Genomic DNA, 72,089 nt, shown 5'->3' on the forward strand with positions numbered 1-72,089 from the left:
AATAATAACAATTTAGATTTTTAGGAGCAAAACAGTAACAATGCAGTGACATGACCAGAATCTTCATCACTAATCATATGCTAAATAGTTGCAATTTAAATTTATGTATGAGATAGTCAAGATGATTGTCTATAAAATGATGGTAGTCTCATGTTCAAAACAGTAGTGGATGGTGAGATATGGAGCCTGAAAGTCAAAAGTTCAAAACGTTTAATTTAATTCTTTTCATATCTTTGCTGATTTGAAAAAAGGGTGATTTTTGATGCTGACAAAAAGGAGAAAAGGTCCCATGCTACTGTTGTTGAAGGACTGCATAGGAAAGCAAGAAGCATCTGTCCCTTTACAAGGACCAACCCTGGGATACTTGAGATGCCTCTCCCACTCCTCACACACATTCCAAAATTTTCAATAATTTCCTTACTAATCTCCACAAGAGACTGAAAACATGCCCCACCTACACGGTGAACTCAGTGTAGAGTAGTTAGTTAAATATAACAGTGGGGATGATCAGTCATATTAGTAAATACAGCCCCGATTGTTTCCATCAGAAGGGGCTGATAATGCCCCATGGTAGAAGTCGCTCCATTACCACACAAGCCCTATCAAGTGAATGATGTCTGTTTCCATAAACCGCTATGTTTAGTCATTCAGATCTAAATAGGATAGGTATACCTCATTACAATGACTGAGCGGGCACAGGTGCCAGCTACTTAAGGCAGAAATGCATGAAAAGTGAGCTATCATGAACTGTTAACACCTGTTAGGGTATGTGCACACGTTAAGTATTTGGACTATTTCTGCATCTCTTGGCAAGAATAACACTGTAAATAGGTGCATTTTTTAGGCTGAGTGCACACGATGCGGTTTTAATGCGTTTCCGCGCTGGTTTTTCAGCCGCGGAAATGCATTAAAACCGCTTGGTAATAGGTCTGCCATGTATAGCAATGATAATCCGCGTGTGCTGTGCACATGATGCGGAAATTTCCGCTCCGGATTATCATTGCGGCAAAAACCGCAGCATAACCAATTCATGCGCGATTCCGTGGCGAATGCATTTCAATGAAAATCAATAGGCTCAAAATTGTACCGGAATCGCACTACAGCTGGTACCCGGGTTGGGAGAGGTGGCTGCTACTCCTCTCATCTGACTACTGCTCTGGCTGATAACAGCGAGAGCATCATGGATGGGAGGAGCAGCAGTCTGCTCTTCCCAGCCCGCGGTAGTAAAAAAAAGAATAAAAAAGTAAAAATAAAAGAAAAAACGTTTATACTCACCTGTCTGGCGGCCCCCCGGTGTCCTCCTGGTCTCCGGCGGCGATCCTCTCTCGTCGACGGCCAGCATTACACTGTAGAGCGTGGGCTCGCGCCCCGCAGCGTTCTGCCAGGACCTGCAGTGACGTCAGCGATCACCTGATGGTCACGCGACCATCAGGTGATCGGTGACATCAGCGGTCAGCTGATGGTCGCATGACCATCAGCTGATCAGTGCCGGCAGCAATCAGCGGATGGTCACCGTTGGAACATTCACAAGAATGTTACCACGGTGTCTACCTCACCGGGGCTCATCAGCTGATCTTCAGCTGATGAACCCCAGTGAACTTCTGCAGCCTATATACTGACAGGGGTTGATTTTACACCCCTTTCAGTATACAGTGCTGTATTCTACAGCTGTGACATCAGTGATTTCTGATGTCACAGCTGTAGAATTGACCCGGATCGTTGTGGGACACTTGGTGGTATGTGGACTGTGTCGTTGACGGCGGACAGGTGAGGAATTGTTTATTTTACGTTTTTTTCAAGAGATCGAGGGCTTTGCGGAGGCGTGTAATAATTAAAAAAAAAAAAAACATGTGTTTTTTATTTCATTAAAATACTTTATTGTGGCCGTGGTTTTATTGAAAAAGCGCCGACCATTTTACTACGCGGTTAGTAATGGGGGCGTCTTGTAGATGCCCTCCATTACTAGCTTGGGATTCACATCAGCTGCCAATACAAGGCTGACGTGAACCCCAACCCCATTACCTCACTGCCACCGCTACAAGGCAGTGGGAAGAGCGAGGCTAAGTGCCAGATTATGGATGCACCATTTCTGGGACTGCTGTGGGGTGATATTAATAGCCGCGGAGGGGGCTAGTATCCATGGCCCCTGCCCTGGCTATTAATATCAGCCCACAGCTGTCTAGTTTAGCCTTTGCTGGTTAGATTTTATAGGGGGAACCCACGTCAATTTTTTTCTGGGGTCCCCCTGTAATTTAGCCAGTAAAGGCTAAACAAACAGTAGTGGGCTGATATTAATAGCCAGGGAACATTGTTGGCTATTGGCCCCTTCCGCGGCTATTAATATCAGCCCCCAACGGTCGGCTTTTCCTCTGCTTTTTATAAAAATGACGCGGGAGCCCAAGCCATTTATTTTTTCATTTTAGGCTCTGTGCCCATAATTCAGACGTAGCACCGCTTTGGACGCAAATTTTAGCTGCGTCCAAATTGTTGCATTCTATTGAATGCAGGTAAATCCACATGTGTTCACTGAACCATGCATATTTACCGCATTCAATACATTCTAGTGGTCAAATTTCTGTTGCGGAGACTAGCGACTCCACCAGAGAAATTGACATGCTGCGGTGCTGAAAGACGTGCAGCATGTCAGTGTCCACAGGTGTTTCGCAGCCTCTGAGGCACACATAGTGGACATGGGATTTCTAGAGATCCCATCCACTATGCTGTAACATCTGGATGCTGCGGATTTGACGCTGTATAAACACGCAGCGTCAAACCTGCCGCGGCTCCTTATTGTGGCCACTTACCCAAACTCACCCGCAGCGTATCAATTTCTGTAGTGGACAAATACGTTGTGTCCAAAGCGCTGCTGAGTGCTGTACGTGGGGATGTAGCAGCTAACGAACCAGCTGTAAGTTGTTATTTAATGGCCAGGGACCATGTTTGCCTAATGGCACCTTCCCAGGCTAAAAAAAATAGCTCACAGCAGTCGCATAAATTACATGAATAGAAATGCTAATGAAGATTGGGTGAATGGGACTAGCTGACACCCAGCTCTTTTGTTTGGTGATGTCAAGGTGTCAATTAGATCTTTTCATGACCAAACTAAGTAAAGAAATATACAGACACAGTGTAAACACTTTATTTGAAATACAACAGATCCATTCTTTAATCATTTAAATGAACCAATATACTCACCCCAGTTCTTATAGTAATTCAAGGGCTTAAGCAATGTCCCACCAAATAATTTTATTTAGCTCCAAAAAGCATGCATTGATGCTCAAAAACGCTTCAAAAAACACGTGTAAAAAGGCGTCAAAAACAAAAACGCATGTAAATCCCCATTCGTTTTTTTCTGCCAGAGAGAGGCAAAGACGCTTAGGAAATTTCTGCTTCAAATCCTGAACGTGTGCACATACCCTTACATGCGTTTTTGGTGCAGATTTCCCTCCACTCGTTACTATGAATGAAATCTGCAGCAAAAATGCTGAAAGAATTACCACGTTGTAGGTTTAAAATCTGTACCAAATCTGCAAGTCACAAATAAGCAATGTGTGCATGAGACTTCAGGATTCTCATTCACTTTAATGGCATCAGGAAACCCTTCAGGTTTTCTGACAAATCTGCACAGAAAAAAATTGAGAAATCTGCAATGTGTGCACAGGCCCTTACAAAGGAAATCAACAATTAACTGCAAAGTATCTGTCCCACAAAATGCAAATTCAGCTACTTAATAATTTACATAGGGCACTATAGGTCCATATAAAAATTATACCAGTAATAACCATTTTAGTGTAGTTAAAAATAAATTCACTTTTAATCCATATGGCAAACAGCTATGGGCTGATATTAAAAGCCAGGGGACATTGTTAGCTAATGGTCCCTTTCCCAGCTACTAATATCAGCCCCCAGTGGTCGGCTTTCCCTCTGATGGTTATAAAAATGACACCGGAGCCCACTCTATTTTTTTTTTAAATTTAATCTGTGTGCTCACGATTCAGACTTAGCAGCGCTTTGGACGCATATTTTTGCTGCGTCCAATACGCTGTATTCTATTGAACACAGGTAAATCCACATGTGTTCACTTAACCATGCGGATTCATCACATTGAATACATTCTAGTGGTCAAATTTCTGTTGCGGAGACTAGCGACTTTGCGAGAATTTGACATGCTGCGGTCCCGAAAGATGCGCCGCATATCAGTGTCCACGGGTGATCCACAGACTCTGATGCACGCATAGTGGACATGGGATTTCTAGAGATCCCATCCACTATGCTGTAACATCTGGACGCTGAGGGTTTGACGCTGTATAAACATGCAGCGTCAAACCTACAGCAGCTCCTGTCTGTGGCGACGTACCCAAACTCACCCGCAGCATGTCAGTTTCTGTAGTGGACACGCTAGTCTCCGCTGCCGATTTTGACCTATTGAAGTGTCATGATATGCGGTGGATTCACATGTACTGACAACAAAAGTGCGGCATTAGAACACCGCGTTTTGGACGCGGAAAAAATACGCTGCATCCAAAGTGCTGCTAAGTGCTGATCGGGGGGATGCTAACGAAACAGCTGTGAGCTGTTAATAATGGCCAGGGACCATGTTTGCAAATGGTACCTTCCTAGGCTAAAAATAGCAGCTCACAGCTGCAGCATAAATTACATGAATAGAAATGCTAATGAAGATTGGGTGTATGGGGTCAGTCAGACCTTTTCATGACCAAACCTAATTAAAGTAAAGTAAATCATTAAATAAACACACAGACACAGACACAGAGCAAACACTTTATTGGAAATGCAACAGAAACATTCTTTAATCATTTAAATTAACCAATATACTCACCCCAGTTTTTGTGCGTAAATCAGGTTTATTGATATTGTGCATTACAGGATATGCGAACCTTGAAAGTTATACAGAATAAGGCACAGCAGCATATCGCAGTTTAATGACTTATTTAAAGAATGCTGTTTATAACTAGATTATGTTTAAAGATGCAAATTATATTACATTATAATCATTGGTAACAGTTATATTCAGTAATGGAATATTATAATGTAAGAACAATAACATTATGTAACATACCTGGCGGCGTCCTTGCATGGTGGTCCATCTCCCACTGTGCAAGAGGGCGCACTTGATCTCCTGTCCAGAATGTCTCTCTGGCTTCCCTCCATGCTGTCTGTTTGTGTCTGTTTCTGCTGCTTAAGGGCGGCGCCCGATCACTTCCTGCCTTTTGTGCCTGCTGTGGGTCACGCCCCTTGTGCGTCCTCAGCCTATTGCTGTCTGTCACTTGGTATATAGCTCAGCAGCTCCCTTCTATCCCTGCCTGTGCATAGTGTTTCCTTCAGTGTGTGCTTGCACTCTGAAGGTGCCAGGTCCCGTCTCTTGTCTCCTGCTTTTTGTATCAGTTCCCGTGTCTGAACTGAGTCCTGTATGTCTCCTGCTTTGCGGTATCAGCTCCCGTGTCTGAACTGAGTCCTGTATGTCTCCTGCTTTGCGGTATCAGCTCCCGTGTCTGAACTGAGTCCTGTATGTCTCCTGCTTTGCGGTTTCAGCTCCCGTGTCTGAACTGGCTCCTTTCTGTGTTCTCTTGTCTGTCCTGTCTGAACACGCTCCTAGCCTGTTCCTCTCGCCTTCTAGTGGCCGATTTCCTAGACCCGCTCCTGTGTCTGGTCTGTCCTGTCTGAACACGCTCCTAGCCTGTTCCTCTCGCCTTCTAGTGGCCGATTTGCTAGACCCGCTCCTGTGTCTGGTCTGTCCTGTCTGAACACGCTCCTTTCCTGTTCATTCCGCCTTCTAGTGGCCGATTTCCTAGACCCGCTCCTGCGTCTGGTCTGTCCTGTCTGAACACGCTCCTTGCCTGTTCGTTCCGCCTCTCTGGGGGCCGTATTCCCAGACCCGCTCCTGTATCCCTCTGCAGTGTCGGTCTCCTCCGTACACTCAGTTCCAGTCTGAACTCTCTCCTGTCCTTTACCTGTTTTGCCTCTATGTCCGTTCCCTTCCTTTTTCTGCAGAGTCTGAACTCGTACCTAACTCCTGCTTGTTGTCTCTGCAAGTACTGTGTGAGTATCTGGCTCTGTCTTTCCCTTCCTGTCTGTTCCGTGTGAACAGAGCCCTGTCCTCCCTGCTCAGCCTTGTCTGCACTCTAGCTGTGCTTGCCTGTAACCCTCTGCCTGTATTGTTCCTGAGTCCCGGTGTGTACTGGGTCCTATCCCGCCTGTGTTCCTACCTGCTAGTGCCTCCCTGTCTGCACTCTAGCTGTGCTTGCCTTTACCCCCCTGCCTGCATACCCGCCTGCCTGCATACCAGTCGTGCCTGCCTATACCCTCCAGTCTGTGTGCCAGCCTACCAGCCTGTTCCTGTATTCCCCTGTGTGGGTCAACAGCCGTGTCCGGGGTCTGTCCTGGAGTAGCACCTGGTCCCTCTGCTCGGTTCCTCCTTGGTGCACTGGCGTCGTATGCCGTCGTGCGACCCTGGTCGGATCGGGTGAATACTTAGTCACGCCCCTCCAGGCATTCACTCTCCGGCACGGTCCAGTGGAATCACTACCAATCACACGCACACGCCGCTTAGCCCGGGCGTGTGCATAACAGCATGCTCAGGCCATGGTTCCCGTTGAGCCCCACGGCCTTCGCTCTTTGAGAAGTTTTTCCAGCGAATACATGCATTAAAATAAAATAAATAATTTTTTTTCCCCCTTTAGCTGAGTTCCAGGCGGGTTACGCACCCGTCCAGATGGATCTATCAGCCCTCGTTCCTGCGGATCCGCCACGTTACTATGGGGATCCAAGACAGTGTCGTGCATTTGTGGAGCAATGCATGCTACACTTTAAGGCCTACCCTCTCTATTTTCCTTCCGATTGGGCTAAAGTGGCCTTTATGATTGACTACCTAGCGGGTGATGCCTTGAAATGGGTCACCCCCCTATGGGAAGCATGGGATCCTGTCATCCTTGACCTGCAGGCCTTCCTGGTGGCCTTTCGTATGGTCTTCGAGGACCCTAACTCTGAAGCCCCTGCTGAAGCTTCACTTCCCAATATCCCGGAGCAGCCCCGACGGGTAATGTGTGTGGGTAGCGCAATAGTCCTCCAGCCCAATGAGACTACTGCCCACCCAGAATCCTCACAGGGTGACTACGCTTTCTGGAATACTTCTCTCAACCTCAAGAGGCAGCCCAGACGTGCTAGACTTAGAGGCAAGCTGTCACGCCAGGGTCTGTCCTCCCTGAGACCTCCTGACCCCAACCTTGAAGTCCCTACTGAAGCTTCATCTCCCTGTATCCCGGAGAAACCCCAATGGGTAATGTGCGTGGGTAGTGCACCAGTTCTCCTGGCCGAAGAGACTTCTGCCCATCCAGACTCCACACAGGAGAACTTCCTGCACCCGGCATCAGATGCTTCTTTCTCTTTAACCGGTGTGCATGTCCAAGGATGCTCCAAAGCTGTGGTTACCTCAGAGTCTGTGCACCCCTCCGACCAGGCGGAGGATCTCCAGTTGTCTCCTGAACCCTTCGGGGTGCTACCTGGTAGCGAAAGGACAGAGACTCTCCTATACTCTGTACCTGATACCTCGCTCGCTTCGTCCAGTGAGTCCAACCTAGTGTACTCCGAAGCAGAGGTTACTCCTGAGTCTCTACACCCCTCCGACCAGGCGGAGGACCTCCAGTTGTGTTCAGAACCCTTCGGGGTGCCACCTGGTGGTGAATGGACAGAGACTTTCCTATACTCGGTACCTGATACCTCGCTCGCTTCGTCCAGTAAGTCCAACCTAGAGTACTCCGAAGCAGAGGTTACTCCTGAGTCTCTACACCCCTCCGACCAGGCGGAGGACCTCCAGTTGTGTTCAGAACCCTTCGGGGTGCCACCTGGTGGTGAATGGACAGAGACTTTCCTATACTCGGTACCCGATACCTCGCCTGCTTCCTCCAGTGAGTCCGACCTAGTGTACTCTGAAGCAGAGGTTACCCGTGAGTCTCTACACCCCTCTGACCAGGCGGAGGACCGCCAGCTGTCTCCAGAACCCTTCGGGGTGCCACCTGGTGGTGAATGGACAGAGATTTTCCTATACTCGGTACCCGATACCTCGCCTGCTTCCTCCAGTGAGTCCGACCTAGTGTACTCTGAAGCAGTTGTTTTCTCTGAGCCTCTGCACTCTTCTGACCCGGCGGAGGACCTCCAGTTGTTTCCTGAATCCTCCGGGATATCACCAGATAACAAAGAGACAGTGACTTTTCCTCATTATGTACGTGATAACCCGTCTATTTCTTCCTGTGAGCTTGACAAGATGTACCTCGAAGCAGAGATTACCCTTAAGTCTCTGTCCCCCTCCAACCCTGTGAACGACTGGCCCTCGAATTCCCTGCGGAAGATTCTGGCAGGCCTGAAGAAGAGGGGGCGTAAGGGGGGAGGTACTGTAACATACCTGGCGGCGTCCTTGCATGGTGGTCCATCTCCCACTGTGCAAGAGGGCGCACTTGATCTCCTGTCCAGAATGTCTCTCTGGCTTCCCTCCATGCTGTCTGTTTGTGTCTGTTTCTGCTGCTTAAGGGCGGCGCCCGATCACTTCCTGCCTTTTGTGCCTGCTGTGGGTCACGCCCCTTGTGCGTCCTCAGCCTATTGCTGTCTGTCACTTGGTATATAGCTCAGCAGCTCCCTTCTATCCCTGCCTGTGCATAGTGTTTCCTTCAGTGTGTGCTTGCACTCTGAAGGTGCCAGGTCCCGTCTCTTGTCTCCTGCTTTTTGTATCAGTTCCCGTGTCTGAACTGAGTCCTGTATGTCTCCTGCTTTGCGGTATCAGCTCCCGTGTCTGAACTGAGTCCTGTATGTCTCCTGCTTTGCGGTATCAGCTCCCGTGTCTGAACTGAGTCCTGTATGTCTCCTGCTTTGCGGTTTCAGCTCCCGTGTCTGAACTGGCTCCTTTCTGTGTTCTCTTGTCTGTCCTGTCTGAACACGCTCCTAGCCTGTTCCTCTCGCCTTCTAGTGGCCGATTTCCTAGACCCGCTCCTGTGTCTGGTCTGTCCTGTCTGAACACGCTCCTAGCCTGTTCCTCTCGCCTTCTAGTGGCCGATTTCCTAGACCCGCTCCTGTGTCTGGTCTGTCCTGTCTGAACACGCTCCTTTCCTGTTCGTTCCGCCTTCTAGTGGCCGATTTCCTAGACCCGCTCCTGCGTCTGGTCTGTCCTGTCTGAACACGCTCCTTGCCTGTTCGTTCCGCCTCTCTGGGGGCCGTATTCCCAGACCCGCTCCTGTATCCCTCTGCAGTGTCGGTCTCCTCCGTACACTCAGTTCCAGTCTGAACTCTCTCCTGTCCTTTACCTGTTTTGCCTCTATGTCCGTTCCCTTCCTTTTTCTGCAGAGTCTGAACTCGTACCTAACTCCTGCTTGTTGTCTCTGCAAGTACTGTGTGAGTATCTGGCTCTGTCTTTCCCTTCCTGTCTGTTCCGTGTGAACAGAGCCCTGTCCTCCCTGCTCAGCCTTGTCTGCACTCTAGCTGTGCTTGCCTGTAACCCTCTGCCTGTATTGTTCCTGAGTCCCGGTGTGTACTGGGTCCTATCCCGCCTGTGTTCCTACCTGCTAGTGCCTCCCTGTCTGCACTCTAGCTGTGCTTGCCTTTACCCCCCTGCCTGCATACCCGCCTGCCTGCATACCAGTCGTGCCTGCCTATACCCTCCAGTCTGTGTGCCAGCCTACCAGCCTGTTCCTGTATTCCCCTGTGTGGGTCAACAGCCGTGTCCGGGGTCTGTCCTGGAGTAGCACCTGGTCCCTCTGCTCGGTTCCTCCTTGGTGCACTGGCGTCGTATGCCGTCGTGCGACCCTGGTCGGATCGGGTGAATACTTAGTCACGCCCCTCCAGGCATTCACTCTCCGGCACGGTCCAGTGGAATCACTACCAATCACACGCACACGCCGCTTAGCCCGGGCGTGTGCATAACACATTAACTACAATAACACATAGAGGAAAAGATGTACCGAATTTTTCGGACTATAAGACGCACTGGACTATAAGACGCACCTAGGTTTTAAAGGAGGAAAATAGGAAAAAAAAATGAGGAAAAAAATGTGGTCATGATGCCCTGTTATGGGGGAGGGGGTCTGCTGCCGACACTGGTATTGGGGTAATGTCCCCCAATTCTGTTAATATCCTCCATCCTGGTATATATGGCCCCTCCTTCCTGGTATAAGTGGCCCCCATCCCATCCTGGTATGCATGGCACCCCTTTATCCCCCATCCTGGTATGCATGACACCCCTTTATCACCCATCCTGGTATGCATGACACCCCTTTATCACCCATCCTGGTATGCATGGCACCCTCTGAGCCCCCATCCTGGTATGCATGGCACCCCTTGAGCCCCCATCCTAGTATGCATGGCACCCCTTGAGCCCCCATCCTGGTATGCATGGCACCCTCTGAGCCCCCATCCTGGTATGCATGGCACCCTCTGAGCCCCCATCCTGGTATGCATAGCACCCTCTGAGCCCCCATCCTGTTATGTATGGCACCTTCTGAGCCCCCATCCTGGTATGCATGGCACTCTCTGAGCCCCCATCCTGGTATGCATAGCACCCTCTGAGCCCCCATCCTGTTATGTATGGCACCCTTTGAGCCCCCATCCTGGTATGTATGGCACCTTCTGAGCCCCCATCCTGGTATGCATGGCACCTTCTGAGCCCCCATCCTGGTATGCATGGCACCCCTCTGAGCCCCCATCCTGGCATGTATGGCACCCTCTGAGCCCCCATCACGCTGCCTACAAAAAAAAATAAACACTCATACTCACCTGCTCTCTCCTCCAGCGCTGTCCTGTTCTGCTGCCGACACTCTCACTGTGTGAGCCGCGCATGGCAGGGCGTGCATGGCGTCCCAGCCATGCGCCCTCACACAGTATGAGACACTGTGCTGGAATAGTCACTGCTCCCCACGCCGGGACTCTGTGCGTGGGGAGCAGTGACCATTCAGTCTGTTCAATAGCCGGCACACTGGAGCCGCATCACGGCTCCTGCTGCCGCTCTGTGGTCAGTGTGCCCGCTATTAAAGACCATGGATGTTTACTACAATCCATGGGAGTGGGTTGTAGTGAATATTCATGAGCTTTAATAGCAGGCACACAGACCGCAGAGCGGCAGCAGGAGCAGCGCTGCAGCTCCAGTGTGCTGGCTATTAAGAGAAATGAATATTCATTGCTCTCCATGCCCATGGGCGTGGGGAGCAGGGAATATTCATTTTCTTTAGTAGCGGGCACAGCCTAGGCTGCAGCAGGCGGCTGCTGCCTCGTGTTCCCCACTGATCCCCAGCTTCCGCTCCCCCACACCCACCACCATGTGGCCATACAATAATATAGTATTCGGACTATAAGACGCACCCCCCACTTTCCTCCAAAATTTTGGAGGAAAAAAGTGAGTCTTATAGTCCAAAAAATACGGTAAGTAAAAAGAGATGAGTTTAAGTGAGAGAAAGGGAAAGCAAGGAAAAGAGGGGAGAAGGGGGAAAGAGGGTTAAGTTTTAGATCTTAGATCTCTCCTCCGAACAAGCCTGGACCCCCAACCAAGCAGGAAGACATGGTCAGTTGGTCCAAGACGTGGTTAACTTATGATTAGTGTTGAGCATTCCGATACTGTAATATCGGGTATCGGCCGATATTCGCGGTATCGGAATTCCGATACTTAATTCCGATACTTTTACAATATCGAATACCGGAATCGGAAGTTCCCATAATGCCTGCGCTCTGCAGTGTCTGTGAAGGATGACAAGTTGGATGGCAGCGCTCCGCTGAGATCCAGCCTGTCATCAGAATGCCATCGTTTAAAAGCCGGCGCGCGGTAAAAAGCCGCCGGCTTTTAAACAATCACACAGCCCCATACTGCTTCCCCGCAGCCTCCCACCCCGATCCTCCGCTCTCCCCATCCTGATCGTAAGTTAGGACCGGGCGGGGAGCGCAGCACCAAGGAGCGGGGAGCGAAGGACCCGGGCGGGGAAGCCGGCAGTGAAAAGACTTCACCGCCGGCTTTCCCGTTCTGTGCTGCGCTTTCCCGCCGGTTATTTCAAATGAACAGCTGAGGTATCAGGTGATGCCGATCAGCTGTTCATTTGAAGTCGCCGCGGTGCCCTCTGAGGGTTCATGTGAGTTCATGCTTCACTGCATGAACTCACATGAACTTTCCCACGGCCGCACAGGTCAGCCTCACCTCCCAGACCATCAGACCGGTCATGATTAGTGTGTGTGCGGGTGTGTGTGCGATGTGTGCGGGTGTGTGTGCGGGTGTGTGTGCGGGGTGTGTGTGCGGAGTGTGTGTGCGGGGTGTGTGTGCGGGGTGTGTGTGCGGGGTGTGTGTGCGGGGTGTGTGTGCGGGGTTTGTGTGCGATGTTTGTGTGCGGGGTGTGTGTACGGGGTGTGTGTACGGGGTGTGTGTACGGGGTGTCTGTGCGATGTTTGTGCGGGGTGTGTGTGCGATGTGTGTGCGGGGTGTGTGTGCGGGGTGTGTGTGCGGGGTGTGTGTGGGGGGTGTGTGTGCAGGTGTGTGTGTGCGGGTGTGTGTGTGCGGGTGTGTGTGTGCGGGGTGCGGGTGTGTGTGCGCGGGGTGTGTGTGCGATGTTTGTGCGGGGTGTGTGTGCGTGTGCGGGGTGTGTGTGCGGGGTGTGTGTGCGTGTGCGGGGTGTGTGTGCGGAGTGTGTGTGCGGGGTGTGTGTGCGATGTCTGGGGGGTGTGTGCGTGCAGGCAGACATAGGCCGATGTGACACTACTACTCCCATCGGCCTATGGCTGTCCCCCGTCCACTCCTGCCAGCAGGATCAGCTCGATGGGAGCAGTAGTTCCCATCAGCCTGATCCTGCTATTTAAATTGCCCTACTGTGTCCCCAATAAATGTTAAATACATGTCATTGGTGGCCAGTGGTTGCCTACAATAAATTAGTTCATACATTACCTGTCCCCGCCGATCGCCACCTAAAATAAAGTAAAAAATAAAAAACTACACCTATACTCACCTAGACACCTAATTCCCCGAAGCCATCGATCTCCTGTAATAAAATATAAAATAATAAACCACAACCTTATCCTTACCCCTCCGGAGTAGTCCACGAGTGTCCCACGAAGATCTCCAGTTCAGAGCAGCCACATAGAATGTGACCGCTCTGAACCGCTGCCGCCGCTAGAATGACGGAGCCGTAAAGCAGCCCCGTCACTGCATAAGCGGGTTCACCGGAGTTCAGGCAGCGCTGCTCCGGTTAGCTGCTTTACGGCCCTGCTGTATCGTGAGAAATTCCCACGGTACAGCAGTGCGGTAAAGGAGGTCTCCGGAGCTGCGCTGCCTGAATGCACTCCGGTGACCTCAGTCAGTGGCTCACGCTGCCGGGAGCGGACGTGTTCCCGGCAGCGTGAGCTTACAGCAGCCATGCACAGCTGTCACCATCTCCAGATGTAACAGCTGTGCATGGGAGATCAGCGCAGGAACGTGGACAGGTAACTATTATTTTTAGTAAACTAAGAATTAAATAAAATGGTGTGTTTTATTTCAAATAAATTATTTTTTTCTTGGTGTAGTGTGTTTTTTCTTTTTAACACTTTGTAGGTTAGTAATGGGGGTGTCTTATAGACGCCCATCATTACTAACCTGGGCTTCATGGCAGCTGGCGCTGACATGAACCCCACCACTATTACCCCCTGCCACCGCACCAGGGCAGCGTGGAAGAGCGAGGCTAAGTGCCAGAATTGGCGCATCCTATGGATGCGCCATTTCTGGGGCGGCTGACGGCTGGTGTTTCTAGCCTGGGAGGGGGCCAATATTCATGGCACCCTTCCTGGGCTATTAATATCAGCCCCCAGCTGTCTGCCTAGCCTTTGCTAGCTATTAAAATAGGGGGGACCCCACGTCATTTTTTTGGGGGGGGTCCCCCATTTTAATAGCTAGTAAAGGCTAGGTATTCAGCTGGGGGCTGATATTAGTAGCCTGGGAAGCTCCGTGGGTTTTACCCCCTTCCCAGGCTTCAAACATCTGCCCCAGCCGTCTGCTTAACCTCCGCTAGAGACTAAAATTATGGGGGATCCCACGCCATTTTTTTTAAAATAAATCCTTTATTTTAACACTAAATGACATTTGAGGAGTTAATAAAGATGCAGTCCCTAAATTATTATTTATTTTTTAATTAATTTTTCCCAAAACTTTTGACGTGGGCTTCGCCATATTTTTATATGCCAGCCAGGTACAGCATCCAGCTTCTATGAACGCGCCATTTTCCGGGGCGGCTGCGGACTGCAATTTTCAGCGGGGGGGGGGGGGGGGGGGGGCAGAAAGCTTGGGCCTCCCTGCGCTGCAGATTCCAGCCCCCAGCTGCCTAGTTGTACCTGGCTGGACACAAAAATAGGGCGAAGCTCCACGTATTTTTTTTTTAAATTCATGAAATTCATGGAATAGTTAAGAAAAAAAAGGCTTCCCTATATTGTTGTGTCCGGCTAGGTACAAATAGGCAGCTGGTGGTTGGGGGCAGCCCGTTCCTGCCTGCTGTACCTGACTGGACACAAATATAGGGCGAAGCCCCACATCAATTTTTTTTAATTATTTTATGAATTTCCTGAAATGATTTTAAAAAAATTGACGTGGGGCTTCGCACTATATTTGTGTCCAGCCAGGTACAGCAGGCAGGAACGGGCTGCCCCCAACCACCAGCTGCCTATTTGTACCTGGTTGGACACAACAATATAGGGAAGCCCTTTTTTTCTTAATTATTTCATGAATTTCATGAAATAATTAAAAAAAAAAAATACGTGAAGCTTCTCCCTATTTTTGTGTCCAGCCAGGTACAACTAGGCAGCTGGGGGCTGGAATCCGCAGCGCAGGGAGGCCCAAGCTTTCTGCCCCCCCCCCGCTGAAAATTGCAGTCCACAGCCACCCCGGAAAATGACGCGTTCATAGAAGCTGGATGCTGTACCTGGCTGGCATACAAAAATATGGCGAAGCCCACGTCAAAAGTTTTGGGAAAAATTAATTAAAAAATAAATAATAATTTAGGGACTGCATCTTTATTAACTCCTCAAATGTCATTTAGTGTTAAAATAAAGGATTTATTTTAAAAAAAATTGATGTGGGGCTTCGCCCTATATTTGTGTCCAGCCAGGTACAGCAGGCAGGAACAGGCTGCCCCCAACCACCAGCTGCCTATTTGTACCTGGCCGGACACAACAATATAGGGAAGCCCTTTTTTTCTTAATTATTCCATGAATTTCATGAAATAATTAAAAAAAAAAATGCGTGGGGCTTCGCCCTATTTTTGTGCCCAGCCAGGTACAACTAGGCAGCTGGGGGCTGGAATCCGCAGCGCAGGGAGACCCAAGCTTTCTGGGCCACCCCCGCTGCAAATTGCAGTCCGTAGCCGCCCCAGAAAATGGCGCGTTCATAGAAGCGCCATCTTCTGGCGCTGTACCCAACTCATCCAGGGCCCTGGTGCGGTGGCTCACTGGGTAATAAAGGGGTTAAGGCCAGCTTGGCATTATCAGCTGGCCCTAAGCCCGAAATTCATGGGGTCACGCCAATATTAGACATGACCACCATGAATTTCTAGTAAAGTATTTAAAAAAACACAAACACCCAGAATAAAGTCCTTTAATTGAAATAAAGACACAATTCTTTATTGTTCTAAATTAAACCATACTTACCATCACGCCCATTCCAGCTGAAGCCAACGATCTCCTGCAATAAAAGTAAAATAATAAAGCAACCTCATCCTTACCTTTCCATGGCTCCCACGACAGCTTCAGCTCTGCTACATCGAGATGACAGGCTGGACCGCAGCAGAACGCTGCCATCCAGCCTGTCATCCCGCAGACACTGAGAAGCGCAGGCATACTTCCACTCCTCAGTGTCTGGCTGTGAGGGCATAAAGATGAGCCGAGGTCATGTCCAATGAACTCAGCTCACCTCATGCACGTCACTGACAGCGTGGGAAAATTCTCCTGCACTCAGCACTTCAGCGTGAGAATTTTCCCACGCTGTCAGTGACGTGCATGAGGTGAGCTGAGTTCATTGGACATGAACTCGGCTCATCTGGATGACGTCACAGAGAGACACTGAGGAGCGCAAGCAAGCCTGCGCTTCTCAGTGTCTGCGGGATGACAGGCTGGATGGCAGCGTTCTGCTGCAGTCCAGCCTGTCATCTCGATGTAGCAGAGCTGGAGCCGTCGTGGGAGCCATGGAAAGGTAAGGATGATGTTGCTTTATTATTTTACTTTTATTACAGGAGATCGTTGGCTTCAGCTGGAATGGGCGTGATGGTAAGTATGGTTTAATTTAGAACAATAAAGAATTGTGTGTTTATTTCAATTAAAGGACTTTATTCTGGGTGTTTGTGTTTTTCTTTAACTTTGACTATGGGGTTAGTAATGGGGGTGTCTTATAGACGCCTCTCCATTACTAACCTGGGCTTGATGTCAGCTGGCATTATAAGCTGACATCAACCCCAGCCCTATTACCCCACTGCCACCGCTACAGGGCAGTGGGAAGAGCGAGGCTAAGTGCCAGAATTGGCGCATCCTATGGATGCGCCATTTCTGGGGCGGCTGACGGCTGGTGTTTCTAGCCTGGGAGGGGGCCAATATTCATGGCACCCTTCCTGGGCTATTAAAATCAGCCCCCAGCTGTCTGCCTAGCCTTTGCTAGCTATTAAATTAGGGGGGACCCCACGTTATTTTTTTTGGGGGGTTCCCCCATTTTAATAGCTAGTAAAGGCTAGGTATTCAGCTGGGGGCTGATATTAGTTGCCTGGGAAGCTCCGTGGGTATTACCCCCTTCCCAGGCTTCAAACATCTGCCCCAGCCGTCTGCTTAACCTCCGATAGAGCCTAAAATTAAGGGGAACCCCACGCCAATTTTGTTTTAAATAAATCCTTTATTTTAACACTAAATGACAAGTACAGTAATCAACACTGTCACTGTACTTCATATATATGTGACTGACATGTTTCTATCTATCTAATCTATGTGTGATTCTCTATTCTTTCTATTCTAAATTGTCGGGTACAGATGCTGAATTGCCGGCCGGCTTTCTTAAAGAGACGGTGCACGAAAACACTAATATTTTTTTAAATAAATCCTTTACACTAAATGACAAGTACAGTAAGCAACACTGTCACTGTACTTCATATATATGTGACTGACATGTTTCTATCTATCTAATCTACGTGTGAAGCTCTATTCTGTCTGTTATAAATTGTCGGGTACCGGTGAATGCCGCTGATGAATTGCCGGCCGGCTTTTTTAAAGAGACGGTGCATGAAAACACTAATATTTTTTAAAATAAATCCTTTACACTAAATGACAAGTACAGTAAGCAACACTGTCCCTGTACTTCATATATATGTGACTGACATGGTTCTATCTACCTAATCTATGTGTGAAGCTCTATTCTTTCTGTTGTAAATTGTCGGGTACCGGTGAATGCCGCTGATGAATTGCCGGCTTTTCATGTCATTCTACATTATTCTTAGTTGTTTTACTTCATGTAGAATTAACCTACAAGGAAAGAAAGGGTTTATTTTCATTCTGATATTTGTGTCCCATTGACTTGCATTGGTTTCCGGTATCGGAATCGGCGATATCCGATACTTTTTGGGTATCGGCCCGATCCAATCCGATACGATATTTCCTGATATCGGAAGGTATCGCTCAACACTACTTATGATATTCAGTATTTCCAGGATATGATATTGAGCGTTCTAGTTTGAGGTGTTAATTAGAGCCCAGTTATCCAAGTATCTAGGTCTAGCGTTTCCCTGAATGTGATCCAGGGAGCCCAGGTATTATAAATCTTATCAGGATCCCCAGTCACTTGACCAATCAATTGCTCCATTCTGTAAATTTTATTGAGTTCAGATACAAATTCAGAACGTGGTGGCGATTTTTCTTGTTTCCAATACCAGATTCCTTATAGCTGTGAGAAAATGTCTGAGGAGACTCTTCTTGAACTTAGATATCGAAATGTCGCTTAAAGATAATAAGGCTAAATTCATGAGGGTTGGATCTTATGAATAGAGAGTTTATTGTAAAATTAAAATATAGCCACCCACAACTTCTTTATAGGTGGACATGCCCACCATATATGTGTGTACGAACCTTTTTCTTTCAGGCACCTCCAGCAAGTGTCTGGAGTTGTTGGGATCATGGAGTGTATAGCAGAGGGGCATCTATACCACCTTGATAAGACCTTATAGATCCTCTCCTGTGACACCAAGCACAGCAAAGACCTAAATGTAAATAAAAGGATCTTTGTTCGATCCCCGGGTGATAGGGGTCTTCCCAATTCACTCTCCCATTTTGAGAAGAACAAAGGAAAATCGCGTGAGGTTGTTTGCCCCTCTTGATAAAACTTATATAAAAGAGAGACGGTATGATCTGGAAGGTTCTTTGATACACAGAGTGTTTCGAAGGAGGTGAGTGGTCTAAAAATGTTAGTTTGTTTGGCTATTGCGATAATGTAGCTTTTCAATTGTTCATAAAAGAACCAGGAACCTACAGGGGGTTCTTCACCCAGGAATATTTCTTGCACAGATCTCATTCCAGTTTGATTTATATAATCATATAAAATAGGTTGTGAATTTCTATGTTTGTTTAAGAAGTTTGTTTTATTAATGCCTGCTGGGAATGCTGGGTTATCGTAAACTGGAGTTAATGGCCTGGGGGATGTTGATATATGGAGAGCCCTATTTCCTTGTCTAATAAATAGCGTAAGGTTCTTAGTAAGGAAGGGGAGAGGATCACCTCTTCCTTCCACCGCTTTTGTGGTCCACAGAAACGCCTGTGGTTCACGACAGGTGAGGTCCTTTTCCAGGTTAACCCATTTTTTGTTGTTTTTATTATGGAATAGATCTAATATAAATGTTCTGAGTGAGGCATAACTATAAAGGGTAAAATTAGGTAGACCAATTCCACCAGCTTGTTACTCACCCCAGTTTTGACGGTAATCCAAGGGTTTAAGCAATGTCCCACCAAGTAACTTTATTTAACTCCAAAAAGCATTCATTGATGTACAAAAACGCTTCAAAAAACATAAAAAAAAACTCATCAAAAATGAGTCCAAAAAATTTCCACAGCGTTTTTCCTGCAAAGGAGATGCAGAAACGCTCAGGAAAATTCTGCTTCAAATGCTGACAGTGCGCACATAGCCTAAAGAGTATATAAATTAGGTTTGTTATTTCTGTTTATTCTAAACTTTCTAAACTGAACTGCTTTTCACCACATATTCTGTACAACTGTACCCTTTGATTAAATATGTTTTTATTGATTGTTTTATGTTTGTAAATAAAGATCATTGTTGGAATATTTATCTTGGTGGTTCAATTTTTTTAGTTTTTTATCAAAATATAAAGTTAATTATTCCGATCGGTAACGAGAAAAAAATGAAAACACCAGAATTATTTTTTTTGGGCAGCTGCAACATTGCAAAAAATGCAATAATAGACAATCAAAATATCTTATCTACCCCAAAATGTTATCAATAATAACATCAGCTCAATAATGGAGACTCTGCGAGTCTCGGAAAATGTTGTCAATTTTTTTTTTTCCTTTTTTTGTCACCACTAGTGTTGAGCGAGCAGTAAAATGCTTGGGTGCTCGAAGCTCGGGACGAGCTCACCGTGATACTCGGGTGCTCGACCCGAGCAACGAGCCCAATGTTAGTCTATGGGAGACCCGAGCATTTTTGCGGCGGCACCCCCGGCAATCTGTAGAAAGCCTAAAAAGTGCCCAAAACGATAGTGACAGTGCTCAAATGACATGGGGACAGCATGGGGATCGCCCCAGGAAGCATTTCTGACCCCCTGGTCACTGCTGTCAACAACGTGGTCAGAGGTATTAAGCCACTTTTACGGGCTCACAATAAAGCGTTCAAAAACGAAACTGAAACTGCTTTCCTGTGAAATATATTAAGGAACATCCTTTCCAGGGTAAAGACTTGTGTATAAGGTAAAATAAATAACCAAAAACAAAAATACTCCGCCACACCTTGGGCTATGTTTACAAGTAGCATTTTTTTATGCGTTTTTGCACCTTTGTATTGCTTTCAACCGTGAAAAATGCATTCACCGGGAAATGTCATTTTAACATTTTACAACCTTATCTGGCCATGTGCTGTGTGACACATGCATACAGTGCTGAAAAGACATGGGAACAGCATGGGGAAGACCCCTGAAAGCATCTCTGACACCCAGGTCACTGCCTAAAAGTGTGCCCATCAGAAGTGATCCTTGCCGCATCAGAAGATGCAGACTTGCAACTATCCCCATGCAAGTCCTTGTCCCAGGGCAGTGTTCAATTGTACCTCCCCCATTCCTTGCAATGCAAACGCAAGTATGCAGCCTGCCACTCACCCACCCCCAGGCTGCAGTACCATACTGCTTGCTTGCTTGCACTTGAAATTGGGCCTTTTAGGCATGTGGAGGCGGAATCTGGCCACCACGTCATGGCTGCGTCGGCGGCCTGGTATCCATACTCAGTCCCCAGCCACCCAGCAGCCGGGTGTCCACGCTTGGTCCCCAGCCGCCAGGGGGCGGCCGGGTGTCCATAAACGGTCCCCAGCCGCCCCTATTTGTCCCGGTAACCTTCCCCACACTTTTCTTAGCTTGGCCTGCTTTAGGGCAGCATTGGCCGAGCCCACCAGACAACCAGACTCCTCCGGTGGGCCTTGGCTTCTCCATCAGGGGAGTTGAGAGTGCCAAGGTGAGGAGCATGATGATGATAGAAGTTAGCATCTGCTTTGTTTTCTTGGAATGCAAGCGTAAGTGTGCAGCCTGCCACCCACCCACCCCCAGGCTGCAATACCATACTGCTAGCTTGCTTGCACTTGAAATTGGGCCTTTTAGGCATGTGGAGGCGGAATCTGGCCACCACGTCATGGCTGCGTCGGCGGCCTGGTATCCATACTCAGGCTCCAGCCGCCCGGCGGCCGGGTGTCCACGCCCCTATTTGAAGGACAGCCTAACCACAAACACGTGGACAAGTGAATGTGGCCAGGGATGGTCCATCTCACTGACGCCTTCACACTGGGTTAATATTGTTGAAGCCGGGACACAGTTGGACACTGGGATGCAACACGTCCTCCAGACATAGAGGATTGCGGGCCCTGGGTCAATCAGGCTTCAACACAAAGTTCAGAAGGTAGACAGCAGCAGTGGTCGGCCTCCTACACAACGAGTAAATTATTCATGATCATGAGACCATCCATCTCCTTAGCTTTCTGTTTCTTGGAATGCAAGCGCATGTATGTAGTAGCGGCTAGGCCTGAGGTGGTCAGCGTTTTGGTGCATATCCTACCTCCTCCGAGGATTGCTGGATGTTTTCCTGATACTATCCCAGTTCTATGACTCCCGTTAAAACAAAGCTTCAGGTGATGAATGATGGATGAGGTGGTGGCAAAGGAGAAAGAGCAGGAGGAACAGGGACCATTCACATCAATATCAGGCCAGTCAACCACACATATCTTGTAGGATATGTTTCTGTACCAAAAGGAGCGGTTTGGCTACACAGTTATGGGGCATACAGTGAGTGCAATGCCTACCAAAAATTTCGAGGCACTCCAATGCCCCTTGGAAGTGACATGGAGGTCAGAGGGCCTTAACTAAACCATTTTTTCCATTTATAGCAACTGGATCTCCTGTACACTGTTGGCCTAAGCAGTGAATGGAAGGCTTTCCAAAAATTATGAGGAACTGCAATGCCCCTTGAAACAGATGTGGATTACAGCATACTAAAAACCTTCTACCCATTATTGGGGAGTGGGTCTCCCTTAGTGTTCGCCTATGCATTGAAAAGCAAAAGATGACTAAAATTAGGAGGAAATGCAATGCCCGTTGGAAGAGTCGTGGAGGTTAGAGTTAATTAAAAACAACATTTCAATGCCCGTTGGAAGAGCTGTGGAGTTCAGAGTGGTTTAACAAGACGGTTTTAATGCCCCTTGGAAGAGACGTGGAGATCACAGTAGCTTAACAAGACAGTTTTAATGCCCCTTGGAAGAGTGGTGGAGGTCGCAATAGCTTAACAAGACGGTTTTAATGCCCCTTGGAAGAGACGTGGAGTTCGCAGTGGAATAAGAAGACAATATCAATGCCCCTTGGAAGAGTGGTGGAGGTCGCAGTGGAATAAAAAGACAATATCAATGCCCCTTGGAAGAGCGGTGGAGGTCGCAGTAGCTTAACAAGACGGTTTTAATGCCCCTTAGAAGAGCGGTGGAGGTAGCAGTAGCTTAAAAAGACGGTTTTAATGCCCCTTGGAAGAGTGGTGGAGGTCGCAGTAGCTTAAGAAGATGGTTTTAATGCCCCTTGGGAGAGTGGTGGAGGTTGCAGTGGAATAAAAAGACAATATCAATGCCCCTTGTAAGAGTGATGGAGGTCACAGTGGAATAAAAAGACAATATCAATGCCCCTTGGATGAGCGGTGGAGGTTGCAGTAGCTTAACAAGACGGTTTTAATGCCCCTTGGAACAGCGGTGGAGGTCACAGCAGCTTAACTAGATGGTTTTAATGCCCCTTGGAAGAGTGGTGGAGGTCGCAGTGGAATAAAAAGACAATATCAATGCCCCTTGGAAGAGCGGTGGAGGTCGCAGTAGCTTAACAAGAAGGTTTTAATGCACCTTGGGAAAGTGGTGGAGGTCGCAGTAGCTTAACAAGACGGTTTTAATGCCCCTTGGAAAAGTGGTGGAGGTCGCAGTAGCTTAACAAGACGGTTTTAATGCCCCTTGGAAGAGTGGTGGAGGTCGCAGTAGCTTAACAAGACGGTTTTAATGCCCCTTGGAAGAGACGTGGAGTTCAGAGTAGCTTAACAAGACGGTTTTCATGCCCCTTACAAGAGCCATGCAGTACAGCATATTCAAAACATTATTCCCATTATTGGGGAGTGGGTCTCCCATAGTCTTTGCCTATGCCTTTCAAGCAAAAGCTGCCAAAAATTAGGACGGAGGAACTTGCAATGCTGGCAAACAAGAGCCATGCAGTACAGCATATTCAAAACATTATTCCCATTATTGGGGAGTGGGTCTCCCATAGTCTTTGCCTATGCCTTCCAAGCAAAAGCTGACAAAAATTAGGATGGAGGAACTTGCAATGCTGGCAACACGAACCACGGTCACCCTGGTGGTATAGTGGTGGTGGAGGCTGAGGATAAGGAGAAGAGCAAAATGAAGCCGAAATGAGGAAGCGTATACCCATATGTGGATGTGAAGTGGTGCATGGGAATACACCTCCCGAAATAACACAGTGGATTTGACTTTATGTTACTCTGCTGTCATTTGGTGGTGATGAGAAGTCTGGCCCAATCCAGCCCTTGTTCATTTTGATAAGGGTCAGCTTGTCAGCATTGTCAGTTGACAGGAGAGTGCGCTTATCAGTTATAATTCCCCCAGCGGCACTAAAAACACGCTCCAATAACACGCTAGCAGCAGGGCAGGCCAGGACCTCCAAGGCGTACAGAGCAAGTTCATTCCAAGTGCCCAGCTTGGATACCCAATAATTAAAAGGCACAGAGGAATCACGGAGGACGTTGCTACGGTCGGCAAGGTACTCTCCCTCACCATCTTTTGAAACTTTCCAGTCCTTGTGAGAGTACCCCGCGCCTCAGGGCCTGTAAGCTGGGCGGGTCTCAGAAAACTGTCCCAGAATGTTGACAGTGTTCCCCAGCCTCTGCTGGATTGGAGTTGCGTCTCTCTCGCCTGTACACCTTGGTTGGTCAACGAACTGTGACCTCTGCCGCTAGCGTGTTCTGATGGGAATTTTTTTAACAGTTCTACAGCAAGGGCCTTCTGGCACTGCCACATTTTTGTAGACCTCTCCACCTTAGGAATAAGAGAGTGAAAGTTCTCCTTGTAGCGGGGGTCTAAAAGTGTCACCAACCAGTAATAATAATAATAATAGTTTTTATTTTTATAGCGCCAACATATTCCGCAGCACTTTACAAATTTTAGGGGGGACTTATACAGACAATACAGAATAAGCATATCTCATATCGAAAGGAGTGAGGGCCCTGCTCGCAAGCTTACAGTCTATGAGGAAATGGGGGAGACACAAAAGGTAAAAAGTACATATATTGTATAATGCAGCCTTGATATACTGAATAGGATAAATAATAATACATGGACTGGTGTCCTGCCAGTATGTGTACTGTCCTGACAGTGCATGGTTGTTATGAACCTGAAGTTAAAGAAGATTTTAATATGGGGGAAAACTGGGACGGACAGAGTGTGTTTAGGCGATACGCCAGTCTAGGCGATACGCCAGTCTAAAGGTGATACGCCAGTGTTTAGGCGATACGCCAGTCTAAAGAAATGTGTTTTTAGGGTTTGCTTGAAACTGTGGGTATTGGGAATTAATCGAACTGTCCTGGGTAGTGCATTCCAAAGAATTGGCGCAGCACGCGAGAAATCTTGGAGACGGGAGTGGGAAGTTCGGATTATGGAGGATTTTAGTTTTAAGTCATTTGCAGAACGGAGGGCACATGTAGGGTGGTAGACTGAGACAAGGGAGGAGATGTAGGGGGGTATTGAAGCATGGAGCGCTTTGTGGGTAAGCGTGATAAGTTTAAAATGAACTCTATATTGGATGGGCAACCAATGCAATGACTGGCACAGGGAAGAGGCATCGGTGTAGCGGTTGGCGAGGAATATGATCCTGGCTGCTGAGTTAAGGACGGATTGGAGAGGGGAGAGTTTAGTAAGAGGGAGACCGATTAGTAGAGCGTTGCAATAGTCAAGACGAGAATGAATAAGAGCTACAGTAAGAATTTTTGCTGAGTCAAAGGTGAGAAAAGTCCTGATTCTTGAGATGTTTTTGAGGTGTAGATGACATGAACAAGCGAGTGATTTGATGTGAGGAGTGAAAGAAAGATGTGAATCAAAAATGACCCCAAGACAGCGGGCTTGTTGCTGGGGAGTAATGGTTGAGCTACAAACGGAAATGGCAATATCGGGCACAGGTAGGTTAGTGGAGGGAGGAAATACGAGTAGTTCAGTTTTTGACAGATTCAGTTTTAGGTAGAGGGAGGACATAATGTTAGACACAGCAGAAAGACAATCACTGATCTTTTGTAGTAATGCAGGGGTGATGTCCGGAGCAGAGGTGAATAATTGGGTGTAATCAGCATAGAGATGGTACTGAAAACCGAATCTACTGATTGTTTGTCCAATAGGAACAGTGTATAAGAAGAAAAGAAGGGGGCCTAGGACTGATCCTTGAGGAACCCCGACAGTAAGGGGAAGTAGGGAGGAGGAGGAGCCGGCAAAAGACACAGAGAAGGAGCGGTCAGAGAGATAGGAGGAGAACCAGGAGAGAACAGTGTCCTTGAGGCCAATAGTGCAGAGCATAGTGAGGAGGAGCTGGTGATCCACAGTGTCGAATGCTGCAGAGAGATCCAGGAGAATCAGCTGGGAGTAGTGACCATTAGATTTAGCTGTTAGTAAATCATTAGAGACTTTAGTGAGGGCAGTTTCAGTAGAATGTAAAGGGTCAAGAAGAGAGTTGTCTGAGGGATAGCGGATGAGACGGGAGTGGACCAGGCGTTCCAGGAGTTTAGAGATAAAGGGAACATTGGAAACAGGTCTGTAGTTGGCCGTGCAGTTCTGGTCAAGGGATGGTTTTTTAAGTAATGGTTGTATGCTGGCGTGTTTAAAAGAAGAGGGAAAGATACCAGATGAGAGGGAAAGGTTGAAAATTTTAGTTAGGTGAGTGGTGACAGCTGGAGCAAGGGACTGAAGGAGATGTGAGGGAATAGGGTCACTGGTGCAGGTGCTAGGGCGAGAAGATGCAAGGAGCCTGATCACTTCATCTTCCGTGACTGGTTCGAAGTCAGAAAGTGAGCAAAATACAATGTGGCGGGGGAGAGCATGCATAACATTTGGGGATTGGGAAAAAAATTTCCTGTCGGATATGGTCAATTTTTTCTTTGAAATAATTGGCCAGATCGTCAGCGCTGAGGTCGGTGGTCGGGGCCTGTGTTGTTTGATTGAGGAGAGAATGAAACGTGTCAAAGAGTCGTTTAGGATTATTGGAAAGTGAGATTATGAGGTTGTTAAAGTAGGTTTGTTTGGAGACGTGAAGGGCAGAGTTATATGTTTTCAGCATAAATTTATAATGGAGGAAATGTGTCTCCCAACATTTTGACAACGCGAGGGTCACGGTTAAGGCAGCGTAACATAAAGTCAGCCATGCGTGCCAGACTGGTAACGGGCAAGACTTCGGTGTCCTCACCAAGATGACGACTGACCATGCTCTCCTCCTCCTCCTCCTCCCCCCTGTCCTCAGGCCACCCACGCTGAACCGACGGTATGACAGTTGTACAGGTACTACCGTCTACAGCGCATGATACCAGCTCCTGTTCTTCCTCCTCCTCCTCTCCCTCATTGTCCCCCAATGCACGTTGGGATGAGATGAGGCTGGGCTGTGTGTAATCGCCCGCTACGGCTTCTTGATCTATCTCATCATACTCTGGCTGCAATGTCTCCTATTTAATTCTCTGCAGAGAGCGTTGCAAAAGACAGACAAGTGGGATGCTGACGCTAACGATGGCGTCATCGCCATTCACCATCTTGGTGGACTCCTCAAAGTTTGTCAGGATGGTACATATGTCAGACATCCAGGTCCACTCGTGAGGTCTTATGTGTGGAGTCTGACCTGAATATCGACGGCCTTGTTGCAGCTGGTACTCCACAATTGCTCTCTTCTGCTCACAAATCCTTTGCAACATGTGGAGGGTAGAGTTCCAACGTGTGGGGACATCACACACCAGTCGGTGTGCTGGAAGCTGCAAATGCTGCAGCAACACAGCCAGGGCGGCGGTAGCTGTAGCCAACTTCCGAAAATTAGCTGACAGGCGGCGTACTTTGACGAGCAGATCTGGCAACTCGGGGTACGATTTAAGAAACCGGCTGAACCACGAGGTTAAGCACATGAGCCAAGCATGGTACGTGTGTGATCTCGCCTCGCCTCAGAGCCGCCACCAGGTTACGGCCATTGTAACACACGACCATGCCTGGATGTAGGTTCAGCGGTCTCAGCCACAGATCTTCCTGCTCTTTCACAGCTGTCCACAACTCACAAGCAGTGTGAGGTTTATCACCTAAGCTTATGAGTTTCAGCACAGCCTGTTGTCGCTTGGCTGAGGCAGTACTGCAGTGCTTCCAGCTTGTAACTGATGTGGTGATATCCGAGATGGAGGCTGAACATGAGGAGGAGGAGGAGGATGATGAGCAGGAGCTGTACACTGTGGGGGAAACTCTGACTGACATAGGGCCCGCAATCCTCGGTGTGGGGAGGATGTGTTCCGTCCCAAGGTCCGACTGGGTCCTGGCTTCCACTATTTTTACCCAGTGTGCCGTCAGGGATATGTAGCGTCCCTGGCCACAAGCACTTGTCCACGTGTTCGTTGTCAGGTGAACTCTTCCAGTAACTGCATTGTTGAGGGCACGGCAGATGTTTTGGGACACGTGCTTGTGTAGTGCGGGGATGGCACACCGGGCAAAATAGTGTCGGCTGGGGACCGAGTACCGAGGGACGGCCACCGCCATAAGGTTGTGGAAGGATTCCTTCTCCACCAGCCTAAAAGGCAGCATTTCCAACGCAAGCAGTCATGAAATGTGCAAATTTAGGACTGTGGCCTGTGGGGCATTGGCTGCGAATTTGCACTTTCGTTCAAAGCTCTGGGATATGGACAATTGAACGCTGTGGTGGGACGTGGACGTTGATGCTGTTTCTTGAGAAACTGCCATAACAAGTGAAGACTGAGAGTAGGGGGCATCTTTGCATGCAGTATGGACAGGGGATTGCCTTGCACGCACAACAGGGGGTTCTCTTACACGGACAACAGCGGAAGAAGCAGTGGTGACACCCGCTGACACTGGTCGTGGACCCTGGGGTTTGCCCCACAAAGTCGGGTGCTTTGCTGACATGTGTCTGATCATGCTGGTGGTGGTCAGGCTGGTAGTTTTGTCACCCCTGCTGATGCTGGCATGGCAGGTGGTACAAATGGCCTTTTTGGGGTTATCAGCAGAGTCTTTAAATAAATTCCAGACTCTGAAAGACCTACCGGTTGTACTGGCAACGTCCCTCGTGTTGGTGTTACGGGGAACTGTTGCCCGCCTCCTGTGTGCGGCCACCACACAGCTTCTTCCTGCCTGTTGGGGTACTCTGCCTCCCTCCCCCTGTGTGCTGCTGGCCTCGCTCTGCGTGTCCTCCAGCCACGTTGGGTCAGTTACCAGTCAATCCACCACCTCCTCCTCTTCCACTTGCGCACTACGATCCTCCTCCTCACTTCGTGGCAATTGTGTCTCGTCATCGTCCACCTCTTGTGACAAATTGCCAGCGTCGACTTCCTCTTGCCGTGGCTGTTCAAATATTTGGGCATCGCTACATGGGATCTCCTCTTCCACCACTTCAAGCGGAGCAGGCGAGGGGCACAAATATGGAAATTGACCAGTGAACAGCTCTTCAGAGTGTCCAACTGTGGGATCAGTTGCTGTCTGACGACACTCGGCATGGTGGGAGGAAGGAGCATCAGGGTGAGGAGGAGTATGCGGTCGAGACTCACGGCTACTAAAACTTGACTGTGTGGAAGACAGACCGGAGGTGGTGGTGCCCAGGTAACTGGAAGAATTATCTGCTATCCAATTAATAACCTGTGTGCTTCCCTAGTAATTCGGTCAAGAAGTGGGAGCGAGAAGATGTGGCTGTTGGTTGTGGCACATTTTCACCTTGGCCACGGCACCGTCCTCTACACACACCATCACCAGAACGTCCAGTTCCACGTCCCTTGCCACGCGCCTTGCCCATTGTAAATGAAGTAAAATAGTTTACTCTCGCACTATCAATGGAAAAAGGGTAATAAAAAGGAGATTAGAACCGTGGTAGAGGAAAACCACAGTTCTATTTCTGTGGCTTACACCAGAATCTTTTAAACAGATATATTTGTGTCTGAGCAGTCAGGGAGACACTATTACTGTTTTTTTTCATGTAAAAAAAGGCCAAAAGCTGCATAATACAGAGATTTTGAACCGTGGAACTGCAAAACCAAACTTCTAGTTATCTGGCCTACACCAGAATATTTTAAACAGATATATTTTTGTGTGAACAGTCAGGGAGACACTATTACTGTTTTTTTTAATGTAAAAAAGCCAAAAGCTGCATAATACAGAGATTTGAACTGTGGAGCTGCAAAACCAAACTTCTAGTTATCTGGCCTACACCAGAATATTTTAAACAGATATATTTGTGTCTGAACAGTCAGGGAGACACTATTACTGTTTTTTTTTTATGTAAAAAAGGCCAAAAGCTGCATAATACAAAGATTTGAACCGTGGAACTGCAAAACCAAACTTCTAGTTTTCTGACCTACACCAGAATATTTTAAACAGATATATTTGTGTCTGTACAGTCAGGAAGACACTATTACTGTTTTTTTTACAGAAAAAAGGCCAAAAGCTGGATAATATAGTGATTTGAACCGTGGAACTGCAAAACCAAACTTCTAGTTATCTGGCCTACACCAGAATATTTTAAACAGATATATTGGTGTCTGAACAGTCACAAACACACTTAATTTTTTTTTGTAGGGGGGGGGGGGAAATACCAAAAGGTTAATAAGACGCGTATTTATGCAGTCTGACTGAGGAAAAAAAAATACAGGATTTAGATGAAAAAAAAAAAGGATTTTTCCTGGCCCCTGAGACCGGGGGATAAGTCTAGCAATTTTTTGACCAGCAGGAGCACACACGACTTTAATGCAGTGTTTGTTGATAGCCACTGCATCTCCTATACAGCCTACCTGCCTGCCTGATATCTGGGATGGATATTAGTCCTGAGAAGGACTGTTTGTTTGATTTGGCAGGCTTTAGAGACCCTACACTAACTACTTCGCAGTATAAATCTCTCCCTAGCTCTGCAGCACTGACGCTACACTGTTTGATGTGGAGCGACAGTGTCCAAGATGGCAGCGCCCGGTTTTAAATACTCGAGGTGACGCTGTGCGGCCAGCCAATCACTGTAATGCCCACAAACAACATGGCTGCGGCATTACAGTGACTGGCTGGCAATCCCTGGATGTTCATTGGCTCTGTAAAGAGCGCCAAACGTGCAGGGCGGAGACCCGAGATCCCGCCCGAGTAACCCGGAAATGCTCGGTGCTCGCCGAACATCCCGAGTAGCAAGATGCTCGGGCGAGTACCGAGCAGTGTCGAGCATGCTCGCTCAACACTAGTCACCACTTAAATAAAAAAGAACCTACAGTGGCTTGAGAAAATATTCACCCTCCTTGGCTTTTTACCTACTTTGTTACATTACAACCTGTGTTTAAATATTTTGTAATTCGATTTGTGTGTGATGCATCAGCACTAAATAGTCTAAGTTGGTGAAGTTAAGTGAGAAAACTATAGGCAGACATTACATTTATGGGATCAAATAACTAAAAATTGGCATGTGAATATGTAGTCATTCACCCCTTTTGTTATAAAGCCCCTAAAAAATTCTGGTGCAATTGCCTTCATAAGTCACATGCTTAGTGCAAGGAAGTCCACCTGTGTGTAATCTAAGTGTCACATGGTTTGTCAGTATATACACACCTTTTCTGAAAGACCACAGACACTGCAACACCATTAAGCAAGAGGCAACACTAACCAAACAACACTATGAAGACCAAGGAGATCTCCAAACAAGTCAGAGACAAAGTTGTTGAGAAGTACAGCATTGGGTTATAAAAAAAATATCAGAATCTCTGCCGTACATTCCATAGAGTTGGCCTTTATGGAAGACTGGTCAGAAAAAAAGCCTTTACTTTCACACAGAAATATGGCTCGTTTTGAGTTTGCCAAAAGACATGTGGGAGACTCCCCAAATGCATGAAGGAAGATGTTGTTAAATGAGACCAAAATTTAACTTTTTGGCCACCAAGGTAAACGATATGTCTGGCGCCAAATCATCACCCCAAGAACACCATCCCCACAGTGAAACATGGTGGTGGCATCATTATGCTGTGTGGATTTGTTTCTGCAGCAGGGACAGGGAATGTGATCAGAGTCGAGGGGAAGATAGATCGTGCGAAATACAGGAATACTCTTGAGCAAAACCTGCTTCAGTCTGTCAGTGAATTGAGACTGGGATGGAGGTTCACCTTCCAACAAGACAATGACCCAAAGCATGCTGCTAAAGCAACACTCAAGTGGTTTAAGGGGAAACATGTACAATTTTTGGAGTGGCCTAGTTAAAGTCCAGACCTTAATTCAATTGAGAATCTGTGGTCAGACTAGAAGATTGGTGTTCACCAGAGAAAACCATCAAAATTGAAGGAACTGGAGACATTTTTCCTTGAGGAATGGGCAAAAATCCCAGTGGCAATATGTGGAAATCTCATAGAGACTTATTCAAAGCGACTTGCACCTGTAATTGCCGCAAAAGGAGGCTGTACAAAGTACTGATTTTAGGGGGGTGAATACTTACGCACACTGCAGTTTTCAGTTGATGATGCAAACCCTCAAAAAAAACAGTGAAATTCCAGGTTGTGAGGTAGTAAAACACAAAAAATGGCAAGGGGGTGAATACTTTTGCAAGCAACTGTATACATGTTTGGTATCTGTGTACTCGTACTGACCAAGGGAATCATATTGCCAGGTTAGTTTTAGCATTTAGTGAACGTGGTAAATAAAAAACCCAAAAAACAATTGTAGAATTGCATATTTTTTTTGCAATTTCACCGCGCTTGAAATTTTTTTTCCATTTTCCAGTACACTATATGGTAAACTCAATGGTGTCATTCAAAAATACAACTCTTCCCACAAAAACAAGCCATTAGCTATATTGATGGAAAAATAAAAAAGTTATGGCTCTGGGAGAAAGAGGAGGAAAAAAAGAAATCTCAAAAACGGAAGATAGCAAGGTCATGAAGGGGTGAATACCAATTGAATTGAAACAGTGTTATGCAAAAATGAACTATTCTAGAACACTGCTAATATTGTCCTTGGTTTCTGCATGCTCTATATATAAAATGTATCACAATTGGTGATGAGTGCAAATGCCTAGTTTGCCTAGGGTGTTCGAGTATGCACAGAGTATCTCTCGGGTGCTTGAGCAGGCCTGCCACCAGGAATTTCAGGGACCCATACTGGCAAAAATTTTGGGCCCCCTTGAGACTCCGCCTAGGCTTTACTCCAGCTCTGCCTCCACCCCAGCTATGCCTCCGTTCCTCGACCATTCAACAGCCCCACCACCCACTCTTGGAAAAACACCACTTCTGTACCACGTCCTCACCAATCACACAATAACAGTTCCTATCAAACACCATATCACATACATAGCCAGCAGCTTTTGTTTTGGCCAAAAGATTTTTTGAGCTGCCACCACGACAAAGTAGACTCTTCTGGCCGCTCCCTACTCTACTCTAACCTATTAAAAGTTTCTTAAAATACCCAATACTCTTTTTAGATATATTTTTCTTTAAGGAAATGTGTCACATACATTTTTTAAAAATGACCAATAATACTACATACAAGGGACAAATACAGTCAAACCATGACTAGACCACATATTTCCACCACATAGTGACTAAATAATATCACATACAAGTGACAAATACAGTCACACCATAGCCAGACCACATATTACCACCACACAGTGACCAAATAATACCACATACAAGGAACAAATACCGTCACACCATGACCAGACCACATATTACCATCACATAGTGACCAAATACTACAATACAGATCATTAATAAAATACCTCACTACTAATATTACCATAAGTGCCATTATACAGACGAGCTCTGTACATAGTATATAGTGTATAGTGTAAGTGTACAGGTAATACAGGGCTCACCTGTGACAATACACACAGGAGCTCTGTATATAGTGTATCGTGTACAGGTAATACAGTGATCACCCGTGACATTATACACAGAAGCTCTGTATATAGTGTGACTGTACAGATAATACAGGGATCACTGGTGGCATTATACACTGGAGCTCTGTATAGAATGTATAGTGTACAGGTAATACAGTGATCACCAGTGACATTATACACCGGAGCTCTGTATATAGTGTATATTGTACAGGTAATACAGTGTTCACCAGTGATATTATACACAGGAGCTCTGTATACAGTGTCAGTGTACAGGTAATACAGGGATCACCATTGACATTATACACAGGAGTCCTGTGTACAGTATGTCAGTGTACATGTAACACATGGCTCACCGGCGACATCTCTAGTGGTAGTCCTTCATCTTCGCTTTTCTTGTTCATCCAGCACAGACCGCCATCACTTCTTCCAGCCAGGACATGTCTGCAGAAAATAACACATAGTTTTCTAGAGCAGTTTCCACAGCACATTCCCCAACTTCTACACTACACCAGATGAAGAAATAAAAGTGACATAGTGTCGCCCTGTACAGTAACAGGACTCCCCCTCACTGAAAACAGTATCCTCAAAAATAAAATACATAACAGCAGTAATAAGAGCCCTTAAATAGCCCCATACAGAAATAATGTCCCATATCCTGCTCCCATATGTACTTCATTCTGGACCTCACATCTCGTGGCCCCTTGTGTTCTCCCATTGCATGTCTTCATCCCGCCCTCATATGTTCTCCCATCCTGGCCCCATATGTCTCCATTCTGTCATGAGGAGGTGGAGTGCAGTGATGCACAAAAATTTGAGCACCCACGGTCAGGAGAAAGCCACGTTGGGGAAGGTCAATTAATGTCTGAAGAGGTGGAGGATAATCATGATGCACAGTTGCCATCAGGTCAGCCTAAAATCGCAACTGAGAAGGAGAATCAGATTAATGAATTGGAAGATGACGTAGTCGATGATGAGGCCACTGATCCAACCTGTCAAAAAAAGGGGGGGGGGGAAGAAGACAAAGAATATGGATTATATAATCATTAAAATTCATATATTTTATTAATTATTTTTACAATTTTTAGGAGTAAAATTACTCATGCATCCACAGATGCATATAGGGTAGCCATCCCATTTGGACGGCTCCCACTAAAATTTTAGTTAATGGTATGTAGGATAAATTTAAGGTGCTATAGCCCCGTCCCTCAAATCATTGGGCTATAGCAGTATATTATACATTGCCCCTTATATAGCTATATGCACTACCAAGCATAGTAAATGAGCACTATGACTTGTCTAGCAAATATGTTGTCCAATTATTGCTATCCTCACCCAAGATATATGAATATATGTAATTGAGGTACTCAGTATTTTATATCACGTTTGTGCAATGTGACACCGCTGTTTTATATATCTCCTATATCAGCACAGCTGATCGCCGCCAATAGGAGAGGAGGAGAGAATCCCCCCCCCCCTTTTTGATATGATTTAATTGGTGGTGCACACCTGTGGATATAAGTCTAATGAGATTTGACTACGTTTTGGGCACTGATCCAGCCTGGCATGGTGGCACGCCTAGTGAGCCCAGCAGTGCAGAGAGGGATGGATCTATAGCACGAAAACAGGCAAGAGGTAGAGGTGTGACCAGAGGGAGAACTCGGTCAACTGTTCCACAGAGAATCCCCACTCGGCTAAGATAACAGGCCAAGGGTGCGTTGTTCCCCTGTATGACAGTTTTTTTCTGAAAGTACTTCAGACAAAACAACTGTAATTTGCAGCATCTGCCAGACCAAGCTGAGAAGAGGCAAGAACACTGCCAACCTAAGCACCACCAGCATGCAGAAGCACATGGCAGCCAAGCACCCCAGTAGGTGGGCGGAACACCTTGGTACAAAATCTGTGTGTGAGGATGAAACCACTGCCCCTTAAGGCCTTCCCAATTTGCTGTCCAGGAAGCAGGTGCTGATGCCTCCTGCTCACAACCTGCGGTTGCACAGACACAACAGTCAGCAACCACGTCCAGTTCATTGTCCCAGTGTAGGGTTCAGTTGTCCCTGCCCCAGACATTTCACAAGAAGCAGAAACATCCATCCACCCACAGGCCCAAACGCTAAACATCCACATTGCCAAATTGCTAGCCCTGGAAATGTTGCCATTTCGGCTTGTGGGAACTGAGTCTTTTCACGACCTCATGGCGGTGGCAGCCCCATGTTACTCGATTCCCAGCTGCCACTATTTTTCCGGGTGTGCCGTCCCTGCATGACATACGCATGTGTTTCCCAATATCAGCCGTGCTCTGGCCAAAGCAGTCACAGGGAAAGTCCACCTAACCACAGACACGTGGACAATTTTTGTGACGGCACACTGGGTGAACCTGGTGCAGTCTGGGACAGAGTCAGAGGCTGGGACATCACACATATTACCCACACCAAGAATAGCGGGCCCAACTTCCATCAGGGTTTGAGTCCTCACGTATGGCAGTTCCTGTCTCTCCTCCTACTCATCCTTAGCTGAACTAGCCTTCACATCACTCCCCAGCTGGGAGCTCTGCAGCACTGCCTTGGCGAAGCGGCATCACACTCTGCTGAAGCTCACCTGTTTAGGTGATAAAGCTCACAACGCAGGAGAGCTGTTGAAAGGGATAAAAGACGAGACCAATCAGTGGCTCTCCCTGCTAAACCTCCAACCGGGTCTGGTTGTGTGTGATAATGGGTGTAACTTGGTGGCCGCTTTAAAACTCGGCAAGCTGGTACACGTTCAATGCATGGCCCACGTGCTAAACTTGGTTGTTTAGCAGTTTTTAAAAACATACCCTGACTAGCTGGACCTACTTGCCAAGGTATGCTGTGTCAGCGCCTATTTCTGAAAGTCATCTCAGGCTTTCGCCGGTCTGGCTTCGCTGTAGCAGAGCTTTAATTTGCCTCGTCCCCGACTGATTTGTGACCTGCCCACATGTTGGAATTCAACCTTTCATATGTTGGCAAGGCTTATTGAGCAGCAGAGGGCAGTAGCTTAATTCCAGCTTCTCAATGCCCATCAGAGTAACACTCAGCCCCCACACATAACAACTGCCGAGTGGGTGTGGATCACTGACATATGTGAGGTTCTTCAAAACTTTGAGTACTGCACTAAGATGGCGCTATTATCGGCGAAACCATCCCAATGCTCTGTCTATTAAAACGTTCGCTGCAGAATCTCTCTCAAAGAGGAAGCTTTGAATGCCGAGCAGGTGGCTATGGAGCAAGATTTTACAGTGGCTGATACCACACAACCCAGCCTCACACAATATTCTCAGGAGACATTGGGTAATGACGAGGAACAGGAGGAGAAGGAGGAGGATGAGGAGGAACAGGAGTTTTTGGTCTGCGCTACAGAGGGGACTCCTAATCCCAGCTTCATGCCTTCCAGCATGGATGGCCTGAAGAGGAGGAGGCGATGCGTCGTGAGGATGAGAGGATGGTTAGTGTTCGTCCTGGTGGGGACACTGAACGGTTGACTCTTTGTAGTCTGCCACACATGGCACAGTTCATGTCCAGTTGCATTTCCCAAGACCCTAGCATGAAAGACATTTTGTCCACCATGAAATACTGGCTGTGCACCTTTCTTGACCCTCGGTACAAAGAGAAATTTCCTTCTCTCATGTCGGAGTCGGAGGCAGACATGCCTTTTTCAGTGCATGCATGCCAGAAGTCCGTTGTGGAAGACTGGCTAAGAAGATTACCCTCAGACAACGCTGCTGGCAGAGGTACCGGCTCTTTTCACTCACAAGGATTACAGGGGAGGGACACACACACCAGGTGCAACTTAGGGGGGGGGGGGGTGTCCAGCAACTGGGCCAGTTTCATGAACCCGTCACATCAGCAAGAGCTATCTGTGGGTGTAACTATGATGAGGAGGGAGAAGTTGACCAAGATGGTGAAGGAGTACTTAAGTGACCATACCGGCATCCTTACTGATTCTTCAGTGCCCTTCAACTATTGGCTGTCCAAGCTGCACACTTGGCCTGACCTCTCCTTGTACGCCTTGGAGGTGCTGCCATGCCCTGCCGCAAGTATGTTGTCTGAGCGGGTTTTTAGTTCAGCCGGTGCAATGATAATGGATAGGCACACACGCCTGTCAATGGAAAATGCAGACAGGCTGACTTTTCTAAAGTTGAATAACGGGTGGATTTCCTCCAACTTTGTAAGCCCTACAGATGACAGCAACCTAAAATAAATGCAGCCCAAAGGTTTTTTTTCGGAAGTTGTCTTAGGGGCCATGCCTTATCATCCAAACCCATTTTGTTCAGGAAATCACGTCCTACTCCTCCTGCTTCTACAACAAGTACTTAGTGGGTCATATATGTGGGTAATGTTTTTACATTTTTGGAAACCTTTCTTCCTATCTCTACCTATTCTAATAACTGCAAAATGTATTGTGAGGTACCCATCACGGTCTCTTTCAGCGTGTATGATACAGACCTCTTGGGTCATTTTTGGAAACCTTTGTACATTGAGCAATTGTGAAACTTGTACTCCCTATCTCTACCAATTCTAATAACTGCAAAATGTATAGTGAGGTCCCCATCATGATCTCTTTCAGTGTGTATGATACAGAGCCCTTGGGTAATTTTTGGAAAACTGCAAAGGTGAAATTTTACTGTCAACCTCTATATATTCTATTATTATAATTTTTTTTATTGTGTTGCCCTTCTCACAGTCTCTTTCAGCGTGTATCTGGGAGCATGATGTTGATTTTTGGGTCTGCACTTGGACATTGTGGAACATCAATGCATTAATATGCTCCACACACTTCTTCAGGTTTCAGCCTTACACAGAATAATAATATGAGTAATGAAACATGCTCTATATACAAGTGCATCTCACTAAATCAGAATATCATCAAAAAGTTAATTTGTTTCAGTTCTTCAATACAAAAAGTAAAACTCATATATAGAGTCATTACAAACAGAGTGATCTATTTCACGTGTTTATTTCTGTTAATGTTGATGATTATGGCTTACAGCCAATGAAAACACAAAAGTCATTATCTCAGTAAATTAGAATACATTATAACAACAGCTTGAAAAATGTTTTTAAAATCCGAAATGTTGGCCTACTGAAATGTATGTTCAGTAAATGCACTCAATACTTGGTTGGGGCTCCTTTTGCATCAATTACTGCATCAATGCGGCGTGGCATGGAGGTGATCAGCCTGTGGCACTGCTGAGGTGTTATGGAAGCCCAGGTTGCTTTGATAGGAGCCTTCAGCTCGTCTGCATTGTTGGGTCTGGTGTCTCTCATCTTCCTCTTGACAATACCCCATAGATTCTCTATTGGGTTAAGGTCAGGTTAGTTTGCTGGCCAATCAAGCACAGTGATACTGTTGTTTTTACACCAGGTATTGGTACTTTTGGCAGTGTCGACAGGTGCCAAGTCCTGCTGGAGAATGAAATTTCCATCTCCAAAAAGCTTGTCGGCAGAGGGAAGCATTAAGTGCTCTAACATTTCCTGGTAGACGGCTGCGCTGACTTTGGTCTTGATAAAATACAGTGGACCTACACCAGCAGATGACATGGCCCCCCAAAGCATCACTGATTGTGGAAACTTCACACTAGACCTCAAGCAGCTTGGATTGTGTGCCTCTCCACTCTTCCTCCAGACTCTGGGACCTTGATTTCCAAATGAAAATTGCAACTCTGAGATCTTGTGGAGTGTGTCAATGACTGCCTTCTGGACATCTGTCAAGTCAGAAGCTTCCCCATGATTGTGGAGCCTACTGAAACAGACAAAGGGACATTTTTAAACGCTTAGGAAGCCTTTGCAGGTGTTTTTTGTTAATTATTTTAATTTACTGCGATAATGACTTTTGTGTTTTCATTGGATGTAAGCCATAATCATCAACATTAGCAGAAATAAACGCTTGAAATAGATCACTCAGTTTGTAATGACTCTATATATGAGTTTCACGTTTTGTACTGAAGAACTGAAATAAATTTACTTTTTGATGATATTCTAATTTAGTGAGATGCACATGTATATAGAGCATGTTTCATTACTCATATTATTATTCTGTGTAAGGCTGAAACCTTTCTGTGTAAGGCTGCTAGTTCGAAAATCTTACCCACACATCTCTTTATAAAGGGAAATTTGACATAATACCTCTGTTAGCATACGCCATATACTGCTGACATACGCTGCAACCCAGTAGGTGGGCGTAACGCCTGGGTACAAAATCTGTGTCTGAGGGTGAAACCACTAGCTCTTCCCCTGTGTTACAGCCTTCCCAGTCTGCTGTCCAGGAAGCAGGCGCTGATGCCTCTTGCCCACAACCGGAAGTTGCACATACAGTAAGAACATTCTGCAACCACGTCCACTTTTTGGTCCCAGCGCAGTGTTCAGTTTTCCTTTGTCAGCATATATGTATCTTCCCAAATTGTTAGTTACGTAGATAGGGCATACATATTCGTTAGCACTTTACATAGTGTGGTGCTGGACAAAGAGCATTGTAACACAATACCCACTTATACTAAAATAAATACACAACACTAAAGTTCATGGAATAAAATGGCCGTGGCGTTTATTTATGGGTAACCTTGAGATTTTTTTAATCACTCATAAATAACAATTAATATAAAGTCCATAAGCTAATATTCATCATAAACAAAAATATCCAATCCACCCGGCAGAACCAGGCGATTTTCCCTCAAAATAAACGACACAATGGGAAAAAAAAGGGCGGGGGGTAAAATACGGTAACATCAATAAATAGGGGGGGGGGGAGGGATCTTCTTTATTCTTGTCAGGCAGATGATCCTGACTGTTAGAAACAGCTGATATTTAGACTTTATTTCTTCCCGCATTTTTATTCAACTGCCAATCAGACGTCAGGAAAAAAGGCGGTAAGACAGCCAGAGAAAAACGGTTTGAACCTGCTCATGCAGTTGCACAGCTTACTCAAAAAATTAACCCTTTAAGCATAACTCTGTTAAAACCAGAAAACCCATAATAAATAACCCTTTTTTGTTATGGGGTCTGTGCTCTCATGAGACCCCCCCTTGTATTCTTTCAAGGGGAGGGTTTCCATTCCTGGCTTTTCCAGGCTCCTAAATGAGACCTGTGTCTTTTTATTAAACTGTCGCTTCCCTTAAATTTTCTAAATTTTGATAAAAAAAAATGGTGGTGGGGTATTGGTCAGTTTTGGTAGATTTTAAGCAGGTCTAAGAGACTGGGTTAATACGCTCCACAGACCTATTCAGGTCACAGCCTTACACATATTGGAACATGGTCATTGTGATGCTAAGGCCTTTACCTGAGCTCTGTAGCACTGCCTGTCACCTGAGTAATACACTCCATAGACCTTGTCACTTTCTGGGACATATCCTGTAATTACTTCACTCTTGCTCAAAACGATTGAAAAAGATACATTCTGCCTGGTTGGGTAGTTTCTAGAAGAAGTGCGAAGGCTTGTGCAGATTGGTCAATGGCACTCCTGTCTCTTTCCCTTGAGGAGGCAGCTTCAAAGTAAAATGAGGCCTGTACATGTTCCTGACATGGGTTTAAGGCCTGACAGACTGACCACAATACAGGCCATCACTTGCATACACTATAGTTTAGAATTTAATTCAAATGTTTTTGGTGTCTGGTAGAATCCAATATTCTGGCATTGAGCATACAGCTCCCCCAACTCCTGTATTATATTCACCTTACAGCAGATTCACTCGCTATGACAGTGGCTCCATTGGGAACTGGTAGCCAAAATGAACCGTGGAACTCATAAAACACAGGTTTCATGGCACATGCTGGCCCTCTGAAAATGAGAAGCAAGGGCCGCATAACGACATAGCAGTGGACGTGGCGGTGGTGGCGGGCGAAGCCCAAAATTCAAATGGGCATGTTTTAGCTGGCATTGTAAAGTGCTGGGGAATATGTATTCCACTATCTAGCTAACAATTCTGAATGAGGGAGGTACCTCCCATATGTAGGAATGAGAGCCCTCACAAATGTAAAAAAAAAAAAAAAACTAAAGCCAAAACGCTACGGGTGAACATATGCTAAAGGGTAGGTATAATTTTTTTTTATTATTATTATTATTATTTTTTTTTTTAATTTGCATTATATACAAGTAAATATGAAGGAAAAAATGTTTCTTAGCATTTTTCCCTTTTAAAAAAAAATGTAGGTTTGGTTTGATAGGTCTTCTTAGAAATCCGTAAAACCGGTGCAATAGTCTGACATTATTCCCAGATACCATACGTAAGTCAGAAAGACATGCAGTCATCTTCTCCATGCTGTTCCCATTTAGTTTAAGCACTTTCCCATCCATTTCAGCTTTTTTCTCAGGTCCCCAGACCTGTTTGTTGGGTCCAGCAGAAAAATATTCCGCTTTCCCATTGACTTGCATTGGATTAGTTATTCAGTACGAATACACTGATATTAGAAATTATTCATGCTGATTTTCCAGAATCCGAATATTTCACTATTCGCTCATCACTAGCAGTCACACATTTTCTGCTTTATATACAGTATATAGATTGTAACGGTAGTGGTGGAACAACTGTGCCGCGATGCGAGGAGAGCCTGGAGGGGCGTATAACTACGCCAGGACTGACCTCGGATGCACGGCAGCTAACCCCCAGGGGACAGGAATAAGGAATGGCCAAGAAGGGAAAGTTTAGCTGGTACAGGCATGTACGGCAGGAACCCATGAGCGGCAGGTGCTGAGGGCATGGCTGGTAGACAGGCAGACATTGGCACTGCAGGCAGGTATTGCTGGTATACTGATGGGAACAGGCAGGTGTGTGACGCTCGCAGCCCTCCCTGGGAAGATGGGGGGAGTACCCGGAGCCGGGTCAGATGTTTGGTGGGTTGTAGCCGTGGCCTGGACCCGCTCCATGCCCAGGGCCGTCACATAAAAAGTAATGGGCTATCCGGGTTGAGTGGTTGCTATCGACTACGCCACCTGTGGTACCTGTTGAAGGCCACCAGCACTGCTGCAGTCCTCTGAGGCGTGATGTTGTGGCAGCCGACGATGATACTACTCCCCACAGGCGGAGCAGGGCCTCAGGGCAGAGACGCGGATGGAGGGGGTCGTAGTGGAGGAGTTCTGGTGCTGTGCTGTGCGGTGCAGAAATAAAGAGACTGGAGGCCATAGGGGTAGACTTCCAGGGTTTTTACTCACGGTAGAGCATGCAGCTGCAAGGCTTCTCCCTGCTCCTCACGGGGCTCTGCGGCCACCAGGACCGGGGGTCCGACAACCTCCGAGTAATTCAGGTGCTTTAGCCAGGACCCCGCACCAAAGTGTTCCTAGACTTCAAACTGAGTCCACTCCTGCCCGTGTGTGTAGAAAGGCCGGGTCTCCCTCTGGACTATGCACAGAACAAGGGTACGGGTGGCGACTCCGCTCCGTCCGTTACCCGGTGGGATCCATTGAGCCTTCCGGGCTTCCCTGACTAGGACGTAGAGTAGCAAAGTCAGATATCGGGGGCCGGTACCCCTTTTGCAGCAGGAATCCCTCTGACTAGGCCAGAATAGCGAGGACAGGTGGCGTACACCGCTCCGTCTGCATCCCCCTAGGATCCTTTTGCGGTGGAGCTAGACTCCTAAGCTCCAGGCCTTCTTGGGTAGGGACCTTGACCGGGTAGAGACAACCGTTAACTCAAACCCGCTCCTCGACTCAAGGCCAGAGTACGAGGACCATGTCCCCATCAACTGCAGGCTCACACAGAAAGCCACGTTCAGTGATGAAGATCACAATCAAAAGACCATAAGCCCAAGATGGCTGTTTATTAAATATGAATTATTAAGTGTAACCTATATGTGCGTCCTCCACCCTCACCCACTACATGGTTCCCCCTATCTTTTGGTTCCCCAATCTGCACTTATCCCGGAAGGGGCAGCACGCTGGTGCTTATTAGCCCCCTCTGCAGGTGGGAGAAGTGTAGTGTTGGATGCAGAGGTGTGGTCCTGACGATTGCACCATCCTTACCTCGAAGGAGAGATACCATACCCCATTAAAGAGGTGCAGCATCCCTGTTGCGGTCGAACCCCCAGGGGTGTCACATGTGCATGCAGGTACTGCTGGTATACAGGTGGGCACAGACAGGTGCAGACGGGGACAGCTGGTACACAGGTGGGCAGAGACAGGTGCAGGGGGTATGCCTGATGTACAGGTGGGCACAGGCAGGTGGAGGTGGGTATGGCTGGAATATAGCTGGGCAGGTGCAGGCAGGTATGGCTAGTATACAGGTGGCACGACTGATGCAGGTAGGTAAGCTGGAACGCACAAACAAGGACAGGCAGGAATGAGGCAAGAACAAGCGGATACAGGCTGGTACAGGCAGACACCAGCGGGAAACTAATGGGTACTGGCAGGTACTAACAAACTGGGAACTTGAGAACTAGCAAGCATGCGGGGAACAGACTAACAACGTTGCTCAGGTACCTCCCAACAGGTGGAGGTGCCTTAAATAGTAGGTGTCTCCCAGCCATTGGCTGGGAAAACTTAACGACGGCGCATGCTGTCCCTTTAAGAGGGAGGGAGGGCTTGTGAACTCTAACCACAGTGCCCGGAGATCTGTGAGCCATGCGCAGACCCAGGGCAGGAGCCGGATGAGGTAAAGGTGTGGGAAGGGGATTGTAAGCTAGCGTCCCTGCCGGAGGAGGGGAGCATGCAGGGATGCCGGCGTTACATAGATTCAGCTACTACATTTTTGATCAGTAATAACAATAATAAGTTTAGCCCCAACATATTCCACAGCGCTGTACAATTCAGACAATTTCCAGACATTACCGGCACTGTCCCCTTTGGGGCTCACAATCTAGATTCCCTATCAGTATGTCTTTGGAGTGTGGGAGGAAACCCACGCAAACATGGGGAGAACATATAAACTCCTTGCAGATCTTGTCCTTGGTGGGATTTGAACCCAGGTCCCCAGCACTGCAAGGCTGCAGTGCTAACCAGTGAGCTGCCCCTATCAGTGTGAGGTAATTACTAAGGGTCATAATACTAAGGACTATTTTTAAAATGCATCACAAAAAATGACCATCTATTAGGCAATTTACAGTGGGTACGGAAAGTATTCAGACCCCTTTAAATGTTTCACTCTTTGTTTCATTGCAGCCATTTGGTAAATTCTAAAAAGTTCATTTTTTTTTCTCATTAAAGTACACTCTGCACCCCATTTTGACTGAAAAAAACAGAAATATAGAAATTTTTGCAAATTTATTAAAAAAGAAAAACTGAAATATGACATGGTCATAAGTATTCAGACCCTTTGCTCAGTATTGAGTAGAAGCACCCCTTTCAGCTAGTACAGCCATGAATCTTCTTGGGAATGATGCAACAAGTTTTTCACACCTGGATTCTGCCATTCCTCCTTGCAGATCCTTTCCAATTCCATCAGGTTCGATAGTGAACGTTGGTGGACAGCCATTTTCAGGTCTCTCCAGAGATGCTCAATTGGGTTTAGGTCAGGGCTCTGCCTGGGCCAGTCAAGAATGGTCACACAGTTGTTCTGAAGCCACTCCTTTGTTATTTTAGCTGTGTGCTTAGGGTCATTGTCTTGTTGGAAGGTGAACCATCGGCCAAGTCTGAGGTCCAGAGCACTCTGGAAGAGGTTTTCATCCAGGATATCTCTGTACTTTACTGCATTCATGTTTCCTTCAATTGTAACCAGTCATCCTGTCCCAGCAGCAGAAAAACACCCCAATAGCATTATGCTGCCACCACCATGTTTCACTGTTGGGATTGTATTGTGCAGGTGATGAGCAGTGCCTGGTTTTCTCCACACATACCACTTAGAATTATCACCAAAAATTCTTTCTTCGTCTCATCAGACCAGAGAATCTTATTTCTCATAGTCTGGGAGCCCTTCATGTGTTTTGAGCAAACTCTAAGCAGGCTTCCATATGTCTTGCACTGAGGAGACGCTTCCGTCGGGCCACTCTGCCATAAAGGCCCGACTGGTGGAGGGTTGCAGTGATAGTTGACTCTGTGGAACTTTCTCCCATCTTCCTACTGCATCTCTGGAGCACAAAAGGGGATTTAATTCTCCAAGTGTAAAAGGCCTCAGGGCCGGTAATCCCATTGCCCCCGTACTAGGCGATACTCACTATCTCCTAATTTTTGGTTGGTTCACAGATTTCGTGTCTCCCGCCAGTCTAGTCTGTAGGCACAGTCCACGCTCCTCCAGATGACAGATAACACGACCGAAGCCCATGTATCTAGCAACAACAGTTCTTAAGAAAGTCTGTCAAATCCAGGTGACAGATCCCACAACTGTAGCACGTGTGTCCAGCCCAGTTGACAACCGATCTCCAAACTCCATAGGCCATCCATCCATGGGCTCCAGGATCTTAGCAATCGATACTAGCCCCTCAATGTCTCTCCAACAACCCTCAATAAAACATGTGGCTTAATTGGATGGGCATAACACCCTCCCCCTTAATCATTTGCTTTTAGTTCAAAGAATGAAGAATATTCCAGAAGCTCATCAACTGAGACTGCAAGTGAGACCACCTGTGTTGACAGATCCGTTGGGTCTACTATCCCCATTCACACAATGGGACTAGTGGCTGGGAGAACAATGGCTTGATTGCTCTCATTGATTACCAGTCTTGGGTCTGGCCTTATGTATGCATAAGATCCAGCCTGCATGTCTTCCTATGCTTTCTGTCACTGAATGGAAACATTAATTCCTGAGGCTGAGGCAAGCAAATCTCCAACAAAACACAGCAAGCAAATCTTTAATATAACACAACAATAATATTGACGTAACCGGTGCTCCGTGCTGGAAAAAGTCTGCATCCCTTAGACCCCGGGAATTCCACTCTACGTCCATTGGTCCAAAAGTCTTTAGAACAAGGCCAGCTCCTCACAGTAACAAACAATTTAACATATAATTTTCCACGAGTGAAGATGTGGATATTTTGCCAGTATATAATATAAACACCAATATGAATGAATCTTCTAGGCCAAATCAAGAATCAACAACACCAATAAAGCAAAGATGGCCCAAGTTAAAAATTGCAAAAACTTTATTAAAACATGTAAAAGACAAAAAATAGACAAGATAAAAACAGAGACACACCACAGATAAACAAGTGGGTGGGAAACCTGGACCTATATAATGTAAATGCAATTACAGAATAAATACCAAAGTTCCAACAGGTAAGTATACAACAGTAAACATATTACGGACCGTTAAATGTAGACACCAGAAAAAGGTAAGATAACACCTCTGACGTCTGTTCCCTGGTAAATATGTTTTTTTATGTTTACACTAGGTAGTTTTTGATAGTCATCTATTTACTGCATTGATTTATTATTGATACATGTGCCTTTCCACGGGGATATAGCTGATATTTAACCTCCCTGTACATGGTTACTGCCTGTGTAATCTTACCTTTACCTGGTGTCTACATTTAACGGTCCATAATATGTTTACTGTTGTATACTTACCTGTTGGAATTTTGGTATTTATTCTGCAATTACTTTTACATTATAAAGGTCCGGGTTTCCCACCCATTTGTTCATCTGTGGTGTGTCTCTCGGTTTTTATCTTGTCTATTATTGTCTTTTACTTTTTTCAATAAAGTTTTTACAATTTTTAACTTGGGCCATGCAGTATTTAATTGAAAAATGTATATAATCACCGACCTATGCGAAATAACCTAACATAAAACAAATATAAAACTATTGTAACTTATTCCTGGTGTCATTTATCCCATGAAGTAGTAGAGCGCGGTATTCCTGACAGCATGTGCACAAGTAGGAGCCCGCTTAGTATAATATCTATGAAGAAATTGGCACTCAAAAAGATGATTTATTTGCAATTCACAGTGAACATATATGACGCCAGAATGCTGACTTCTATAGGTGCCACACCCAGCGTCAGACTGGACTACCTTGGGCCCACCAGAGAAAAATCATTCTTTGGGCCCACCATACAGTTATGTAAAATACCACACAGGATAGATCCTATATACTACACCACACAGGAGAGCTGACAGATCCTCTATATACTACACCACACACGACAGATCCTCTATATACTACACCACACAGGAGAGCTGACAGATCCTCTATATAATACACCACACAGGAGAGCTGACAGATCCTCTATATCCTACACTACACAGGAGAGCTGACAGATCCTCTATATACTACACCACACAGGAGAGCTGACACATCCTCTATATACTACACCACACAGGAGAGCTGACAGATGCTCTATATACTACACCACACAGGAGAGCTGACAGATCCTCTATACACTACACCACACAGGAGAGCTGACAGATCCTCTATACACTACACCACACAGGAGAGCTGACAGATCCTCTATACACTACACCACACAGGAGAGCTGACAGATCCTCTATATACTACACCACACAGGAGAGCTGACAGGTCCTCTATATACTACACCACACAGGAGAGCTGACAGATCCTCTATATACTACACCACACAGGAGAGCTGACAGGTCCTCTATATACTACACCACACAAGAGAGCTGACAGATCCTCTATATACTACACCACAAAGGAGAGCTAACAGGTCCTCTATATACTACACCACACAGGAGAGCTGACAGATCCTCTATATACTACACCACACAGGAGAGCTGACAGATCCTCTATATACTACACCACACAGGAGAGCTGTAAGATCCTCTATATACTACACCACAGAGGAGAGCTGACAGATCATTTATGTACTACACCACACAGGAGAGCTGACAGATACTCTATATACTACACCACACTGGAGCGCTGACAGATCCTCTATATACTACACCACACAGGAGAGCTGACAGATCCTCTATATACTACATCACACAGGAGAGCTGACAGATCCTCTATATACTACACCACACAGGAGAGATCCTCTATATACTACACCACACTGGAGAGCTGACAGATCCTCTATATACTACACCACACAGGAGAGGTGACAGATCCTCTATATACTACACCACACAGGAGAGCTGACAGATCCTCTATATACTACACCACACAGGAGAGCTGACAGATCATTTATGTACTACACCACACAGGAGCGCTGACAGATCCTCTATATACTACACCACACAGGAGAGCTGACAGATCCTCTATATACTACATCACACAGGAGAGCTGACAGATCCTCTATATACTACACCACACAGGAGAGATCCTCTATATACTACACCACACAGGAGAGATCCTCTATATACTACACCACACAGGAGGGCTGACAGATCATTTATGTACTACACCACACAGGAGAGCTGACACATCCTCTATATACTACACCACACTAGAGAGCTGACAGATCCTCTATATACTATTCCACACAGCAGAGCTGACAGATCCTCTATATACTACACCACACTAGAGAGCTGACAGATCCTCTATATACTATTCCACACAGCAGAGCTGACAGATCCTCTATATAATACACCACACAGGAGAGATCCTCTATATACTACATCAACAGTAGAGATCTTTTATATACTACACCACACAGAAGAGCTGACAGATCGTCTATATACTACACCACACAGGAGAGCTGACAGATCCTCTATATACTACACCACACAGGAGAGTTGACAGATCCTCTATATACTACACCACAGGAGAGCTGACAGATCCTCTATATACTACACCACACAGAAGAGCTGACAGATCCTCGATATACTGCACCACACAGGAGAGCTGACAGATCCTCTATATACTACACCACACTGGAGAGCTGACAGATCCTCTATATACTACACCACACAGGACAGCTGACAGATCCTCTATATACTAAACCACACCGGAGAGCTGACAGATCCTCTGTATACTACACCACACAGGAGAGCTGACAGATCCTCTATATACTACACCACACAGGAGAGATCCTCTATATACTACACCACACAGGAGAGCTGACAGATCCTCTATATACTACACCACAGGAGAGCTGACAGATCCTCTATATACTACACCACACAGGAGAGTTGACAGATCCTCTATATACTACACCACACAGCAGAGCTGACAGATCCTCTATATACTACACCACACAGGAGAGATCCTCTATATACTACACCACACAGGACAGCTGAAAGATCCTCTATATACTACACCACACAGGAGAGCTGACAGATCCTCTATATACTACACCACACAGGAGAGCTGATAGATCCTCTATATACTACACCACACAGGAGAGCTGACAAATCCTCTATATACTACACCACACTGGAGAGCTGACAGATCCTCTATATATTATACAACACAGGACACATCCTCTATATACTACAACACACAGGAGAGCTGACAGATCCTCTATATACTACACCACACAGGAGTGCTGACAGATCCTATATATACTACACCACACAGGAGAGATCCTCTATATACTACACCACACAGGAGAGCTGACAGATCCTCTACATACTACACCATACAGGAGGGCTGACAGATCCTCTATATACTACACCACACAGGAGAGATGACAGATCCTCTATATACTACACCACACAGGAGCGATCCTCTATATACTACACCACACTGGAGAGATCCTCTATATACTACACCACACAGGAGAGCTGACACATCCTCTATATACTACACCACACAGGAGAGCTGACAGATCTTCTATATACTACACCACACAGGAGAGCTGACAGATCCTTTATATACTACACCACACAGGAGAGCTGACAGATCCTCTATATACTACACCACACAGGAGAGCTGACAGATCCTCTATATACTACACCACACAGGAGAGCTGACAGATCCTCTATAAACTACACCACACAGGAGAGCTGACAGATCCTCTATAAACTACACCACACAGGAGAGCTGACAGATTCTCTATATACTACACCACACAGGAGAGCTGACAGATCCTCTATATACGACACCACACAGGAGATCTGACAGATCCTCGATATACTGCACCACACAGGAGAGCTGACAGATCCTCTATATACTACACCACACTGGAGAGCTGACAGATCCTCTATATACTAAACCACACTGGAGAGCTGACCGATCCTCTGTATACTACACTACACAGCAGAGCTGACAGATCCTCTATATACTACACCACACAGGAGAGATCCTCTATATACTACACCACACAGGAGAGCTGACAAATCCTCTATATACTACACCACACAGGAGTGCTGACAGATCCTATATATACTACACCGCACAGGAGTGCTGACAGATCCTCTATATACTACACTACACAGGAGAGCTGACAGATCCTCTATATACTACACCACACAGGAGAGATCCTCTATATACTACACCACACAGGAGAGATGACAGATCCTCTATATACTACACCACACAGGGGAGATTCTCTATATACTACACCACACAGTAGAGCTGTCAGATCCTCTATATACTACACCACACAGGAGAGCTGACAGATCCTCTATATACTACACCACACAGGAGAGCTGACAGATCCTCTATATACTACACCACACAGGAGAGCTGACACATCCTTTATATACTACACCACACAGGAGGGCTGACAGATCCTCTATATACTACACCACACAGGAGAGATCCTCTATATACCACACCGCACAGGAGAGCTGACAGATCCTCTATATACTACACCACACAGGAGAGGTGACAGATCCTCTATATACTACACCACACAGGAGAGCTGACACATCCTCTATATACTACACCACACAGGAAAGCTGACAGATCTTCTATATACTACACCACACAGGAGAGCTGAGAGATCCTCTATGTACTACACCACACAGGAGAGCTGACAGATCCTCTATATACTACACCACACAGGAGAGCTGACAGATACTCTATATACTAAACCACACAGGAGAGCTGACAGATCCTCTATATACTACACCACACAGGAGAGCTGACAGATCCTCTATATACTACACCACACAGGAGAGATCCTCTATATACTACACCACACAGGAGAGCTGACAGATCCTCTATATACTACACCACAGGAGAGCTGACAGATCCTCTATATGCTACACCACACAGGAGAGTTGACAGATCCTCTATATACTACACCACACAGCAGAGCTGACAGATCCTCTATATACTACACCACACAGGAGAGATCCTCTTTATACTACACCACACAGGAGAGATGAAAGATCCTCTATATACTACACCACACAGGAGAGCTGACAGATCCTCTATATACTACACCACACAGGAGAGCTGACAAATCCTCTATATACTACACCACACTGGAGAGCTGACAGATCCTCTATATATTATACAACACAGGACACATCCTCTATATACTACACCACACAGGAGAGCTGACAGATCCTCTATATACTACACCACACAGGAGAGCTGACAGATACTCTATATACTACACCACACAGGAGAGCTGACAGATCCTCTATAAACTACACCACACAGGAGAGCTGACAGATTCTCTATATACTACACCACACAGGAGAGCTGACAGATCCTCTATATACGACACCACACAGGAGAGCTGACAGATCCTCGATATACTACACCACACAGGAGAGCTGACAGATCCTCTATATACTAAACCACACCGGAGAGCTGACAGATCCTCTGCATACTACACCACACAGCAGAGCTGACAGATCCTCTATATACTACACCACACAGGAGAGATCCTCTATATACTACACCACACAGGAGAGCTGACAAATCCTCTATATACTACACCACACAGGAGTGCTGACAGATCCTATATATACTACACCGCACAGGAGTGCTGACAGATCCTCTATATACTACACTACACAGGAGAGCTGACAGATCCTCTATATACTACACCACACAGGAGAGATCCTCTATATACTACACCACACAGGAGAGATGACAGATCCTCTATATATTACACCACACAGGAGAGCTGACAGATCCTCTATATACTACACCACACAGGAGAACTGACAGATCCTCTATATACTACACCACACAGGAGAACTGACAGATCCTCTATATATTACACCACACAGGAGAGCTGACAGATCCTCTATATACTACACCACACAGGAGAACTGACAGATCCTCTATATTCTACAACACACAGGAGAACTGACAGATCCTCTATATACTACACCACACAGGAGAACTGACAGATCATCTATATACTACACCACACAGGAGAGCTGACAAATCCTCTATATACTTCACCACACTGGAGAGATCCTGTAAATACTACACCACACAGGAGAGCTGACAGATCCTCTATATACGACACCACACAGGAGATCTGACAGATCCTCGATATACTGCACCACACAGGAGAGCTGACAGATCCTCTATATACTACACCACACTGGAGAGCTGACAGATCCTCTATATACTACACCACACAGGAGAGCTGACAGATCCTCTATATACTAAACCACACCGGAGAGCTGACCGATCCTCTGTATACTACACTACACAGCAGAGCTGACAGATCCTCTATATACTACACCACACAGGAGAGATCCTCTATATACTACACCACACAGGAGAGCTGACAAATCCTCTATATACTACACCACACAGGAGTGCTGACAGATCCTATATATACTACACCGCACAGGAGTGCTGACAGATCCTCTATATACTACACTACACAGGAGAGCTGACAGATCCTCTATATACTACACCACACAGGAGAGATCCTCTATATACTACACCACACAGGAGAGGTGACAGATCCTCTATATACTACACCACACAGGGGAGATTCTCTATATACTACACCACACAGTAGAGCTGTCAGATCCTCTATATACTACACCACACAGGAGAGCTGACAGATCCTCTATATACTACACCACACAGGAGAGCTGACAGATCCTCTATATACTACACCACACAGGAGAGCTGACACATCCTTTATATACTACACCACACAGGAGGGCTGACAGATCCTCTATATACTACACCACACAGGAGAGATCCTCTATATACCACACCGCACAGGAGAGCTGACAGATCCTCTATGTACTACACCACACAGGAGAGCTGACAGATCCTCTATATACTACACCACACAGGAGAGCTGACAGATACTCTATATACTAAACCACACAGGAGAGCTGACAGATCCTCTATATACTACACCACACAGGAGAGCTGACAGATCCTCTATATACTACACCACACAGGAGAGATCCTCTATATACTACACCACACAGGAGAGCTGAAAGATCCTCTATATACTACAACACACAGGAGAGCTGACAGATCCTCTATATACTACACCACACAGGAGAGCTGACAGATCCTCTATATACTACACCACACAGGAGAGCTGACAAATCCTCTATATACTACACCACACTGGAGAGCTGACAGATCCTCTATATATTATACAACACAGGACACATCCTCTATATACTACAACACACAGGAGAGCTGACAGATCCTCTATATACTACACCACACAGGAGTGCTGACAGATCCTATATATACTACACCACACAGGAGAGATCCTCTATATACTACACCACACAGGAGAGCTGACAGATCCTCTACATACTACACCATACAGGAGGGCTGACAGATCCTCTATATACTACACCACACAGGAGAGATGACAGATCCTCTATATACTACACCACACAGGAGAGATCCTCTATATACTACACCACACTGGAGAGATCCTCTATATACTACACCACACAGGAGAGCTGACACATCCTCTATATACTACACCACACAGGAGAGCTGACAGATCTTCTATATACTACACCACACAGGAGAGCTGACAGATCCTTTATATACTACACCACACAGGAGAGCTGACAGATCCTCTATATACTACACCACACAGGAGAGCTGACAGATCCTCTATATACTACACCACACAGGAGAGCTGACAGATCCTCTATAAACTACACCACACAGGAGAGCTGACAGATCCTCTATAAACTACACCACACAGGAGAGCTGACAGATTCTCTATATACTACACCACACAGGAGAGCTGACAGATCCTCTATATACGACACCACACAGGAGATCTGACAGATCCTCGATATACTGCACCACACAGGAGAGCTGACAGATCCTCTATATACTACACCACACTGGAGAGCTGACAGATCCTCTATATACTACACCACACAGGAGAGCTGACAGATCCTCTATATACTAAACCACACCGGAGAGCTGACCGATCCTCTGTATACTACACTACACAGCAGAGCTGACAGATCCTCTATATACTACACCACACAGGAGAGCTGACAAATCCTCTATATACTACACCACACAGGAGTGCTGACAGATCCTATATATACTACACCGCACAGGAGTGCTGACAGATCCTCTATATACTACACTACACAGGAGAGCTGACAGATCCTCTATATACTACACCACACAGGAGAGATCCTCTATATACTACACCACACAGGAGAGATGACAGATCCTCTATATACTACACCACACAGGGGAGATTCTCTATATACTACACCACACAGTAGAGCTGTCAGATCCTCTATATACTACACCACACAGGAGAGCTGACAGATCCTCTATATACTACACCACACAGGAGAGCTGACAGATCCTCTATATACTACACCACACAGGAGAGCTGACACATCCTTTATATACTACACCACACAGGAGGGCTGACAGATCCTCTATATACTACACCACACAGGAGAGATCCTCTATATACCACACCGCACAGCAGAGCTGACAGATCCTCTATATATTACACCACACAGGAGAGGTGACAGATCCTCTATATACTACACCACACAGGAGAGCTGACACATCCTCTATATACTACACCACACAGGAAAGCTGACAGATCTTCTATATACTACACCACACAGGAGAGCTGAGAGATCCTCTATGTACTACACCACACAGGAGAGCTGACAGATCCTCTATATACTACACCACACAGGAGAGCTGACAGATACTCTATATACTAAACCACACAGGAGAGCTGACAGATCCTCTATATACTACACCACACAGGAGAGCTGACAGATCCTCTATATACTACACCACACAGGAGAGATCCTCTATATACTACACCACACAGGAGAGCTGACAGATCCTCTATATACTACACCACAGGAGAGCTGACAGATCCTCTATATGCTACACCACACAGGAGAGTTGACAGATCCTCTATATACTACACCACACAGCAGAGCTGACAGATCCTCTATATATTACACCACACAGGAGAGATCCTCTTTATACTACACCACACAGGAGAGATGAAAGATCCTCTATATACTACACCACACAGGAGAGCTGACAGATCCTCTATATACTACACCACACAGGAGAGCTGACAAATCCTCTATATACTACACCACACTGGAGAGATCCTCTATATACTACACCACACAGGAGACCTGACAGATCCTCTATATATTATACAACACAGGACACATCCTCTATATACTACACCACACAGGAGAGCTGACAGATCCTCTATATACTACACCACACAGGAGAGCTGACAGATACTCTATATACTACACCACACAGGAGAGCTGACAGATCCTCTATAAACTACACCACACAGGAGAGCTGACAGATTCTCTATATACTACACCACACAGGAGAGCTGACAGATCCTCTATATACGACACCACACAGGAGAGCTGACAGATCCTCGATATACTGCACCACACTGGAGAGCTGACAGATCCTCTATATACTACACCACACAGGAGAGCTGACAGATCCTCTATATACTAAACCACACTGGAGAGCTGACAGATCCTCTGCATACTACACCACACAGCAGAGCTGACAGATCCTCTATATACTACACCACACAGGAGAGATCCTCTATATACTACACCACACAGGAGAGCTGACAAATCCTCTATATACTACACCACACAGGAGTGCTGACAGATCCTATATATACTACACCGCACAGGAGTGCTGACAGATCCTCTATATACTACACTACACAGGAGAGCTGACAGATCCTCTATATACTACACCACACAGGAGAGATCCTCTATATACTACACCACACAGGAGAGATGACAGATCCTCTATATATTACACCACACAGGAGAGCTGACAGATCCTCTATATACTACACCACACAGGAGAACTGACAGATCCTCTATATACTACACCACACAGGAGAACTGACAGATCCTCTATATATTACACCACACAGGAGAGCTGACAGATCCTCTATATACTACACCACACAGGAGAACTGACAGATCCTCTATATACTACAACACACAGGAGAACTGACAGATCCTCTATATACTACACCACACAGGAGAACTGACAGATCATCTATATACTACACCACACAGGAGAGCTGACAAATCCTCTATATACTTCACCACACTGGAGAGATCCTGTAAATACTACACCACACAGGAGAGCTGACAGATCCTCTATATACGACACCACACAGGAGATCTGACAGATCCTCGATATACTGCACCACACAGGAGAGCTGACAGATCCTCTATATACTACACCACACTGGAGAGCTGACAGATCCTCTATATACTACACCACACAGGAGAGCTGACAGATCCTCTATATACTAAACCACACCGGAGAGCTGACCGATCCTCTGTATACTACACTACACAGCAGAGCTGACAGATCCTCTATATACTACACCACACAGGAGAGATCCTCTAAATACTACACCACACAGGAGAGCTGACAAATCCTCTATATACTACACCACACAGGAGTGCTGACAGATCCTATATATACTACACCGCACAGGAGTGCTGACAGATCCTCTATATACTACACTACACAGGAGAGCTGACAGATCCTCTATATACTACACCACACAGGAGAGATCCTCTATATACTACACCACACAGGAGAGATGACAGATCCTCTATATACTACACCACACAGGGGAGATTCTCTATATACTACACCACACAGTAGAGCTGTCAGATCCTCTATATACTACACCACACAGGAGAGCTGACAGATCCTCTATATACTACACCACACAGGCGAGCTGACAGATCCTCTATATACTACACCACACAGGAGAGCTGACACATCCTTTATATACTACACCACACAGGAGGGCTGACAGATCCTCTATATACTACACCACACAGGAGAGATCCTATATATACCACACCGCACAGGAGAGCTGACAGATCCTCTATATACTACACCACACAGGAGAGGTGACAGATCCTCTATATACTACACCACACAGGAGAGCTGACACATCCTCTATATACTACACCACACAGGAAAGCTGACAGATCTTCTATATACTACACCACACAGGAGAGCTGAGAGATCCTCTATGTACTACACCACACAGGAGAGCTGACAGATCCTCTATATACTACACCACACAGGAGAGCTGACAGATACTCTATATACTAAACCACACAGGAGAGCTGACAGATCCTCTATATACTACACCACACAGGAGAGCTGACAGATCCTCTATATACTACACCACACAGGAGAGATCCTCTATATACTACACCACACAGGAGAGCTGACAGATCCTCTATATACTACACCACAGGAGAGCTGACAGATCCTCTATATGCTACACCACACAGGAGAGTTGACAGATCCTCTATATACTACACCACACAGCAGAGCTGACAGATCCTCTATATACTACACCACACAGGAGAGATCCTCTTTATACTACACCACACAGGAGAGATGAAAGATCCTCTATATACTACACCACACAGGAGAGCTGACAGATCCTCTATATACTACACCACACAGGAGAGCTGACAAATCCTCTATATACTACACCACACTGGAGAGCTGACAGATCCTCTATATATTATACAACACAGGACACATCCTCTATATACTACACCACACAGGAGAGCTGACAGATCCTCTATATACTACACCACACAGGAGAGCTGACAGATAATCTATATACTACACCACACAGGAGAGCTGACAGATCCTCTATAAACTACACCACACAGGAGAGCTGACAGATTCTCTATATACTACACCACACAGGAGAGCTGACAGATCCTCTATATACGACACCACACAGGAGAGCTGACAGATCCTCGATATACTGCACCACACTGGAGAGCTGACAGATCCTCTATATACTACACCACACAGGAGAGCTGACAGATCCTCTATATACTAAACCACACCGGAGAGCTGACAGATCCTCTGCATACTACACCACACAGCAGAGCTGACAGATCCTCTATATACTACACCACACAGGAGAGATCCTCTATATACTACACCACACAGGAGAGCTGACAAATCCTCTATATACTACACCACACAGGAGTGCTGACAGATCCTATATATACTACACCGCACAGGAGTGCTGACAGATCCTCTATATACTACACTACACAGGAGAGCTGACAGATCCTCTATATACTACACCACACAGGAGAGATCCTCTATATACTACACCACACAGGAGAGATGACAGATCCTCTATATATTACACCACACAGGAGAGCTGACAGATCCTCTATATACTACACCACACAGGAGAACTGACAGATCCTCTATATACTACACCACACAGGAGAACTGACAGATCCTCTATATATTACACCACACAGGAGAGCTGACAGATCCTCTATATACTACACCACACAGGAGAACTGACAGATCTTCTATATACTACAACACACAGGAGAACTGACAGATCCTCTATATACTACACCACACAGGAGAACTGACAGATCATCTATATACTACACCACACAGGAGAGCTGACAAATCCTCTATATACTTCACCACACTGGAGAGATCCTGTAAATACTACACCACACAGGAGAGCTGACAGATCCTCTATATACGACACCACACAGGAGATCTGACAGATCCTCGATATACTGCACCACACAGGAGAGCTGACAGATCCTCTATATACTACACCACACTGGAGAGCTGACAGATCCTCTATATACTACACCACGCAGGAGAGCTGACAGATCCTCTATATACTAAACCACACCGGAGAGCTGACCGATCCTCTGTATACTACACTACACAGCAGAGCTGACAGATCCTCTATATACTACACCACACAGGAGAGATCCTCTATATACTACACCACACAGGAGAGCTGACAAATCCTCTATATACTACACCACACAGGAGTGCTGACAGATCCTATATATACTACACCGCACAGGAGTGCTGACAGATCCTCTATATACTACACTACACAGGAGAGCTGACAGATCCTCTATATACTACACCACACAGGAGAGATCCTCTATATACTACACCACACAGGAGAGATGACAGATCCTCTATATACTACACCACACAGGGGAGATTCTCTATATACTACACCACACAGTAGAGCTGTCAGATCCTCTATATACTACACCACACAGGAGAGCTGACAGATCCTCTATATACTACACCACACAGGAGAGCTGACAGATCCTCTATATACTACACCACACAGGAGAGCTGACACATCCTTTATATACTACACCACACAGGAGGGCTGACAGATCCTCTATATACTACACCACACAGGAGAGATCCTCTATATACCACACCGCACAGGAGAGCTGACAGATCCTCTATATACTACACCACACAGGAGAGGTGACAGATCCTCTATATACTACACCACACAGGAGAGCTGACACATCCTCTATATACTACACCACACAGGAAAGCTGACAGATCTTCTATATACTACACCACACAGGAGAGCTGAGAGATCCTCTATGTACTACACCACACAGGAGAGCTGACAGATCCTCTATATACTACACCACACAGGAGAGCTGACAGATACTCTATATACTAAACCACACAGGAGAGCTGACAGATCCTCTATATACTACACCACACAGGAGAGCTGACAGATCCTCTATATACTACACCATACAGGAGAGATCCTCTATATACTACACCACACAGGAGAGCTGACAGATCCTCTATATACTACACCACAGGAGAGCTGACAGATCCTCTATATGCTACACCACACAGGAGAGTTGAGAGATCCTCTATATACTACACCACACAGCAGAGCTGACAGATCCTCTATATACTACACCACACAGGAGAGATCCTCTTTATACTACACCACACAGGAGAGATGAAAGATCCTCTATATACTACACCACACAGGAGAGCTGACAGATCCTCTATATACTACACCACACAGGAGAGCTGACAAATCCTCTATATACTACACCACACTGGAGAGCTGACAGATCCTCTATATATTATACAACACAGGACACATCCTCTATATACTACACCACACAGGAGAGCTGACAGATCCTCTATATACTACACCACACAGGAGAGCTGACAGATAATCTATATACTACACCACACAGGAGAGCTGACAGATCCTCTATAAACTACACCACACAGGAGAGCTGACAGATTCTCTATATACTACACCACACAGGAGAGCTGACAGATCCTCTATATACGACACCACACAGGAGAGCTGACAGATCCTCGATATACTGCACCACACTGGAGAGCTGACAGATCCTCTATATACTACACCACACAGGAGAGCTGACAGATCCTCTATATACTAAACCACACCGGAGAGCTGACAGATCCTCTGCATACTACACCACACAGCAGAGCTGACAGATCCTCTATATACTACACCACACAGGAGAGATCCTCTATATACTACACCACACAGGAGAGCTGACAAATCCTCTATAAACTACACCACACAGGAGTGCTGACAGATCCTATATATACTACACCGCACAGGAGTGCTGACAGATCCTCTATATACTACACTACACAGGAGAGCTGACAGATCCTCTATATACTACACCACACAGGAGAGATCCTCTATATACTACACCACACAGGAGAGATGACAGATCCTCTATATATTACACCACACAGGAGAGCTGACAGATCCTCTATATACTACACCACACAGGAGAACTGACAGATCCTCTATATATTACACCACACAGGAGAGCTGACAGATCCTCTATATACTACACCACACAGGAGAACTGACAGATCCTCTATATACTTCACCACACTGGAGAGATCCTGTAAATACTACACCACACAGGAGAGCTGACAGATCCTCTATATACTACACCACACAGGGGAGATTCTCTATATACTACACCACACAGGAGAGCTGACAGATCCTCTATATACTACACCACACAGGAGAGCTGACAGATCCTCTATATACTACACCACACAGGAGAGCTGACAGATCCTCTATATACTACACCACGCAGGAGAGCTGACACATCCTTTATATACTACACCACACAGGAGGGCTGACAGATCCTCTATATACTACACCACACAGGAGAGATCCTCTATATACCACACGGCACAGGAGAGCTGACAGATCCACTATATACTACACCACACAGGAGAGGTGACAGATCCTCTATATACTACACCACACAGGAGAGCTGACACATCCTCTATATACTACACCACACAGGAGGGCTGACAGTTCCTCTATATACTACACCACACAGGAGAGCTGACAGATCTTCTATATACTACACCACACAGGAGAGCTGAGAGATCCTCTATGTACTACACCACACAGGAGAGCTGACAGATCCTCTATATACTACACCACACAGGAGAGCTGACAGATACTCTATATACTACACCACACAGGAGAACTGACAGATCCTCTATATACTACACCACACAGGAGAGCTGACAGATCCTCTATATACTACACCACACAGGAGAGCTGACACATCCTCTGTATACTACACCACACAGGAGAGCTGACAGATCCTCTATGTACTACACCACATAGGAGAGCTGACAGATCCTCTATATACTACACCACACAGGAGAGCTGACAGATCCTCTATATACTACACCACACAGGAGAGCTGACAGATCCTCTATATACTACACCACACAGGAGAGCTGACAGATCCTCTATATACTACACCACACAGGAGAGATCCTCTATATACTACACCACACAGGAGAGCTGACAGATCCTCTATATACTACACCACACCGGAGAGCTGACAGATCCTCTATATACTACACCACAAAGGAGAGCTGACAGATCCTCTATATACTACACCACACAGAAGAGCTGACACATCCTCTATATACTACACCACATAGGAGGGCTGACAGATCCTCTATATACTACACCACACAGGAGAGCTGACAGATCCTCTATATACTACACCACACAGCAGAGCTGACAGATCCTCTATATACTACACCACACGGGAGAGATCCTCTATATACTACACCACACAGGAGAGATCCTCTATATACTACACCACACAGAAGAGCTGACAGATCCTCTATATACTACACCACACAGGAGAGCTGACAGATCCTCTATATACTACACCACACAGGAGAGTTGACAGTGTTATGATCTGCTACAGAGACTAAGGAAAGACAGGAGATCTGTCCCTACAATAGAACTAAACTAGATCCCTACGATGTAACGGGGAACCTGATCCTGCGATCAGACCCGCTAAAGTCCTCGGCTAGTCTGTACGAAGACCTATAGATGTGAGGGAGGAATCCCTACAAGAACTAGGGACTGGGAAAAGTTGGACACCTCCTAGCAGAAATTGTAGCAGTCAAAGACAAACACACAACAAAAAGTAAAGAGGTCAGAAGACCTAGCAAAACTAACAGAGAACGGCAACAGAGCACCAAGCTAGCTCAACAGTAGTAAATACAAATGAAGTCCAGCAATGCCAGGAGGGCGGAGCCGGATTAAATAGGCAAAACTGGTCATGTGACCAGCAAACTAAAAAAAACCTAACAGGAGAGTTGTAACAGTACCCCCTCTTCTAAGAGGATCCTCCGGATCCCCTAGGCCCAGGCTTACCAGGAAACCTCCTGTGAAACGCTCGGACAAGTCTGGAAGCAGAAACATCATCCGCCCTCACCCATGAGTTATCCTCAGGTCCGTAACCCTTCCAAGCGACGAGATACTGCAAACTCCCTCTATACCGTCTAGAATTTAGGATGCGGGAAATTTCATATTCCCCGTCCTCCACCACCGGAGGAACAGTGGCAGAGGCGTCACCATCCGACACATCAGCTTTTTTCAACAGAGAAACATGAAACACCGGATTAGCAACCAACAGAATGGTTTTTAACAGGGAAAAATGCAAAGTACTACATCTGGGCAATAAAAATGAAAAAAGCATATACAGAATGGGAGGAATAGAGCTAAGCAACAGTACATGTGAAAAAGACTTAGGTATACTAATAGATCATAGACTGAACATGAGTCAACAGTGTGATGCAGCAGCAAAAAAGGCAAATACAATTCTGGGATGTATTAACAGAAGCATACAGTCTAGATCACGTGAAGTCATTATCGGTCTTTACTCCTCTTTGGTCAGACCTCATCTGGAATACTGTGTACAGTTTTGGGCACCACATTTTATAAAAGACATAGACAAACTGGAGCAAGTTCAGAGAAGAGCGACCAGAATGGTGACTGGTCTGCAAACCATGTCCTATGAGGAACGGTTGCAGGATTTGGGAATGTTTAGCTTGCAAAAAAGAAGACTGAGAGGAGACTTAATAGCTGTCTACAAATATGTCAAGGGCTGTCACATTGTAGAAGGATCATCTTTATTCTCATTTGCACAAGGAAAGACTAGAAGCAATGGGATGAAACTGAATGGGAGGAGACACAGATTAGATATTAGAAAAAACTTTTTGACAGTTAGGGTGATTAATGAGTGGAACAGGCTGCCACGAGAGGTGGTGAGTTCCCCTTCAATGGACGTCTTCAAACAGAGGATGGACAGACATCTGTCTGAGATGATTTAGTGAATCCTGCTTTGAGCAGGGGGTTGGACCAGATGACCCAGGAGGTCCCTTCCAACTCTACCATTCTATGATTCTATGATTCTATGATTCTAATCCTCCAGGACGTAGGAACCTCCAGCCTAACAGCAGATTGGTTAACTATCTGAAGCACCTTAAAGGGCCCTACGAACTTGGGACCCAATTTTTTAGAAGGAATCCTCAATCGCAGATTCTTAGAGGACAACCAAACCATGTCACCAACAGCAAACAAAACCTCTTGCCATTTCCTATCAAAGTACCTCTTAGATTTTTTGTTAGCCTCCTGAAGATTACCACGCACATCCGTCCAAACTCTCTCCAAATCACCGGAAAAACTCTCCTCCTCAGGCACAGCCGAAACCAATTTGGAGAATGACCCAAAAGACGGATGTCTCCCAGAACAACAAAAAAAAGGCGAACACCCAGCAGAAGAGGATGTATGGTTGTTAAGAGCAAATTCAGCAAGTGGCAGAAACTCAGACCACCCCTCTTGATTGTCTGCCACAAAACAACACAAGAACTGCTCAACATCCTGGTTCTTCCTTTCTGTCTGGCCATTAGACTCAGGATGATATCCGGATGAAAACGACAAATGGACTCCCAACCTGTCACAAAAGGCACGCCAAAAACGAGCCACGAACTGAGGTCCCCTATCAGAAACAATGTCAGTAGGAACACCATGTAGTCTGACAATCTCCTTGACAAAGGCCTTAGCGAGTGTCTTAGCGCAAGGCAGTTTGATAAAGGGAACCAAGTGACACATCTTGCTAAAACGGTCCACGACCACCCAGATGACCGTGAAACCTTCAGAGGGAGGAAGGTCAGTAATAAAGTCCATAGCCAGATGTGTCCAAGGTGCACTAGGAACCTCCAGAGGGCAAAGCAACCCCGCAGCAGGAGCATGCGAAGACTTGGATCTAGCACACACAGTACATTGGCGCACCCACTTAATGACTTCCTTCTGCCATCCAGGCCACCAAAAACTGCGACCCACAAGTCTCTTTGTCTCAGAAATTCCTGGATGACCTGCCAACCGAGACTCATGACACTCAACAAACAAATCTCTCCTAAAGGTCCTAGGCACAAACAACCTCCCAAAAGCTGCGAGACAAAGCATCCGCTTTAACATTCTTGGTACCCGGGATGTAAGTAACGGAAAAATTAAACCGCGAGAAAAAAAGTGCCCACCTAGCCTGACGGGCATTCAAGCGCTTGGCAGCATCAAGATAGATCAGATTTTTATGATCAGTGAAAACCTGAATGGGAAAATCAGCACCTTCCAAGAGGTGACGCCAGTGTTCAAATGCGAGTTTAATCGCCAGCAATTCCCGATTACCAATATCGTAATTAAGTTCAGTCTCTGAAAATTTTTTTGAAAAAAAGGCACAGGGATGTACTCCATCCTTGTTTTCCTGAGACAACACCGCACCGACCCCTACAGAAGAAGCATCAACCTCAACCAAAAACGGCTTAGTCACATCAGGCTGCATAAGGATGGGAGCAGAGGTGAACCTCTCCTTTAAAAACACAAAAGCTTCAATGGCCTCAGAAGTCCACTGAACCGCATTAGCACCTTTCCTGGTGAGATCGGTCAGCGGTTTGACAATAATAGAAAAAAATTTTATGAATTTTCTGTAATAATTGGCGAAACCCAAAAACCTCTGTATCGATTTCAAACCAATAGGCCTAGGCCATTCCTGCACAGCTTGAACTTTAACCGGGTCCATCTCAAAACCTTCACTGGAGATAATGTAGCCCAAAAAAGTAATTCTCTGTACAGCGAACTCACATTTCTCCAGCTTAGCAAAAAGCGAATTGTCCAATAATAACTGTAATACCTCACGTACGCTCCGCCAATGAGACTCCAGATCAGGCGAATAAATCAAAATGTCATCCAAACACACAACCACATTTTTGCCGATTAAAGGTCTAAGGATATCGTTAATAAGATTCTGAAAAAATGCTGGAGCATTGGTGAGACCAAAAGGCATAACCAGATTCTCAAAATGACCCACAGGAGTGTTAAAAGCAGTCTTCCATTCATCACCCTCCTTCATGCGCAACAAATTGTATGCCCCCCCGGAAATCAATTTTAGAGAACCACTTGGCCCCCACTAACTGGTTAAATAAATCAGGAATCAATGGCAGTGGGTAAGGATTGCGTACAGCAATTTTATTAATCTCACGAAAGTCCAGACAAGGACGTAAACCGCCATCTTTTTTTTTTACAAAAAAAAATCCAACAGCCACAGGAGACTTGGAAGGACTAATGTGACCAGCGGCCAAGCTTGTCTGTATGCATTCCTCCAAAGCCTTTCTCTCAGGAATAGTAAGATTAAATAAATGACTCTTAGGCTGTGTGCCCACGTAGCGTTTTACAAGCGTTTATGCTGCGGAAATTCCGCAGCGTAAACGCTTCAAAAACGCTTGGTAATCCGCCCCCCATGGTCCTCAATGAGAAACCGCACTGTCAATGCCCACGCTGCGTTTTTTTCCGCTGCGTTTATGCTGCGCGGAAAAATCCGCAGCATGTCATTTAATTTTGCGGAAGCGCGGCGTAATCGCCGCCATTGACTTGCATTGGGCCGCTTCAAATCCGCAAATATGTCAAAATAATTGCGGAAGTGAAGCGCATTTGCTGCGGTCTTGTACCTCAAAACCGCAGCAAATAGGAAGTGACGTCACAATTGGGCGTTCCATCCATCCATCCCATGAGCATCCCAGGAAGACGAGAATTCCATAATATTCCCGTCTCTCAGGATCATGGCTGCTAACGTGGGATGGTACAAGCGGATGAATGTCAACGTGGGATTCATGATTAGTGTGGTAAGTGTCTGTGTGGTGTGTATGTGGTCTGTATGTGTCTGTGTGGTGTGTATGTGGGGTCTGTGTGGGGTCTGTTTGGGGTCTGTGTGCGCGGGTGTCAGCAGGCAGACATAGGCCGATGTGACACTACTACTCCCATCGGCCTATGTCTGTGCCCCGTCCACTAGTGCCAGCAGGATCAGCTCGATGGGAGCAGTAGTTCCCATCAGCCTGATCCTGCTGTAAAATGTGCCCCAAAATTAAATTTAATAGCCCCCATATGTGCCTCCATATATTATTGACCCTATTCCCCCCCCTATTTTTTTTTTTTTTTGGGGGGGTGCGGTGCTATCATTATTAAAGTTTTTTGTTTATTGGCCCCAATAATATCTAATCTACTGCCCCCTTTTTTTTCATTGGTGGCCAGTGGTTACCTAAAAAAAAGTTCATACATTACCTGTCCCCGCCGATCGCCACCTAAAATAAAGTAAAAAATAAAAAACTACACCTATACTCACCTAGACACCTAATTCCCCGAAGCCATCGATCTCCTGTAATAAAATATAAAATAATAAACCACAACCTTATCCTTACCCCTCCGTAGTAGTCCACGAGTGTCCCACGATGATCTCCAGTTTAGAGCAGCCACATAGAATGTGACCGCTCTGAACCGCAGCCGCCGCTAGAATGAACGGGCTCGCCGGAGTTCAGGCAGCGCTGCTCCGGTGATTTGCTTTACGGCCCCGCTGTACCATGAGAAATTCCCACGGTACAACAGTGCTGTAAAGGAGGTCACCGGAGCTGCGCTGCCTGAATGCACTCCGGTGACCTCAGTCAGTGGCTCATGCTGCTGGGAGCGGACGTGTTCCCGGCAGTGTGAGAATACAGCAGCCATGCACAGCTGTCACCATCTCCAGATGTGACAGCTGTGCATGGGAGATCAGCGCAGGAACATGGACAGGTAACTATTTTTTTTTTTTAGTAAAATTAGAATTAAATAAAATTGTGTTTTATTTCAAATAAAATTATTTTTTTCTGGGTGTAGTGTGTGTTTTTTATTTTTAACACTTTGTAGGTTAGTAATGGGGGTGTCTTATTGACGCCCATCATTACTAACCTGGGCTTCATGTCAGCTGGCGCTGACATGAACCCCAGCACTATTACCCCCTGCCACCGCACCAGGGCAGCGTGGAAGAGCGAGGCTAAGTGCCAGATTTGGCGCACAAATATGATGCGCCAAATCTGGGGCAGCTGAGGGCTGATATTATAGCCTGGGAGGGGGCCTATAACCATGGCCCCTTTCTAGGCTATTAATATCAGGTCGCAGCTGTCCGCCTAGCCTTTTCTGGCTACAATTTATAGGGGGACCCCATGTCATTTTTTTGGGGGGGGGTCTTCCTATATAGTAGTCAGAAAAGGCAAAGCGGCTAGCCTTTGCTGGCTACAATTTATAGGGGGACCCCATGTCATTTTTTTGGGGGGGGGCTTCCTATATAGTAGCCAGAAAAGGCAAAGCGGCTAGCCTTTGCTGGCTACAATTTATAGGGGGACCCCATGTCACTTTTTTTGGGGGGGGCTTCCTATATAGTAGCCAGTAAAGGCTAAGCTAACTGCTGCGGCCTGGTATTAATAGCAAAGGAAGGGTCCATGGTCATTGGCTACTTCACAGACTATAACATCAGCCAACAACCGTCTGCTTTCCCTTTGCTAGTTATTAAAACTATGCGTGAGCCCACTTATTTTTTTTGTTTAAAAGATTTTATTAAACTGAAAGATTATTGTACAGTGTATGTAGGTTCATTCACTGAAAGCTCCTGCATACGCTGTAAGGTTTATTTCTCACGTCTACATATCCACGTTAGTACAGATAAGTGTGACTGAGCATGCTTTGCAATGGGTCTGTGTGTGGGTCTCCGCTGTGTGTGGAAAATGGCATCAACACTCGTCCCGGAGATTGACGTGTGAAAGAACCGTACAATATAGGTGAGGGGTTAGTGTTGGTGTGTGTGCGTACATATCTCCATATGTTTATTTATTTATTTTTTTGGGGTTAATCTTTTATTCCTCCATTTTGTTTTTAAAATAATATTCACACACGTTATTATTCACTGTAGATTGAAAAATATCCCGAAATATGGGACCGAGCTAGTCCTGACTACAAAGACAAGCAGAAGAAAAAAGACGCCTGGGCCTCTGTGTTGAGCCAAATGTATCCCCAGTGGGTGAATGTGGAAGGTGATGCCCAAGAGGAAATTAGTAAGTTTTGATTTTTACATTTATTTTTATATCTATTTATAATTGCACTTTTTGGTGTTAAAGCAGTTCATAAATTGTTTTGGTTTTGTCATTGCAGTGTCTGATATTAAAAATCGGTGGAGATCGGTCACCGACCGGCTGGTGAAGTATCACCAGTCGGTGCAAAGTGGCTCATCACCAAAAAAAAGAAAATTTCCTTTTGCGGACGAGCTGGCCTTCATACTAAGCAGTAGGAGTTTGCGGAGGTAAATTCCCAAAACATATTAATTGAAATGTTTCCAAAAATGTTGTATTTACATTGGTTTTTACCTTTTATTTTATACAGAACTGAAGGAAACATCAGGGCCCCAACAGCAGAAGAGGACACAAACAGAGCAAGCAGAGGAGGAATCCGAGGACATTTTCCAGCTTTCCTCACCGGATCCATCTGCTTCGGCATCTTCAGCATCTGGTTGTCCCTCACATTCTTTGTCCAATCCAGCGGACATCGGGACGGGTTTGGTGAATGATTCTCCTGCTCCTGCTCCAAGTGATGCTGGAAGCTCTGCTGGTGATGTGTTGAGGACCACTGGGAGGGGGTCTGGTTCTGCTCATCTCGTGGCATCGAGAAGGGCGGGCAAAAAAAAGGCCAAAAGCCACGGGGGTGGGACTATTGTGCTTGAAGCACTCACAAATCGAACCCTCAGCCTTGTGGAAAGGGCAGCCCAGGAAGATGCCATCGATAAATTTTGCTCAGCCCAAGCTGCCCGCATCAGATATCTGCCACGAGATAGGCAGAACATGTACATGACTGCAGCAGGCGCTATGGTCATGGCAATTGAAGAGGCAGCAATTATGCCCTCGCCCCCAGCCGTAGTATGCGGAATATTTAATTGTTTCAATCCCAGTGTGCCTCCACCACGACCACCAGCTGCAACCCTATATTTATTATGCAATTTTGCTTTACATTTATATATAATTATGGTAGGGTATGAGATATATTTTTGTCTTGCTTCTTTTTTGCTAGTGTGAACATGCCTCTGTTTCTTGTATGTCTGCCATCTTAGACCTCAGTTCACATTGTCTGGTTTTTTGACTTGTTTGCATTCTGTGCAATTTAAGGGTGTGACATGCCCTTTGTTGAGCTGATTGGTATATATGTAGCTTACCACGGGCCTAGGTGGTCTGGAGTTGGGACCCGGTCCTATTTGTCTACCCTTTTATATGCATTACTTCAACTTTGATATACAGTAAGGTTTTTAATATAGGCAGTATAGGTACCGTCCCAATTTAGGGTCACCTTGCCGCTGGTGGGACGGCTTGTATACTTTTTTTGATCAAAAATAGTTCACTAAGTACCCTATATTTATTATGCAATTTTGCTTTACATTTATATATAATTATGGTAGGGTATGAGATATATTTTTGTCTTGCTTCTTTTTTGCTAGTGTGAACATGCCTCTGTTTCTTGTATGTCTGCCATCTTAGACCTCAGTTCACATTGTCTGGTTTTTTGACTTGTTTGCATTCTGTGCAATTTAAGGGTGTGGCATGCCCTTTGTTGAGCTGATTGGTATATATGTAGCTTACCACGGGCCTAGGTGGTCTGGAGTTGGGACCCGGTCCTATTTGTCTACCCTTTTATATGCATTACTTCAACTTTGATATACAGTAAGGTTTTTAATATAGGCAGTATAGGTACCGTCCCAATTTAGGGTCACCTTGCCGCTGGTGGGACGGCTTGTATACTTTTTTTGATCAAAAATAGTTCACTAAGTACCCTATATTTATTATGCAATTTTGCTTTACATTTATATATAATTATGGTAGGGTATGAGATATATTTTTGTCTTGCTTCTTTTTTCCAAGAGGAAATTAGTAAGTTTTGATTTTTACATTTATTTTTATATCTATTTATAATTGCACTTTTTGGTGTTAAAGCAGTTCATAAATTGTTTTGGTTTTGTCATTGCAGTGTCTGATATTAAAAATCGGTGGAGATCGGTCACCGACCGGCTGGTGAAGTATCACCAGTCGGTGCAAAGTGGCTCATCACCAAAAAAAAGAAAATTTCCTTTTGCGGACGAGCTGGCCTTCATACTAAGCAGTAGGAGTTTGCGGAGGTAAATTCCCAAAACATATTAATTGAAATGTTTCCAAAAATGTTGTATTTACATTGGTTTTTACTTTTTATTTTATACAGAACTGAAGGAAACATCAGGGCCCCAACAGCAGAAGAGGACACAAACACAGAGCAAGCAGAGGAGGAATCCGAGGACATTTTCCAGCTTTCCTCACCGGATCCATCTGCTTCGGCATCTTCAGCATCTGGTTGTCCCTCACATTCTTTGTCCAATCCAGCGGACATCGGGACGGGTTTCGTGAATGATTCTCCTGCTCCTGCTCCAAGTGATGCTGGAAGCTCTGCTGGTGATGTGTTGAGGACCACTGGGAGGGGGTCTGGTTCTGCTCATCTCGTGGCATCGAGAAGGGCGGGCAAAAAAAAGGCCAAAAGCCACGGGGGTGGGACTATTGTGCTTGAAGCACTCACAAATCGAACCCTCAGCCTTGTGGAAAGGGCAGCCCAGGAAGATGCCATCGATAAATTTTGCTCAGCCCAAGCTGCCCGCATCAGATATCTGCCACGAGATAGGCAGAACATGTACATGACTGCAGCAGGCGCTATGGTCATGGCAATTGAAGAGGCAGCAGTTATGCCCTCGCCCCCAGCCGTAGTATGCGGAATATTTAATTGTTTCAATCCCAGTGTGCCTCCACCACGACCAGCAGCTGCAACCCAGCGTTTTGGGCAGGTTGCTGCAGCATACCGTCCAGAAGATATGCAACCAAGTTATGGTCGCCAAATGGCTCATGGTGCATCATCATTTGTCAGAGGACCATCCCCCAACTCTACTTTTTCTCAAGAAATGTTTCCTGGGTACAGCTTTGAACAAGACCTTCAAAACTTGTAGTTAAAAAATTTTACCCCTCCCTGTCAGCATTTTTGGACCCTAGCAAATACAGACAGCACCTGTAGGTCGATAGATACACAATGTTTTAGAGAATCAGACAATTAACAAAGACCTTTTCTTATGGTCACCTATACCAGGCTTCAGGCGTAGGGGACTGTAAGAAAAGGTCTTTCTTTTTATATAATTAAACAACCTACAGGTGCTGCCCGTATTTTAGGGCCCAAAACTGATTACAGGACAGGTGTGCTGTACACAGTGTGTAATTTATTCCCAAGTTATGGGCAATGTTTGTCCGATTCAATTTTCTAGACGTTTGTTGTTTTTTGTTTTTACAAAGTTTTACAGTTATTCTATATTATGTATTAAAAAAATTATTTAAACTATCTGTTAATTTTTCTTTTCAAGTGTATATGTGGTTGGATTGGGTTGAAATGAAAAAGTGTTACCCTGATCTGCGCTCACCATAGCG

The sequence above is a fragment of the Phyllobates terribilis genome, unplaced genomic scaffold (assembly GCF_046119375.1).
Source record: "Phyllobates terribilis strain yellow unplaced genomic scaffold, ASM4611937v1 Scaffold_5__5_contigs__length_657084704, whole genome shotgun sequence".
In the NCBI taxonomy this organism is placed as follows: domain Eukaryota; kingdom Metazoa; phylum Chordata; class Amphibia; order Anura; family Dendrobatidae; genus Phyllobates; species Phyllobates terribilis.